Source organism: Triticum urartu, chromosome 5A, assembly GCF_056163025.1.
Source record: "Triticum urartu cultivar PI428250 chromosome 5A, HENAU_Tu73, whole genome shotgun sequence".
Taxonomy (NCBI): Eukaryota; Viridiplantae; Streptophyta; class Magnoliopsida; order Poales; family Poaceae; genus Triticum; species Triticum urartu.
This window is the reverse complement of record NC_141877.1, coordinates 535,567,013-535,636,746: the sequence shown is the minus strand read 5'-3', so window position 1 is coordinate 535,636,746 and position 69,734 is coordinate 535,567,013. Positions and strand designations below refer to the sequence as shown.

At 46.4% G+C, this 69,734-nt stretch overlaps 7 protein-coding genes across 13 annotated transcripts; 3 read left to right on the top strand and 4 right to left on the bottom strand.

Annotated features, from left to right (window-relative positions):
* Positions 1 to 13,843: 13,843 nt before the first annotated feature.
* On the bottom strand, positions 13,844 to 15,022 carry LOC147972579 (uncharacterized). Its single transcript, XM_087524391.1, has one exon. It carries the CDS (start codon positions 15,020 to 15,022, stop codon positions 13,844 to 13,846), a length of 1,179 nt encoding a protein of 392 aa, XP_087380517.1.
* Positions 15,023 to 21,959: 6,937 nt separating this feature from the next.
* Positions 21,960 to 26,223, top strand: LOC147972578 (uncharacterized). Of its 4 annotated transcripts, none has more exons than XM_087521539.1 (2): positions 21,960 to 22,595; positions 26,084 to 26,223. In XM_087521539.1, exon 1 carries the CDS (start codon positions 22,218 to 22,220, stop codon positions 22,584 to 22,586), a length of 369 nt encoding a protein of 122 aa, XP_087377665.1. In that variant the 5' UTR covers positions 21,960 to 22,217; the 3' UTR covers positions 22,587 to 22,595; positions 26,084 to 26,223. The 4 variants fall into 4 exon arrangements, with proteins under 4 accessions (XP_087377665.1, XP_087377664.1, XP_087377666.1 ...); XM_087521538.1 differs by lacking the exon at positions 26,084 to 26,223 and adding an exon at positions 23,905 to 24,597; XM_087521540.1 differs by lacking the exon at positions 26,084 to 26,223 and adding an exon at positions 24,004 to 24,594.
* Positions 24,742 to 27,376, bottom strand: LOC147972577 (uncharacterized). Its single transcript, XM_087524390.1, has 4 exons — positions 27,368 to 27,376; positions 27,163 to 27,268; positions 26,926 to 27,077; positions 24,742 to 26,305 (listed from the first exon to the last, which is right to left on the bottom strand). The coding sequence occupies exons 1-4, from the start codon at positions 27,374 to 27,376 to the stop codon at positions 25,970 to 25,972; spliced, it is 603 nt and encodes a 200-aa protein (XP_087380516.1). The 3' UTR covers positions 24,742 to 25,969.
* Positions 27,377 to 41,643: 14,267 nt separating this feature from the next.
* On the top strand, positions 41,644 to 44,371 carry U11/U12-31K (RNA recognition motif and CCHC-type zinc finger domains containing protein). Its single transcript, XM_087521536.1, has 2 exons — positions 41,644 to 42,551; positions 43,560 to 44,371. The coding sequence occupies exon 1, from the start codon at positions 41,719 to 41,721 to the stop codon at positions 42,541 to 42,543; it is 825 nt and encodes a 274-aa protein (XP_087377662.1). The 5' UTR covers positions 41,644 to 41,718; the 3' UTR covers positions 42,544 to 42,551; positions 43,560 to 44,371.
* Positions 44,372 to 44,947: 576 nt separating this feature from the next.
* LOC125528202 (protein NLP1-like) lies at positions 44,948 to 50,295 on the bottom strand. 4 transcript variants are annotated; one of them, XR_015602603.1, is made up of 5 exons: positions 48,993 to 49,919; positions 48,750 to 48,800; positions 47,353 to 48,235; positions 45,381 to 46,489; positions 44,948 to 45,299 (listed from the first exon to the last, which is right to left on the bottom strand). XR_015602603.1 is itself a non-coding variant. In XM_087521533.1 (5 exons), the coding sequence occupies exons 2-5, from the start codon at positions 49,707 to 49,709 to the stop codon at positions 45,612 to 45,614; spliced, it is 2,529 nt and encodes an 842-aa protein (XP_087377659.1). In that variant the 5' UTR covers positions 49,710 to 49,732; positions 50,043 to 50,295; the 3' UTR covers positions 44,948 to 45,611. The 4 variants fall into 4 exon arrangements, 3 of the variants coding, with proteins under 3 accessions (XP_087377659.1, XP_087377661.1, XP_087377660.1); XM_087521533.1 differs by adding an exon at positions 50,043 to 50,295 and having other exon boundaries at positions 44,948 to 46,489; positions 48,993 to 49,732; XM_087521535.1 differs by having other exon boundaries at positions 44,948 to 46,489; positions 48,993 to 49,732; positions 49,839 to 50,036.
* Positions 50,296 to 54,318: 4,023 nt separating this feature from the next.
* On the bottom strand, positions 54,319 to 57,372 carry LOC147972575 (uncharacterized). Its single transcript, XM_087521532.1, has 4 exons — positions 57,244 to 57,372; positions 55,110 to 56,109; positions 54,948 to 55,031; positions 54,319 to 54,803 (listed from the first exon to the last, which is right to left on the bottom strand). The coding sequence occupies exons 2-4, from the start codon at positions 56,071 to 56,073 to the stop codon at positions 54,673 to 54,675; spliced, it is 1,179 nt and encodes a 392-aa protein (XP_087377658.1). The 5' UTR covers positions 56,074 to 56,109; positions 57,244 to 57,372; the 3' UTR covers positions 54,319 to 54,672.
* Positions 57,373 to 66,273: 8,901 nt separating this feature from the next.
* On the top strand, positions 66,274 to 68,129 carry LOC147972574 (putative flavin-containing monooxygenase 1). Its single transcript, XM_087521531.1, has one exon. It carries the CDS (start codon positions 66,366 to 66,368, stop codon positions 67,986 to 67,988), a length of 1,623 nt encoding a protein of 540 aa, XP_087377657.1. The 5' UTR covers positions 66,274 to 66,365; the 3' UTR covers positions 67,989 to 68,129.
* The last annotated feature ends 1,605 nt before the right edge of the window (positions 68,130 to 69,734 follow it).

Genomic DNA, 69,734 nt, shown 5'->3' with positions numbered 1-69,734 from the left:
ATCCACACTTCCTCAACTTCCTTGATGTTGTGCAAGATATAGAACATGAGGTCCTCCCACTCTTTTCGTGGCATGTTATAAGATTTCGAGGCCCCAACCCTCCCACCTTGCGCGTTGAATAGATCGAGCCTGGGTTGATACTTGGGCTCTTCTATATTGTATCGAGGCACCTTGTTATGCAGATGGGGAACGTGGTCTGGATAGTATGATGTCCTGAGGTCTGACACCTCCTCTAGGATAACTGCCTCAGCTATGGAAGCTTCAATTTTAGCTTTGTTTCCACATTTCCGTCGGAGATGCTTGTTCTGCCTCTCAGGGCCGTACTGCCAGCGATTTTGCACAAGGCCCCCCAACAATACCTCGTTCGCGAGGTGCAGAATGAGATGTGTCATCGGAGTAAAGAAGCCTGGCGGAAAGATCTTCTCTAGCTTGACTATCAACTCCGGTGCCTTATGCAATTTTTCAATCACCTCTTTACTTACTTCTTTAGCACAGAGCGTGCGGAAGAAATGGCTAAGCTCGGCAAGCACTCGCCAAACATGCTCGGGGACATAGCCTCGAACCATCACCGGCATTATCCGCTCAATCCATACATGGTAGTCATGACTCTTCAGGCCGGTCATTTTGTCCGTTGAAAGATTGACTCCCTTACTTATATTCGATGCATAACCATCGGTGAACTTCAAAATTTGTTTCAGCCAGATAAGTACTTCTTTTTTTCTGGCGGTTTAAGGACAAAGTCAGCATCTGGCTTGAACCAATTTTTTCGACCGCCTGTGGGAGGCTTCATGTTCAGGCGTGGTCTATCACAAATTCTCTGTTGATAGGCTCTAGCTTTTACGTTATCCTTCGTCTTATCAGGAATGTTGAGGATCGTGCGGAAAAGGGACTCTGCCACATTCTTTTCGGTGTGCATCACATCAATATTGTAAGGAAGTTTGAGGTCCTTGAAATAGGGAAGCTGCGAGAAGGGGGTAATGTGCGTCCAGTTGTGCGTCTCACCATATTCCTCGAAGCCTTTGGCTTTGGCTTTGCCTTTGCCTTTGACTTTAGGCTTGAGAGCTTTTAGTTGAGCAAGAACATCTGCCCCCGAAAATGTTGGAATCTCGGTTACTTCATGAACAACCCGGCCTTTCGTGAACTTCTTCTTGTCTTCCCTGTCTGGATGGTCTGGAGGGAGGAACTATCGATGCAGGTCAAAGGCTACATACTTGCCACCCTTACTCAGCCAAATCATTCGCAGAGCCTGCATGCACACTGGGCATGGCATCTTACCACTTGTACACCATCCACAGAATAGAGCATAGCCGGGAAAGTCATGCATGCAATAGTGCAACCAAACTTTCATCAAGAAATTTCTCTGCAGATCCCGGTCGTATGTCAACCTCGGAAAGTACCAAGAATGGTGCAAAGCATCCACAAGCGGCTGCATAAACACACCCAATTGCTTCCCCGGGTAGTCAGGCCCCGGAATGATGAGCGACAAGAACATGGTCTTCCGTTGCATTAGGGCACCGGGAGGAAGATTGAGCGGAATTACAAACACAGGCCAGCAGCTGTATGGATTGGACGACATACCATATGGATTCAACCCATCACCTGATATGGCTATTCTAACATTCCCAACCTCGGCTGCTTCCTCGGGGTATTCTTCATCGAATGACTTCCATGCTTCCCCTCCCGATGGATGTACGATTTTTTTTGGATTGTACCTTATACCTTCCTTGTGCCACTTCATCATTTTGGCAGACTCCTTCGTGATGAAAAGGTGCTGCAGTCTTTTTATAAAATCAAGATACCGAAGAACCTTAACGGGGATGGTTAGCTGCTTTTTCTCACCATCCTCACCGACCACCTCAATGTACCGAGACGAACCGTACTTCTTACAGTACTTGTCATCCGCATACTCGTGCCTAAACAAAAGGCAATTCTTCGGGCAAACATCTATTTTCTCATAATCCATAGAGAGTGCCTTCATGATTTTCTTTGTATCGTACATGCTTTTCGGCAGTTCATGACCCTCAGGGAGGCTATTAGCCCATACTCCCAGGAATGCTTCGAAGCATTTCTGGCTACAGCCGTACTCAGCCTTGACTGCAATCAGTTGCGAGATGGCATCCAGCTGAGATATTTTCGCACCCGCATAAAGAGGTTTCTTCGACGAGGCCAAGACCTCCAAGAAGGCCTTTGCGGTTGCCTCCGGCTCCTCCGGTTCATTCTCTGAAGGTGTCGCATTTGCCGTTTCTGCAACAATGACATCATCTAGCATGTCCCTGACCCCGTCGTCCTCATATCCATCGATGAGTTGTCGCATCACCTCCTCTCTACCACGGTCCTGCTCGGCTATGTTTATCGGCGGCATGTCAAAGTTTGGCATATATCCGTGCGTGCGAAGGTGCTCACTCATGTCCGTCTGATTTCTACGGTGACGTCTGGCACATCTCGCACAGGGGCATGGTGGGATAATTCTCATTGGACGACGGAATATCTCCTTCAAATACACATCGGTTTTCGCGATCCACTCTGATGTTACTCGATTCCGACGGATAAAACCACTGTACATCCACTGATTATCTGCCATCCTCTGCTTTTTTGCAACCCACACAACATAATTAAGGATTCACTTAAATTAATCACATCAAATTTTCAGTTTCTACCGCGTTTAATCCACCTACATCTCTAATAGGTAAAGATGGGTCCTAATCCCACCCGAGGATGTGTAGATTGAGTACGTTCTCCATTCTACCCCGTTCCGAGACAAAATTTCGGCAGCACCTCCCCGCTGTTCTCCAGATACACGTCTCGGCAAATAGCCGAGAGAATGTGCTCCGGAGAACAATGGGGAGGCGCCGCCGAAATCCTGTCTCGGAACGGGGTAGAACATGGAGAACATACCCAATCTACACATCCTCGGGCTGTCCATGGAAAACGCTGGACAATCCAAAAGAGCTGCGGTGATAAATATGCAATTGAATGCATATTTATCGATGCAACCCTTTCAGACGGGAGACGCCTAGGTTACGTCAGTTGACTTGAGAATGAAATCTAGTGATATGAAAAATTGGAGGAGATGGACTTGTAGCTCACCCTCGGTTGTAGAGGAAGTAGTCGAACAGTAGAGGGATGCTCAGGGGGACCAACGCGTCGGACAACGGTCACTCCAATGAAATGCGAAACCACAAAGCCTGCAAATTCCATCGCGACAAAAAATTAGAACATCACAACTCATAGAGCATATTTAAAACATTTAAACATGCATTCATTTATTTTTGCATCATGTAGGCAAAAAAACTAACAACATTAACAATATATTCATCATCGTCATGACATATTCATCATCATCATTATCACCTATTCGTCTAACCAAATTTTTTTACTACCTATATTCATCATCGTCATCACATATTCATCATCGTCATCACATATTCATCATCGCCATCACATATTCATCATAGTCATCACATTCATCATCGCCATCACATATTCATCATCGTCACCAATTTTTTTTAAGGTATGCAACATATAGCATCTCATCTAACCAAATTTTTTTACTACCTATCTAACTATCTATCTATATAGCATCTCATCTAACCAACATATATCTATCTATCTAACTATCTACCTATCTAACTATCTATCTAACTATCTAAATACCTATCTAAATACCTACCTAAATACCTATCTAACTATATATATATCTAACAAGCTACAAAATTACTAAAAACACTAAAAACTTCAAAAAAAATCACCTTCGAGAGGGCCGGCCGGAGTTGGGGCGGGGAGGCGCAGGGTAGGGGCGGGGCGGCCGGCGCAGGGTCGGGGCGGGGCGGCCGGCGCAGGGTCGGGGCGGGGCGGCCGGCGCGAGGTCGGGGCGGGGAGCCGCGGGGTCGGGGCGGGGCGGCCGGAGTGGGGGCGGGGAGGCGCGGGGTCGGGGCGGGGCGGCCAGAGTTGGGGCGGGGAGGCGCGGGGTCGGGGCGGCGCGGGGTCGGTGCGGGCGACCGGCGCGGGGTCGGGGAGGGGCGGCGCGGAGTCGGGGCGGGGCGGCGCGGGCGACGGCGGGCTCGGGGCGGGGCGGCGCGGGGTCGGGGCGGGGAGGCGCGGGCGGCGGCGGGCTCGGGGCCGGCGGTGGCGTGCTCAGGGCGGGTGGCGGAGGTGGTGGGCGGCGCGACGCGGGTGTGGGTCGGGGAGGAAGGGGGAGATGGATGGCGAATGGGTGGTGGGGGCGAACCGCCAAGGGGATAAGGTCGGCCCTATGCCGACGGCCTGGCCGCCGGCATAGGCCTGCCCCTTTGCCACGTCATCGATCCGTGGACATGTGCGCTGCTATGCCGACGGCTAAGCCGTCGGCATAGATACTTTGCTTTTTTTTTTCTTACGGCATTTTTTTATTTTTTATTTTTTTGTTACGGCATGTGCTGCACCCCCCAACACCATTGCGGCAACCACCCAAAGATATCCTCCATGTCGGCCCGACGTGGCCGTTTCCCCCCTCTGGGACACGGCAGCAGCCACGCCCATGAGGTCTACACGGCAGGACGGGGGCACTGCGGGGTAGCAATGTCACCGGAGCGTCGCACCGGGCCCTCATACATGTGGGGTGGTGTGGTGGCATGTCCGAAGAGGCGGCACGCGTCTCTGGGGTGTGCCCCCCCCTCACGGATGGCGCCGCCGCCGGCACCTGGAGGGGGGAAACGGACGCGTGGGGTCTACACGGAGGGGATCTTGCTGTGGGTCTGGCCCGGATGTTGCTCCAAAGTGTTCCTATGGGCTGACCTAACACAACCGGGTGGGGAGGTCCACTGGTCAAAGCCCATAGGAACAGTCTGGAGCAACATCCGGGCCAGACCCACAGCAAGATCCCCTCCGTGTAGACCCCACGCGTCCGTTTCCCCCCTCCAGGTGCCGGCGGCGGCGCCGTCCGTGAGGGGGGCACACCCCGGACACGCGTGCCGGGCGTTTGCAACCGCCACAACACTTCCAGACTTGTGAGAGGCCGCCTACGCAAGATTTGGCGGCATGCTAGCCCCCGGAGGCCGCCGGCCACAGCCGTAGACGCGCGAAGGGCAATCCGCGTAGAGGGAATTTTTCGGATACTTCTCCATCACCAAAAATTATGAAAAAAATACCATCGTTCCTATAGCACATGTGCCCACGTCGTGCAAAAAAACTCATGATTTTATCGCGCTTCGAGTATTTAGTAATATTGATGCCGCATCGTTACCGCAGAACGTCTACTACCGTGTCATCGCCGTCCGTGAGGGGGGCCACGCACCGGAGACGCGTCCCGCCTCTTCGGACATGCCACCACACCACCCCGCATGTATGAGGGCCCGGTGCGACGCTCCAGTGGCATTGCTACCCCCCCCCCCCCCAGTGCCCCCGTCCCGCCTAACCCTGCAGCGTTTGACCACGGGATCTAGCCCTTTGACTTTGCACGGACGGGCTTTGACCAGTGGACCTCCCCACCCGGTTGTGTTAGGTCATCCCATAGGAACACTTTGGAGCAACATCCGGGCCAGACCCACAGCAAGATCCCCTCCATGTAGACCCCACGCGTCCGTTTCCCCCCTCCAGGTGCCGGCGGCGGCGCCGTCCGTGAGGCGGGGCACACCCCGGACACGCGTGCCGGGCGTTTGCAACCGGCACAACACTTCCAGACTTGTGAGAGGCCGCCTACGCAAGATTTGGCGGCATGCTAGCCCCCGGAGGCCGCCGGCCACAGCCGTAGATGCGCAAAGGGCAATCCGCGTAGAGGGAATTTTTCGGATACTTCTCCATCACCAAAAATTATGAAAAAATACCATCGTTCCTATAGCACATGTGCCCACGTCGTGCAAAAAAACTCATGATTTTATCACGCTTCGAGTATTTAGTAATATTGACGCCGCATCGTTACCGCAGAACGTCTACTACCGTGTCATCGCCGTCCGTGAGGGGGGGCCACGCACCGGAGACGCGTCCCGCCTCTTCGGACATGCCACCACACCACCCCACATGTATGAGGGCCTGGTGCGACGCTCCGGTGGCATTGCTACCCCCCCCCCCTGCCCCTGTCCCGCCTAACCCTGTAGCGCTTGACCACGGGATCTAGCCTTTTGACTTTGCACGGACGGGCTTTGACCAGTGGACCTCCCCACCCGGTTGTGTTAGGTCAGCCCATAGGAACACTTTGGAGCAACATCCGGGCCAGTCCCACAGCAAGATCCCCTCCGTGTAGACCCCACGCGTCTGTTTCCCCCCTCCAGGTGTCGGCGGCGGCGCCGTCCGTGAGGGGGGGGGGCACACCCCGGACACGCGTGCCGGGAGTTTGCAACCGCCACAACACTTCCAGACTTGTGAGAGGCCGCCTACGCAAGATTTAGCGGCATGCTAGCCCCCGGAGGCCGCCGGCCACAGCCGTAGACGCGCGAAGGGCAATCCGCGTAGAGGGAATTTTTCGGATACTTCTCCATCACCAAAAATTATGAAAAAAATACCATCGTTACTATAGCACATGTGCCCACGTCGTGCAAAAAAACTCATGATTTTATCGCGCTCCGAGTATTTAGTAATATTGACGCCGCATCGTTACCGCAGAACGTCTACTACCATGTCATCGCCGTCCGTGAGGGGGGGCCACACACCGGAGACGCGTCCCGCCTCTTCGGACATGCCACCACACCATCCCGCATGTATGAGGGCCCGGTGCGACGCTCCGGTGGCATTGCTACCCCCAGTGCCCCCGTCCCGCCTAACCCTGTAGCGTTTGACCACGGGATCTAGCCCTTTGACTTTGTACGGACGAGCTTTGACCAGTGGACCTCCCCACCCGGTTGTGTTAGGTCAGCCCATAGGAACACTTTGGAGCAACATCCGGGCCAGATGTTGCCGTGGGCCTATGGGCTGACCTTACACAACCGGGTGGATACGTCTACTGCTCAAAGCCCGTCTGTGCAAAGTCAAAGGGGCAGATCCCGTGGTCAAACGCTACAGGGTTAGGCGGGACGGGGGCCCTAGGGGGGTAGTAATGCCACCGGAGCGTCGCACCGGGACCTCATACAAGCCGCGTGCCAGGTGCCTACGCCTGCCACCATGCTTATATAACCGTAGGAGGGCCACCGCAACACCTGGCGGCATTGCTACCCCCCAGGTACCCCGTCCCGTCTAACCCTGACACAGACGACCGCCGGGTCTATCCCTTTGACTTTCGCTGGACGTAGTTTGACCGGTGGACCTTTTCACCTTGTTGTCATAGCCCAGCCATAGCTACACCCCCAACACAGTCCCGGCACAACCCACCCCAAGATTCCCTCTGCGTCGGCCCGACGTGGCCATTTCCCCCCTCCGGGGCACGGCGGCATCGACGCCCGTGAGGGGGGAGGGGGCACACCCCGGAGCCACATGCCTGTGCCTGCCACCACGTTTCCACAACCGTAGGAGGGCCCACTGCAACACCTGGCGGCATTGCTACCCCCCACAGGTACCCGGCCCGTCCCGTCTAACCTCTCCGTGACACGACGGAAGAAGGCCCGTGTGGGGGGCAATCGATATATGTTTTCTGTACATTTAAGTTAATGAAATTAGTATTGAAAAAAAATAAAAAAAATAAGAGAAAATACAAAAAATATAAAAATATTATTAGAAATCTACGCCTACGGCAAAAACCATGGGCCAGGCCTATGCCGACGGCCTAGCCGTCGGCATAGAAATGCCACCCCACGGGACCGGCGAACGACGCGGATCGATGACGTGGCGGCGCGGCGGATCGATGACGTCGGCGTAGCTATGCCGACGGCCACCGTTAGCCCGTCGGCGTAGCCTGACGCCGTCAAACTGTCGTCGCCGCCCGGGTAGACGGGCCCACGCAATATGCCGACGGCCTGCTCTATGCCGACGGCCCCCGTCGGTATATTCGGAGAAACGCCGACGGCTTATCTATGCCGACGGCCCCCGTCGGCATAGATGGTTATACGCCAACGGCCTTTCTACGCCGACGGCTTTTATTGGGCCGTCGGGGTATGCCCATATATGCCGACGGGGGCCGTCGGCATAGATATGGCCGTCGGCAAAACAAGTTTTTCTGGTAGTGTCGTCGTCGACGGGAACGTCTCCTCCCACTAAAAAAGCTTGTCGCTGAAAATCCTGAAATAAATCTAGAAATAATGCGAGCACCAGAAGTTGAGACCACTATCCCTCTGACCATCTAACCACAGATTAGTTCCCATTTATGACTGCATGTCAATCATACGTGACGTGATGGTCCTAAGGTTTTCTTTCCAAAAAAACCTAAGATTTTTCCAAGAAAAAAATGAGCAACCGGCAGAAGGAGCTCTACCTTTTCATATATATAAGAAGAGAAATAACCTATTAACAAGGAAAACTGGCCAAAAGTCCATACAAGCGAACTACCCACGCCAGCCCCCAGGCTGCATAACGAATGGGTCGACCACTCTGTCATCTACACAACCATAGTCGACACCCACCACAATTTCTGGAGCCGCCACTGCAGCTTACAAAGAACACGTACGTAAAGGTCCTAAGGCCACGTACGTGACGAGTCGACGACTCCGCCACCCTACACTATCGGAATAACCTATAAAGCTGACGGCTTTTTGTTAGGGTCGTCGGTCTAGGTGGATATATGCCGACGACCATTGAAAAACCGTCGGCTTTCCATGCGTATTGGTGTCACGTGCTGCCTCCCTATTGGGTTGGTTTGATGATGGCAATGTCAGGTGACGTTGCGTCTCTTATTAAGCCAACGACCACTCTATGACGACGGTCGTACGTAAAGCCGTCGGTATAGGTTACTATGCCAACGGTCTGACATGGAGACGTTCTATGCCGACGGGGTTCGGGCTTATGCTAGCAACCAAAGTCAACATCCCACCACATGATCCGAACCCGCCGCTCCGGCTTACAAAGAACACACGCCGGCAAGTCGATAACTCTGCCACCCTAGCAATGAAAGTCAACAACCTACCAACCGACTGCGGAGCCGTCGCTCGGGCTTCCACGCCGGCCCCGAGACCACACACTTGCCTAGCCGACGCCGAACTACAGGACAAACACAAGGCACTGCCACCGGACAAAAGACTGGACCTCAAAGGCGACGCCCCAAGGGGGAAGCGACATACACGTCGTCGATGGCTGCTCCGGCCAAAGCCTCAACTCGGGTTTTCACCCGAAGAACTCGAGACCCAAAAGACGGGAGGTGAAGGGGCTCCTTGACGACACTTCCAAGAAGGGAGACGATGTCCCAGGACGTTGTCGTCACCGCCACCGACAAAAGTCAATGCGAGGCTTTCACCTGGAGATCACCAAATCCTAGAACAATGCATCTCATCCAGCCATCCATCGAGGCACAAAAACCATGCATCATCGACAGGTCACCGCCACCAACAGCCACCACCAGAGCAGAAACGTCGAGCGAAGGACAGGACAGCAGGACCACTGCAGCGCCTTCAACAAGGGGAAGGTCGCTGTTGGCGACGCCATTGCAACCTCCGACCAGAGTCGGAGAAGGATTTCTCCCGTCATATGGCACCCTCCGTCCTCCGAGCATCCGCAAGCTCGCTGCTGCCATGGGCCACCGACGTCACACCACGACGGCGACAGAGTAGCAGATTAATTCAGTGAACGACGAGCTTTATTTGCAAATATGCAACTCTGTGTATATATTTCAACATGTCCTGGGTATATAAACCCAGAAAGAAAGAATAAATAAAAGTATCTAATAACACGTACGTCACATGTGAATCGTATAGTTCTTGTTGCCTCTCGGGCCTGAAACTGCTACTGCAGACAAGGGAAATCCTGAAATGTAAACTTCGCTAGCAATTTTGTTCGGTCTCATGTTTCCTTCCCCGACAGACAAAGTACACAATGCATGGATCCTCAAGATCAAACCGCCCACCATCATCTCTGCCGAGCTCATCACGCAGTTCTTCACTCTTTGGGCGCTTTTGCATGAGGTCCACCTTGATGATCTCGCCGAGGATGACATTGTGCGGAAGCATACGGCTAGTGGAATCTACTCGGCGGCATCTGTATACAAGGCACAATTCTTAGGGATGGTTCTTACACCCTTGGACAAAATGGTTTGGAAGGCTTGGGCCCCCTCAAAAGTCAAGTTCTTCGCTTGGTTGGCGCTACAAGACAGAATTTGAACTGCCGATCGTTTGGCAAAACGTGGGTGGCCCAACTGTGGTCTCTGCCCTCTCTGCATGAGAGTGCAGGAATGTGGGCCTCACCTCTTCTACAAATGCCGCTACACACGAAGGCTTTGGTCTTTGATCATTGACAAATACCATATTCTCGGTCTTCACACCAACGGTTGGCCCCTGTTCGACTCAGTTGAGGCTTGGTGAGCAAGTACCTGCGACAACGCCACGCCAAACCGCCAAGCTAAGGCGTCCCTCACTATGCTTGTTTCGTGGACCGTCTGGAACGAGCGAAACGCAAGGGTCTTCAAGCACAAGAGCGCTCCACCAACTACTTTGCTTGCCTTCATAGAGACCGAGGCCAACCTTTGGGTCATCGCCGGTGCCAAAAATTTAGGGTCCATTATTTCGCGAGAGTGATCTCATGCCGTGTATTGAGTGACTTGTAACAAACTCTATTCTCTCTTAGAGAAGTGCTTCGGTACACCCCCCCCCCCCCCTCACAAAACGTATAAAGGGTAGTATGGACTTTTCACAAATTGTATTCACTTTTCTACATAGAACATATATACGCTGTAGGTTCGTATGATACCCAGCGAACAGCCCTCCCTCATGGGCTCAGCCCATTTACGTTTTTTTAGTTTTAATTTTTTAAAAATGGATGCCCTCGGCTGGATTCGAACCAGCGCCCTCACGCACTACTTGTAACAACACAAACCATCCTGAACAGCACATCACATTTGTTTTCTTGGCTTGTTTTCCACTTCTTGTGCGGGAGACATAACACCATGAAAAAAACACAGCACCTCCACTCTTTAGTTTACGTCTCTCTTTTTTTCGCACGGTTTTCTTTAGGGTATCTAGTTTTCCTGTTTTGTTCATAAAATAGTAATATTTGTATTTTTTTAATTTGTACATAAATTTCAAAACAAATGTCCATGCCTTTCAAACATGCTGAGAATGTCAAAATACGAACAGTTTTTAAAAAATAAACGAAAAGTCAAAGAAGACAAAAAAATAAACAGGAGAGAAGATAAAAAGAAAAAGAAAAAGAAAAACACGGTTCACGACCTTTGAGAAGGTCCCAAAACAGAAAAAAAATGGCTGGGAACCCGAGGTTCCCAAGACCGAGAAAACTTTTTTGCAAATTTCATAGTGAACTTTGTTTTGATTTTTTGTGAAAATATCCAAATCCATGAATATTTTTAAAACAATTGATGAAATTTTCAAATCCGCGAGCTCTTGGACCGGCCCAACACGTGCCCGACGAGAGCAATGTCGTCGCCTAGTTGGGCCAAGGCCTAAGCATTTTATTTTCTTTTCTATTTTTTCATTTGATTTCTTTTTTTTTAATTCATTTATCTCTTTTTTTGAATACCAAAATACAAGTTTTAACTAACTTTTTAAACTAGTGATTAAAAAATATAAAATATTTATTAAATATTTTAAAAAACACTTACTGTTTTCAATTTTATCCCTTTGTATTTATTAGCTGGGGTCATTTCAAGGATGTCCAAAAAACACCATGTTGAACGGAGATTATTCGGTAAGGTCAGAACGGTTCATCTAAGAGCACTTTATTTTTCAACATCTTTGAAATGGCCCCAATTTCCCCACCAAAAATGATGAAGAAATGGATCCGATTTTTTTCATGGCCTTTTACGAGCAATTCAAGGCACCATGCCAAGTTCATTTGGTTTTCGACAAATTCTGCATTTTCTGGAGTTTCCTTTGTAGAAGAAGACCGATAAAATGGTCGAACATGTTGCAACTTGCATACGGTGTCGAAAATTGTTTAACCTAGCATGGTTGCCTACCATGGTCATTCCCATCCGGGTGCATCCTCCATTGAACATGGTCTAGTTTTGAACATTTTTTAAGTGACACCAACTTTTGCAGGCAAGGGGCATGCCTGTGGTAAGGATCCATGCCAGGTTTGAATGATTTCCGAGAAAATATGCAAGTTGCGACACGTCCAGCCATTTATCTACCTTTTTTAACCGAGAGAACCCTGGAAAAGTCAAATTTGTCGAAACCAAAACAACTTGGCATGGTGCGTTTAACCGGTAATATAAGATCATGGAAAGATTTGGGGTGAGTTAATGGATGCCGCAAAAACATGCTCTCAAATGGACCCTTCTCGCCTACCCGAACACCCTCTGTTGAACATGATCTATTTTTGAACATGCATGAAATCATCCCAACCTTTTCCAGTAGGCGGGCATGCCCATGGTAGGCATCCATCCCGGGTTTGAATGAATTTCCCACAACGTATGCATGTTGTGTCACGTCCGGCCATTTATCAGCTTGTTTTCATCGAGAGAACTCTAGAAAACGAAAGAATTGTAGAAAACTTAAACAACTTGACATGGTGCCATGATTTGATCATAGAAGGAGGTGGAAAAAAATAGGCCTTTCGAAGGATGTTGAGAAACAACGCACCCTCAGGTAGAGCCTTCTAGCCAACCCGTACACCCTTCATTAAACATGGTCTACTTTTGAAGATTCTTAAAATGACCCTAACCTTTTCAAGCAGGTGGGCATGACCATGGCAGTCATCCATGCCAGGTTTGTACGATTTCTGACAACGTATGCAAGTTGCGACACGGCCGCCCATTATCAAGCATTTTTTTTACCGAGAAAACTACGGAAAATGTAAAACTTGTCGAAAACCAAAACAACTTGGCATGGTGCCTTGAATTGGTCATACAAGGCATGAAAATTTTTTGGGCCATTTCAAGCATGTCGGGAAACGACGTGCTCTTAGACGGAGCCATCTCGCCTACTCGAACACCTCCGTTGATCATGGTCTAAGTTTCCTTTTTCCATCTTTTGTAGTGCGCCAAATATAACGCTAAAAAGAAAGACTGTGGTTTTCCTTTTCAACCGGGCTGGTTTTTTCTTCAGTTTTTACATGGGTTTCTATATTATTTTGTTTTTCTTTTCTTTTATTGATTTTGAAAAAAGTTCATCAATAATTCAAATTAAGTTCATTGATTTGGAAAAAAAATTAACAAAATTTAAAAAAAAACCATTGAGTTAGAAACAAAGTCCATCAATTTATAAAAAAGACCAACAATTTTCAAAAACAAATTGCCAACTTGCGAAATAGTTCATGAATTTGTGAAGAAAACTGATCAATTTTGGGGGACAAAGTTCACTGATTTGAAAGAAAAATTCAAGAATTTGAAACTTTTTCGTCATTTTCGATTAAAAAAATCACGAATTATAAGAACTTCACGCATTTAAGAAACAAAAAAAGAAAAGAAAAAACAACCAGAAAATGTTGCGCTTTTCCAGTGTTGTATTTTAAGTATAAAAAAACTTACGTAGCACTTGAGGTCCGGTGGCCTAGCTGGTTATTGCGGCTGTGCTAATTGTTGAAGGGCCTAGGTTCGAAACCTGCAGCAAGCACCTTTTTTTGCGATTTCAGAAAAAAGAAATGATGAATGTGTTAAATGGGCCAGCCCAGCACGGCAGGGTGTGCACGCCCGTTAATGTACAGCGTATACGTGATTTAAAAAAAAGTACAGCGTATACGTGAAGAGTTTATAAAAAATGGCTATCATGCCCCTACTTATGAAGAGGTATGGGCTAATTTGAGCCGTCATTGTGTTTAGGGGGATGTACCGAAGCAGAAGTGTTAATGGATGAGGCAAAGCTTTTGCCTCTGTTTCAAAAAAAAGTAATATGTTGATCAACTACAAGTCTGGAGGAAGAAGCCACACTGCATCATTCCGAGCACTCACATAGTATCCTATTTTGTCGACACCGTCTTCGATACTTTGATCTTTCTTGCAACACATCTCAATATACGTGCCATGGTTTGATGTTACCGAGTACACCTCATCTCCCGATGACTTGTTTTCTGGTGAGTAGGTAGAGTAATAGATGTGGTTTCTCTCCGGACTGTGGTGCCCGACACCCATTGGCACATGCACTGCCTTAGACCACCGTGTCCCCAAGAACAAGGCGTAGTCGTCGAAGCTCGTCACCTCTGCCTCGCAAACCTCATCAGTGTCGGCATCAACAAGCTTGAAGACCCTGAAGAAAGGCTCGCGGTTGGGCAACCATCGAGTCATTACCGCCATCCATGGCTTGCCATGCAGTTCAAAGATGTACCTGGCGTACGGTAAAGAGCTGTTGGTGCTAGAGGGCCTTTGGATAGGGAGCTCGTGGTTTGTTATGATCACAGGTGTGCCGTCTTTTTTTGCTCCGATTTCAAATCTAACTAATAGCTCGCTCTCGCCCTCGCCCTCGTTGCCCATGAGGCCATAGAGCTCGCCATTGCAGAAAGCAATGTCGAAGATCACCTTCCTGCGCCAGCCAGCAGTCCACTCATGCCGGCCGTACGTGGTCCACTCGCCTTCCGAGCAGCCAAGTCTGCACAACGCAACTTGGGACCAATTTTCCACGATGGCGGCGAGGATGCAGCCGTTGGAGGAGGTAGGGTGCTGAGAGAAGATGATCTTCTGCATGCTCTCCATGAAGAAGGCCGGCCGGGATTGTTTGGGGGAGAGTGGCACCTCGACTCCAGAGAAGAGGTTCACAAGTGTGAGCACATGGGAGTCGAACACCACGACCCATCCACCGTCATGGGAGCCTAGGAATCGCTTACCGTCTGCCTTGCTTGGGACGCGGAAGACCCAACTGCCGTCGGGGCCGCACATGTGCTTCTTCTCCAAGCCTGCCCAGAGCGAGAGGAGAAGCAGCGGCGCGGCGGGAGGCGCCGGTTGCCGCGATGCGGCGGCCCGCCACGACTTGCATACGGCGAGGAAACGCACGCGATCGCCTAGGGAGGCGATCTTGGAGCGGACCATGCCGACGAGTTCGTCGGGCAGGTCGGACCACCGCCCCGCTGATCGCTCCGTCGTCGACATTTGTGTGTTTTTTGGATCGATCTCGAGTGGTCGAGACCTAGAAAATCGGCGTCTCCGTGTTTGGGATCCGGCCCGTTGCGGAAACATAAGGAGAAGAAGAGAAACCCGATAGGTTCTTGGATCGGTTTGATTTTCTATTTCCTTTTCTTCCTTTTCGTCTGTTGCGGAAACATAAGCATAAGGATACCTCGAATATCCGGCTCTTTTTTTGGGAAAAGCTTACCTCCAACCGGCTGATGCGTGCGCGAGCGTTTGTCGGTTGTGTAGCCGTTAGATCAATCCTGGTCAAGCAGTCAGACTGGCCATAAGGCAGTCCCGCGTGACAAGTCGTTTTCTTGCAACAAGGGTCTTGTTTTAGTAGATTCATGCAACGCGGGACTAGTTTCAGAAAGAAAGAAAAAAAATCGGTGGTGAAGTTTTTTTTTTCTACAACTGGGGTCTTGTTTTAAAAGATTTCTGCAATATATTTTTTTCAGAAAGATAAGAAATGTTTCAGTTGTGAAGATCTTTTTTTCTGCAACAAGAGTCTTGTTTCAGAAACATAGCCCGAGTTGCAGCGCCGCAGGAGCGCCCGACGTTAGAGAATGAGTGGTTAAATATTGCAACATGAGGCATGTTTCAGAAACATAGCTCCGGTTACATAAAATGCCGAAGAAGCGTCGGGCGTGAGAGGTCACTGCCGTCGTGCTCGATTGGAGCTCGCAGCTGCTCGCGGCAACTCCGGCGAGCACGGCAAGGACTAGTTCCCCGGCGCGCCGGCGACAGCGATTTTACGGTGGCGGCGACTATCGCCACGCTGGGCAGAGCTGTAGAAGGACGACGGAGAGGGGATTCTGTTTTTGAAACTGAGCGATTGTTGTAGAAAGTAGATAGATGGTCACACGCGTGCGATGGTTAGATCAGACACTTTCAGGGCACTCGTCTAACGATGCTCCATGCGGCGAACGTTTCTAATACATTCGTCGGAAGACACGTAGCGGCGCCCCTCTTTTTTTAAAGGGAAACTGAAGTATCGGACTGTTAGGTTAATTCGTGTGGCGATAACCACGTTCGCTGACGGAGCGTTTTTACTTGCGGCTCACTAGCGCGCTGGCTTCTTTTTTTTCTTTTTTTGAGTAACACTAGCGCGCTGGCTAAGACGGTGGGCCAGCGGACGAACGACGGCCCATTCTGCGAACGAACAAACGCAGCATTGGAACGTTTATTAGGGAATTCCCTATTCGCCACTGACTGCGGCAAGTAGTCGCTGCTTCGCACAGGGCGCAGCTCACCCTGGGCCGGCCCATTTTAGTGGTTTCGACTTGCGACATGAACCGCAAAAAACGATCGCGCTAGGGATCGAACCTACGACCTCCAGTAGCGGAACACACCAAGCTAGCCACAGCGCCTGGCCCGTGGATCTATTATAATAGCAATGCTAAACTTAAAGAAACTAAAACCGAGGAAAAAACCATCTGTTCCTTCTACTGTTTTTTCTTTAGTCTTATTCTGTCTTTCTTTTTTCTCCTTTTCTTTGTCTTATTCTGTTTTTTTTTACTTTTTCTTTGTAAGCTTTTCAAAAAGTTCAAATATGGTTCAGAATTTTCAAAAATATTCTTTTTGTCAAAATTGTTCATATTTTTGAAATAGTGTTCACATTTACACAATTTTGTTCACAATTTCGAAAAATGTTCCTGATTTTTTCTTGTTTTCTTTCTTTTTCCTTTTCTTTTTCTTCTCTTTTTCTCAAAAGAAATTGAAAAAATTCAAAATTTGTTCGTATTTTCATAAAATTTTAAGTTATCAATTTTTTTCTACAATTCAAAATTTGTTCCCATTACACAAAAAGTTCAAAACTTTCGAAATGCAGAAAATATACCGGATTTCATAAAATGTTTGCGCTTCCAAATTTGTTTGGGATTTTTCGAAATTGTTCTCTATTTCAAAATTTGTTCTCTAGATTCAAAAAAAATGATTGCGCTTTAAAAAATTGTTCACGCTTCCAAATTTGTTCAGGATTTTTCAAAATTGTTCTCTATTTCAAAAAAATTCCTCAAGCTTCAAAAAATTTTCGTGCTTTAAAAAATTGTTTGCGCTTCCAAATTTGTTTAGGAGTTTTCAAAATTTGTTCTCAAGATTGAAAAAATGTTCGTGCTTTAAAAATTGTTCGCGCTTCCAAATTTGTTCTCCATTTCCAAATTTGTTCCAAAGACTCAAAAAATGTTTGTGCTTCCAAATTTATTCTCCGTTTCAAAATTGGTTCTCAAGATTCAGAAAATGCTTGTGCTTTAAAGAAATGTCACAAATTCCAAAAATGTTTGCGAAATTCAAAAGTTGTTTGTGTTTCCAAATTTTGTTTCCAAATTTGAAAAATTGTTCCTGTTCAGGTTTTTGGGTAGTTTAAAAAATGTTTACATTCTAAAAAGTATGTTCACGTCTCCAAAATTCGTTTGTGTGTTGAAAAATGTTTGAGTTTTCTCAAAATTTGTAAAAAAACTAATAATGTTCGCGTTTGATAAAACATTCACGTTTTGTTTTTGCTATTTGGAAAATCGTAAAGGATGTTTTTGAAACAATCTTATACTTTCTTTAGTTCTTGTAGGTTTCCGCTGTAGTTTAGTCAACTGAGCGCTTCCATCCTTGTGGCTAGTAGGGTGATAATGCAAGTCCGCAGTGCTGTGTTCGATTCCCAGCTATCATGCCCTGCTATTTTTCTTTTGCAAATTATCACCTTGTATTTGCAGCGCACTCCAATGGGCCGGCCCAATCGGCGCACTGCGGCAACGTGCTTGTGCAAAAGTCGCGTTGTCCCCTGTGCGTCGGCGCCTTGTTGGACGCAACGAGCGTCAAGTAGGAGCTCTCGTTTATTAGTACCACATAGCTCGGTTAGCAACATTGTACGCGGCTTAAACAGCCCACGGCTCACCTTTTTATCGCCGAGGACGCATAGTTGATTCATCAGCTATGCTGAGGCAAAAGCAGTCGCTACGCACTTCTGGCCGGGCCCGTCCTGGCGGCTTGTGACCCTAGGTCTCTCCCTTGGAGGTGCGGGGGGTTAGAAGTGCGGTGTGATGTTAGTCTTTTTTCTTTAATATTCCTAATTTTTTTACTTTTCTTTCATTAGCCTTTCTATCTCTTTTATTTTCCCAATAATTCAATTATTTTGCCTTCTCTTTCATTGCTCTTTACTATTTTTATGCCCATAGTATTTTCCCCTTATTTAATACACTAAGCCTCATATTCGAATGTTTTACATGTTGTGCAACAGGTGCACATGTAAAGTCTAAAATAAAAACTAAAAACTAAAATAAGCTAACTTTTCTTTAATTTTCCTAATATTTTCTTTTTATTTTATTGCCCTGCCTGATTTTAATTTTCCAAATATTTTTCTTTTAACTTATCTTTTTTCCTAATTTTTCCCTTTTCCTTTATTAGCCTTTTATTTTTATTTTCCTAATGTTTTTTACTTTTATATTAATAGTCTTTTATTATTTATTATTTTTTTCAATATTTTTTACCTCTCCAACGCTCTTCTCCAAAGTCTGCCATGGGAGCCGGCAACTCGAAGAGGCGGATGTCGTAGCCCTCCTGCATTGCTCTCTCTCTCTCTCTCTCTCTCTCTCTCTCTCGCAATTTCTTCGTCGTCATCTTCATCGGTGATGAGCGCGACAAGCACCGCGGATAGAAAGTTGTTGCAGTCGGCATTCTTCCCCATCGGCTTGTGACCCTAGGTCTCTCCCTTGGAGGTGCGGGGGGTTAGAAGTGCGGTGTGATGTTAGTCTTTTTTCTTTAATATTCCTATTTTTACTTTACTTTCATTAGCCTTTTTATTTCTTTTATTTTCCTAATATTTCTTTTATTTTTCTTAATATTTCTTTTATTTTCTTAATATGTTATTTTCATTTTATTCGTATTTTTATTTTTATTTTCCTAATATATTTTACTTTCCTTTTACTAGTATTTTTATTATTCTTCTTTTTGCAATATTTTTCCTTTTCCCTTTTACTATTTTGCTAGTTGTGCAACAGGTGGATATGTAAAGTCTAAAACTAAAAACTAAAAAAATTAAGTTTTTTTTCCTAAAATTTCATTTTCTTTTATTAGTCTTTTTTAAAAAATTCCTAATGTTTTTTACTTTCTTTACTAGTTTTTATTTATTATTTTTCTTCAACCAATATTTTTATTTCTTCTTTTAATATTATGCAGGTTGTGCAATAGCTGAACATGTACAGTCTAAAACTATAAACTAAAAATAAACTAAGGTTTTTTTACTTTTCTGAATATTTCCTTTTCTTTTATTAGTCTTTTTAAAAAAATTCTAATATTTTTGACTTTTATTTTACTAGTGTTTTTTATTCTTCTTTTCCCAATATTGTTTAACAAAAAAATCGTAGAGAAATGTAAAACTAATGGAAACCAAAGAAACTATTAATAGATAGAAAAAATGAAACAGAATAAAACCATATAGAAAACACACACACAAAACCAAATGGAAACTGTAAAACACAAAAAAGAAGGAAAGAAAAAACTGATGAAAACCAAAACAGTGTGATTAATAGGCCAAAAAGAAGAAAAACACTAAACTCTAGAACAAGCGAAAGAAAGAAGAAAGAACGAAACACGAGCAAGCAGCGGAAAAAATCCAACTAAATGGGTCGGCCTAATAACTGTGTGATGAGAAAAAGCTTCACGCGAGCATGTAGTACATCTCGCTGTAAGTGAGATATAGTCCTGGCACGGAGACACGGCCGAGCTTATCGAGAGACCCGCCACCGCCACACTGCCCTAGGCTAACCTTATTAGCTAGAGTATTTGTAGTTGCTACAGTGATAGGAATAGCTACAATATACAAAGGTTTTTACAGCCATGGGCCCTGTTGCCTGGGGCCTGGCTACGCCTCCGCACACAGCCATGTAATTTGTGAACTCACTTTATCCAATATTGAAGCAATGCCAAACTCCAATGGTGTAACTGCCTCGTCGGTTTAGTTGTATAGTTGCGCCCGTGCTTCTCTATGGAGCAGCACTAGATTCCAAGCCCTCCTCATGAATCGGTGATGGTCAGTGAGTTGAACGAGGTTGGCTTCTGATGTAAAAAATAATCGAGATGAAACCGAGTATTGTTGTTTTCTATGGAACTTCTTTATAAATATCACAACATTTTATAGAAAACTAATTCTAGAAGTAGTTCATTCCCATGCACATCTGGACTAAACAACCCTATATAATTTGAAGGACCTTGGCATTATTATTTCATTACTAGACAAACAATAGGAACCATGCAGTTGCATGAATAATAGCTTTAGTTGTAGCAAGTACTAACCAACCTTAGTATGTTTCTTTGTTAGACTTGTCATATGAGACCATGATATGACCTACAACTCTAAATCAGCCTCGGCGCAACGACCAATCATAATTGAGAGACGGAGAGAGTCGGTAATATTTTTTTTCAAAAACAACATTGAGAAAGTAAGGCATAGCTCATAATAACCCACCTAACCAACATTGTCTTCTCTGTATTTAGGTAGATCATTGATCTCTTTGAATCTAGACCCCAACCACCATGGACATGTCGCTGACCTAGAAATCAATGACTTGAGATCTCAACATGCATTTCAACCTATGAACGAGGGCACAATATTCTACCAACTAAGAAGAAATCAAAAGATAAAATAAGCAAAGCTAGAGGATTAACATACATCTCCAGTGACAAGAATAGTTCTGTAAAGCAAAAGAAAAGGAGAGCAAAGTATCAACAGACTCAACCTGATGGCACATAAGTTCACTTGTTCAAGCCTCACCCGGACCAATCTTGAAACTAATTTCTTGTTGCACAAATATGAACAGAAGGAACCAAACAAATAAAAGAATTATAGGAAATTAAGAGTCTACGACTAACACATAATCGTGATGCTGATAGCAGAATGACCATTCTTTTTAAAGAATTATACTCCCTTCTTTTCCAAATATTTGTTTTTCTAGACATTTCAAATGAACAGCAACATATGAATGTATATAGACATATTTTAGAGTGTAGATTCACTCGTTTTGTTTCGTATGTAGTCACTTGTTGAAATCTATAGAAAGACAAATATTTAGGAACGGAGGGAGTAATACCAAAATATCAAATGGAAACTTCTAACTTCTGAGAGAACAGTACTTGTTTTCTCATACTGGTCAAGTAATCCTTGCCTTCTCATCTAGGAAATAAAAGAAAGAAAGAAAAGTGAAATTTTCTGGTCATTGAAATCATTTACATTGTAAACCAACAATATAGTCTTCGTTCAACTATCTTATCTAAAATTGTTTATATATTTGAAGGTGTGTCTGGAAGACAATTAATTAAGCCTAACTGATCGATAACATTTTTTTATCAGCTAAGTGAACTCAGGACTACACATGTCCAAATTCACATTATTCTACTTCGGAGGCTAAACGAGATCTTTTGTGTAACACTAAGGCCTCGTTTGACAGGGGAGGTTTTGCAGCCCCGGAGTGGAGGGGGGTCTGAAAGGATTTGGTTAATCCCTCTCTTTCACCCAATCCCCTCAATTCCCCACTAATTCCTCCCTCTCATAAATCCATCTATTTGGTTAAACCTCCTACAGCAGTAGCAGCATAGCAAACGTCCAGTTCCCTGGGTGTTTTGGGGTGTTTTCTGTACCACATGGATTGAGAAGGATTCGTGGGGATCGAAAAGGATTGGCCTGCTCAATCCCTACGTATCAAATGGGCTGACAAGGATTTCTGAGGATTTTGAACCTCTGCAAACCTCCTCTAGCAAACCAGGCCTAATGCACTGTCGAGACGACTATTGTACTTTTTCACCCCTTGTTAGTGATATGGAACGGGTGTGGTTCACACCCCCTTTTCTTCTCACCTTGACAATCGAATAATAAGCAACCGGACACTCACACCGCCTCGCTCAGAAACTGCAGTGCCGTTCGCCCTCTCCTGCACCGCGCAGGTCGACGTCGCTCCGGCCCGCCCCCGCCTCCCTCCTCCTCCTCCTCCTCCTTCAGCGTCGATCTTCATCCGGCCTCGCCCACCGGCGCTCCTCCCCGCCCTGTCTCGCCGTCCTTCCGCGTCCCACCACAGCATCATTCGCCCGGTCGCGCCGGGCGCCCACCAGCTGCTCGTCGAAACGCCGCAGAGGCGTTCGACCGCCTCCACGCGTCCTCGGCTGCTCTCGCCCTCGCGGCGGCGGACCGGGTCCCATGTCGCAGGCCAAGCGGTACGTGCTGCGCCTCTTCATCTCGCTCAAGTACGTGACGGCCAACGTGGTGGACCGGCAGAGCGGCCGCGTCGTGGTCACCGCGTCCACCGTCGAGAAGCCCCTCCGGGACGGGCTGGAGTGCGGCCGCGCCTGCAACGCCAAGGCGGCCGCTGCCGTCGGCGAGGTGCTCGCCATGCGCCTCCGGGTGGACGGCCTGGCCAGCGAGCCCATCCACGCCGACGCCGCCAAGGAGGTCGAGAAGAAGGGCTTCAAGAACCGCACCAAGGTCTGGGCCATCCTGAACGCGCTCCGCAGCCACGGCGTCAACCTCCACGTCGACGACGACGGCGACCATAGGCGGCATGTCTGACGAGCATCAGTGCGTTCCTTCAACTCTCTGCCTCCGTGCCTGTCATTTGTTTATGTGTGTGCGTTGATTTGCAATGTGCAGGAGGCTAGTAAAAAAGTGCAGAAATTTTAGTGCTCTGATTGTAACATGCTGTTCAATGTTGTCTCACTATCCTAGTCTCAGCTCCCAGATAATTTGATACTCATGTTATTAAGGCTGAACCAGTGAACATGTACGGAGGAAAATGATACATTTAGTTTGATTTTCTGGAAGATCATTGCTGAATCTTAACTTTTTACTACCTAAACAGAGGAAACTCTGCAATGTTTCTGCATCACTTTTCAGTAAAAAGAAATGAAATGCAGTAACAAATGAACAAAAAGATGGAGCAGAGTCACTGCTGTAGTGGCATGGAAATTTATACCCCATATTTTGTTGTCACTTCAGACAAGGCATCTCAGATGCACGAAAACCTCAAGAATGTTTTGATTTGCATACTAGCTAACAACAAGGTTTACACCGAACATGCTGTTATTATAATAGCATCTACCTCCGACTCGACGATAATGGCGAACATAGGTGGCATGTCTGACAGACAGACATCAGTGTTCTGTGCGTTCCTTCAATTATCTGCCTTTGCGCCATACTACTATGCGTTGCTTTGCAAATGTGTGAGGGGCAACAAAATAAAGTGTTAACATGCTACTTCGATGTTGCCTCATGCCACTGAACTATTCTAGTTCTCAGGTCTCAATAAAGTGTTAAGCATGAACTGTTCTAGTTCTCAGCTCTCAACTAGTTTAATACACATATTAATGTGGCTGAGCATGAACAATTGAGCATCTATAGAGGCACATGATACATGTAGTTTGCTGTGTTGCAAGGTCACAGCTGAAAATTAACTCATGTGTTCTGTCTAAATAGCCATTTCTGAACAGATGTTATCCTATCCTGCGTGGTTCCTGAATCACATTTCACTAAAATGCAGTAGCGAGATTTACACTAAAGCACGAATAAAATGCAGTGAGAAATACACCAAAGGATCAAGCAGGATCACTGCTATAGTGGCATGGAAATTTACACTTCACAGCTTGTTGGCACTTCACACGATGCATCAGGCTTCTGAATGAAAGGTTTAATTTTCATGCTAGGTAATGACATGACAAAGTCTACACGGACCATGTTGTATGGTCCAATAGCGAGACCATGAAACTGAATAGGCTCGGTCACATAATGACCTGAGTGAGTGATTCTAGTTTCTTGTACGCATCGAGCTGGCTAAGAGCACTATCTAGCAGAGCCTCTTACTATTGCTGATCACTGCCCTTTACTGTTTAAGCTCGGACCTGGCTGCAGTCAGCTCATTCTTCAGGTTCCTGATCTTCAACCTGTCCCTGGCTTTCTCGAGGTCCCTGATCTTCTACTCGATCAGGTGCAGATCATGGTGGTCAGAGTGAACTCCTAATGGTGCTAGAGCGCTGGAGAAATGTTGCGGTAATGGTGGAGCTGACGGCATCGTGTCCCTGGCTCTTGAACGGCTTCCCAGAACCAATATCATTTTCTGCAAACAAGTACTGTAGTGGTTTAGTCCGAGTTGTGGAAATACGAAGCAAGTCACTCTCTGAACTTCTAAAAACTGTAAACCAAATTCAGTGTTTGGGCCGGTAGCTTTATCTGTTCCTTTGCATGGTTCATGCGATTTTGGTGTTTGTGTTCTCATTCTGGTATTCTCATGCAATTTTACATGATCCTTCTTGCTATTCACAGTGGTTAATAAAGCACATATCAAAATTTAGAAGTGCCCTTCAATCTGAAGGTAGTAGACAAGAGGGACACATACCTGCTTATGATTCTCAGATGGTGGGGAAGGGCGGGCGATCTTGACGTCCTTCCTTATCTTCCCCTTCTACCACTGGCAGAGCTCCGCCGGGTTCACCTTTTCCACGGCTGCCATGACCCCTCCATCGGCACCTCGCACCGACATTTCGACTCCTGTCAAACTAAAAACTAGGCAAATGGATCTCCCCGAGTGTCACCGTCAATCAAAGATCTTGAATTCTGGCTTGGTGCCTGTCATCCATGTGAACAACAACAACAACAATAACAACAATAACAATAACAACAACAACAAAATCTTTAGTCCCAAACAAGTTGGGGTAGGCTAGAGGTGAAACCCATAAGATCTCGTAACCAGCTCATGGCTCTGGCACATGGATAGCAAGCTTCCACGCACCCCTGTCCATAGCTAGCTCTTTGGTGATACTCCAATCCTTCAGGTCTCTCTTAACGGACTCGTCCCATGTCACATTCGGTCTACCCCGCCCTCTCTTGACATTCTCCGCACGCTTTAGCCGTCCACTATGCACTGGAGCTTCTGGAGGCCTGCACTGAATATGCCCAAACCATCTCAGACGATGTTGGACAAGCTTCTTCTCAATTGGTGCTACCCCAACTCTATCTCGTATATCATCATTCCGGACTCGATCCTCCTCGTGTAGCCACACATCCATCTCAACATACGCATCTCCGCCACACCTAACTGTTGAACATGTCGCCTTTTAGTCGGCCAACACTCCGCGCCATACAACATTGCGGGTCGAACCGCCGTCCTGTAGAACTTGCCTTTTAGCTTTTGTGGCACTCTCTTGTCACAAAGAATGCCAGAAGCTTGGCGCCACTTCATCCATCCGGCTTTGATTCGATGGTTTACATCTTCATCAATACCCCCATCCTCCTACAACATTGACCCCAAATACCGAAAGGTGTCCTTTCGAGGTACCACCTGGCCATCAAGGCTAACCTCCTCCTCCTCACACCTAGTAGTACTGAAACCGCACATCATGTACTCGGTTTTAGTTCTACTAAGCCTAAACCCTTTCGATTCTAAGGTTTGTCTCCATAACTCTAACTTCCTATTTACCCCCGTCCGACTATCATCAACTAGCACCACATCATCCGCAAAGAGCATACATCATGGGATATCTCCTTGTATATCCCTTGTGACCTCATCCATCACCAATGCAAAAAGATAAGGGCTCAAAGCTGACCCCTGATGCAGTCCTATCTTAATCGGGAAGTCATCGGTGTCGACATCACTTGTTCGAACACTTGTCGGTCACTGCTGAAATTTAAAACAGAGGTAACTCTGCAGTGTTCCTTGTTCATATTTCAGTGAATGAAATGAAATGCAGTGACAGATATACCAAAACATCCAGCAGGGTAACTGCTGTACTGGCATGAAAATCTACACCCCATGCCTTGTTGTCACTTCAGACAGCAATTCAATAACATCAGGCTTCAGAGACGCACGAAAACTCTAAGAAAGTTTTGATAACAACATGTTTACACTGGCCATTCTCATACTATAGAGCATAATGGCGAAACCATGGACTGAATAGGCTCAGTCACATGGTGATCTGAGTGAGTGACTCTAGTTTCTTGAACGCGTCGAGCTGGCTCAGGGCACTATCTAGCAGAGCCTTCTTACTGTTGCTGATCACTTCCCTTGACTGTTTCAGCTCAGACTTGGCTGCAGTCAGCTCATTCTTCAGGCTCCGGACCTTCAACGCATCCCTGGCCCTCTCGAGGTCCCTGATCTTCTCCTCGATCAGATCGAGATCCTCGTGGTCAGGCTGAACTCCTGATGGTGCTAGAGCGCTGGAGAAATGTTGCGGTAACGGTGGAGCTGACGGCGTCGTGTCCCCGGTACCTGAACTGCTTCCCAGAACCAATATCATTTTCTGCAAACAAGTAGCGGGTTTAGTCCAAGTTGTGGAAGTAATTGTGGAAACTGGAAAAAAAATTCACTCTCTGAACTTGTAAGATCTGTCAATCAAATTCACTGTTTGGACCTGTAGATTTATCTCTTCTTTTACAACGGTTTTAGACCAATAAGTTCTCCGGTTTCTACCTTTTCATGCAATTTGGTGTCTGTATCATCATTCTGGCAAGCACACAGTACACATGCTCCTTCTTGCTACTTGCAGAGGGTACCAACCAAAGTACAGTACATATATCAAAATTCAAAAGTACATTCGTTTGGGTATTATACACAGAACACTGGTGGTACACATGATCCTTCAATCTGAAGGTAAGTACTCCCTCCGTTCTTAAATATAAGTCTTTTTAGACATTTCAAATGAACTACAACATACGGATGTATATAAACATATTTTTAGTGTAGATTCACTCATTTTGCTCCGTATGTAGTCTCTTGTTGGGATCTCTAGAAAGACTTATACTCCCTCCGTCCCAAAATTCTTGTCTTAGATTTGTCTAGATACGGATTTAAGAACGGAGGGAGTAGACAAGAGGGACGTATACCTTTTTTTTTGAATGAATGGGATGAAGGGACACATACCTGCTTATAATTCTCAGCCGGCGGGTGAGGGCAGACGATCTTGACATCCTTCCTCGTCCTCCTCTTGAGCCACTGGCAGAGCTCCGCCGGGTCCACCTTCCCCGCCACAGCCACAACCCCGGCGTCGACGTCCCCCACCGACGTTTCGACTCCTATATATCAAACCAAAAATCAGGCAAAGCATTGTCAGGAAGAACAGAGGGAGGGGAGTCAGGAAGGATATGCGTGCGTGCGTACCCGTGAAGCTGCCGATGGATGCCATGGCCTTGTCGACCTTGCCGACGCAGCCCATGCACCGGCACTGCATGTCCACCTGGAGGCTGAACCGCGCGTGCTTGGCTCCCTCTTGCCAGGTTAAGCTCGATTAGATTCAATCCAGAATCCATGGATGGATCGGAGGAGGAGGAAGAAGAAGATGGAGGAGGTGAGATTGGTTGCTCACCGTTGCCATGGCGGCCGGCCGGCGGGGTTCAGAGCTCGTCTGGGTGGTGGGAGATTGTGTGGGGTTTGGTGGAGGTCAAGGGTGGGTGGTTTAAGTAGGCGTGTGGTCTACACGGGCGTTCACTTGCTGCTGGTAATTAACCGCCCGGATTGGATTGGATTTGACGGTGCGAAGTTCCATGCGGTGCCGTGAATCACAAAGAGCCACTCTCAACGACGGGCATTCAAGGATCGTTTTGTTTTGTTTGTTAACCCCTTCCCTTGTGTTCATATTAGTCAGTCAGTGGTGTGTAATCGTCAAAGCGTATGCTTTGGAGAAGACAAATGGTGTTTTTATTCTCATTCTTCACTGGTTTCCCCCTCTTGACTTTTGCATGGTCTTGGTCCAACTAATGAATCAATAGCTGGTGCTAAAAAAAACATGGATGGCTTTATTACTCAAGAATGTTGTGAGGAATACAGTACAACTTAGGCTAGCCATAGTGGGGTAACTTAGGTAGTAACTTAACACATCCCAAGACAATTTTGCTTATGAGTCTATAAGGCAATAAATGAAACAAACTATGACACTACTACTAAGATACTTTGCACTATGGGGGTAGTAACCTAGACTAGTGGCATGCATATGACACTAGTCTAAGTGGGGAGTAACATGCATGACACTAGTCTTTGTTACTATCTTCATAGTGCAAAGTAACATACAAGTAGTATCATAGATGGTAGCATTTATTATATTATAGACTCATTTTGCTTTGGGTTGCGTTATGTTACAGTAACATATATGTTACTTCAAACACCTCTCTTCTCATTAATTATATGCCACATAAGCAAACTTGTCTTGAAATGCGCTATGTTACTTGTTAAGTTACTCCCACTATGACCAGCCTTAGGAAGAAGCCAAACATGGCGACCAAATGAAAAGCTAAGCGTGTATCTAGCGAGGCTATGTGCCTTGATATTCGAAACTCTACATTCAAAAACAAAACAACAAGACCTTAAATCCAAGGACATTAACTTGATCTCCTTGATGATATGAGCATGTTTTCCTCCACTGCCTTCAGAGATGTTCGAAACAACTTCCTTGCGATTGAATGCAATGACCACATGTGTCTGCAAAAAGATCTGCAGCCAGCGCCACTGCCTCCAGACAACTTAAAGCTTCAAGGTGCTGGGTTGGATAATCCACCAAGGGCTATCGCCGAAGACCCCAAGTATGAACCGAACCATTGTTGTCTGCAGATGACACCCACCGCACCATGTCTGGAGGATTGGTAGTTGTCCCGTCAACCTTGTTTTTGCAATGGCCCTGCGGTGGAGTTCATCGCTGCTCGCTTGTCTCAGCTTGTGCATGCCCTTGCCTACTCGGCAGATATATCTCCGTGGTGAAACGATCGACAAAACAATGCGTACTCGACGAGCTCTGAAAATCATGCTCGTGAATCGTGTTTCGTCTAGCGTGCCAATAGCCCATAGCGTGACAAGTACCCTGAGGCTGGTTGTAATGGGGAGTATTATATAGTAGTATTATGCATATGATACTAGTGTATGATACTACCTTCCTAATGTATAGTATTATATATTAGTATCATGTAGTACTCTATTTATTGTCATGCATGACACAAAGTAGCATAGCATTTATTATGTTGTCGGTCCGGGGCCCCTCCAGCACCTTTAGTACCGGGTCGTATCACGAACCGGTACTAAAGGTCGTCCTACATAGACCCTTCGTCCACCCGAGTTCGCTCTGTTCTTTCCCTTTCCCCTCTCCTCTCTATTCTTTTCCCTCTTCCTCTCAAGCTCATCACACATTTTGCCCAAAATTTGTCAAGATTTGAAGGCCCCTATCCATTCAAATGATCACAAAGGTTAGCAACTTTGTCCTTTCATCTCTCATTGCTAGATTAGCTTGTGCAATGCTTTATATAGTGATTGATTTTTGAGTTTAGTAATTTGGGAGGAATTATATATATGTGCTAGTATTTGATTTATATGCAATTTGAGGTCAAAAATAACACTTAGTTTGCATATGTAGGTGTGGTTTACTTAGTACCTTCTAAATCTCCGTCGTAACCACCGTCGATCGCTCGCAACGTCCCCTCGCTGGCACCACCTTGTGGTGAGCCTCTTGTTCATGAAGTTTTATATAAAAAATTGATATTTGTGTGATTTGGATATATAGTTACTCGTATAATTATCTTACCCATACGTTGTTTGTTATACATAGTGCCATGGTTTTGATATTCGTCCCCGCCGGCCCTCGTCCGAGTTATGATTCGGATGTGGTATATTATCTTTTAAAACTATTTATTGCATTTCGTGTTTATGACAAATTATGCCCATCAAGTTGACATAGATATTTGTATGTAGGAGGTAGTTGAACCGGAAATTCCAACCGACCCTATTGTCGAGAGGTTAAATTTAGTTGAAAGAGAAAACGAGGATTTGAAGGAAAAATTGAAAAGAATTGAGGGAGAGAAGATGGAATTGGAGTTGCATGTTGCCGATGTCGTCGATGATCACAAGATTAAGATGGAGAAAATGCGCTTGAAGATTAGAAAGATTAGAAAATATGTCATTCATAATGAGGCTTGGTATCATTATGCTGTTGGATCAATTGTTACCTTAGTTGCGATCTTGATCGCATTTGTTGTTGCATTTAAATTCTTTAGCTAGAGAGTTATTTGTTTGTTGCATTTAAGTGTTGTATGATCTTTATGTATGAACTTTATGTATTGTATTAATTTGGTGTTTTCGGTGCTATGTATTGAAGATGAGCTGGCAATGGATGTACGATGACTGATGCTCTCCCGAGTTCATTAATGGCGTGCGTACTTTTCTGCTTGCGGCTGAGGCAAACAAGCGGGCGGATGGTTTTATGCCTTGTCCATGTGCTGGCTGTAAGAATGGTCACAATTACTCTATGTCAAGAACCATTCACATCCACCTGTTTGAGTCCGGTTTCATGCCCCACTATAATGTTTGGACCAAGCATGGAGAAAGAGGGGTTATGATGGAAGACAATGAAGAAGAAGAGGACGACGACAGCTATCCTGGCCATGGGTTCCCTGAATACGATGATACAACAATGAGGGAAGAAGCTGAGCCGGTAATGCGGGAAGAAGCTGAGCCGGCAATGCGGGAAGAAGCTGAAGAAGAGGCATCGGATGAGCCCGTTGATGATCTAGGTCGGGCCATTGCCGATGCAAAGAGAAACTGCGCAAGTGATTTGGACAAGAAAAGTTGCAGCGCATGTTAGAGGATCACAAAAAATTGTCGTACCCGAATTGCGTAGGTGACAAGAAAAAGCTGGGCACCACACTGGAATTGCTACAATGGAAGGCAGAGAATGGTGTATCTGACATGGGATTTGGAAAGTTGTTGCTAATGATAAAGAATATGCTTCCAAAGGACAACGAATTGCCCGAGAGTACGTACGAAGCAAAGAAGGATGTCTGCCCTCTAGGGTTAGAGGTGCAGAAGATACATGCATGCCCTAATGATTGCATCCTCTACCGCGGTGAGTACGAGGATTTGAACGCTTGCCCAGTATGCGGTGCATTGCGCTATAAGATCAGCCGCGATGACCCTGGTGATGTCGAGAGCGAGCGCCCCAGGAAGAAGATTCCTGCCAAGGTGATGTGGTATGCTCCTATAATACCACGGTTGAAACGTTTGTTCCAAAACAAAGAGCATGCCAAGGCGATGCGATGGCACAGAGAAGACCGTAAGAAAAACGGAAAGTTGAGAGTACCCGCTGACGGGTCGCAGTGGAGAAAAATCGAAAGAAAGTACGGAAAGGAGTTTGCAGATGACGCAAGGAACGTATGATTTGGTCTAAGCGCAGATGGCATTAATCCTTTTGGGGAGCAGAGCAGCAACCATAGCACCTGGCCTGTGACTCTATGTTTGTATAACCTTCCTCTTTGGTTGTGCATGAAGCGGAAGTTCATTATGATGCCAGTGCTCATCCAAGGCCCTAAGTAACCCGGCAACGACATTGATGTGTACCTAAGGCCATTAGTTGAAGAACTCTTACAACTATGAAATGGAACAGGTGTACGTGCGTGGGATGAGCACATGGGGAAAGAATTTGACCTAAAGGCGTTGCTGTTCGTGACCATCAATGATTGGCCTACTCTCAGTAACCTTTCAGGACAGACAAACAAGGGATACCGCGCATGCACACACTGTTTGGACGATACCGACAGTATATATTTGGCTAATTGTAAGAAGAATGTGTACCTGGGACATCGTCGATTTCTTCCGAGCAGGCATCCCGTAAGAAAGAAAGGCAAGAATTTCAAAGGTGAGGCGGATCACCGGACGAAGCCTCGCCACCATACTGGTGCTGATGCACATGATATTGTCAAGGATTTGAAGGTGGTATTTGGAAAGGGTCCTGGTGGACAACCTGTTCCGAATGACGCTGACGGACGCACACCCATGTGGAAGAAGAAATCTATATTTTGGGACCTTCCCTATTGGAAAGACCTAGAGGTCCGCTCCGCAATCAACGTGATGCACGTGACGAAGAATCTTTGTGTGACCCTGCTTGGCTTCTTGGGCGTGTATGGGAAGACAAAAGATACACCTGAGGCACAGGAGGACCAGCAACGTATGCACGGAAAAGACGGCATACATCAGGGTTATGCAAGCTACGCTCTTACCAAAGAAGAGAAGGAAATCTTTTTTGAATGCCTGCTCAGTATTAAGGTACCGTCTGGCTTCTCGTCGAATATGAAGGGAATAATAAACATGGCAGCGAAAAAGTTCCAGAACCTAAAGTCTTATGACTGCCACGTGATTATGACGCAACTGCTTCCGGTTGCATTGAGGGGGCTTCTACCGGAAAACATTCGATTAGCCATTGTGAAGCTATGTGCATTCCTCAATGCAATCTCTCAGAAGGTAATCGATCCAGAAATCATACCAAGGTTAGAGAATGATTTGGTGCAATGTCTTGTCAGTTTCGAGTTGGTGTTCCCACCATCCTTCTTCAACATCATGACGCACGTCCTAATTCACCTATGTGAAGAGATTAACGTTTTGGGTCCTGTATTTCTACACAATATGTTCCCCTTTGAGAGGTTCATGGGAGTCTTAAAGAAATATATTCATAACTGTGCTAGGCCAGAAGGAAGCATCTCCAGGGGCCATGAAAATGAGGAGGTCATTGAGTTTTGTATTGACTTTATTCTTGACCTTAAGCCGATTGGTGTTCCTGAATCGCGGCATAAGGGCAGACTGGATGGAAAAGGCACGCTAGGAGGGGAACAAATAATATGTATGGACGGACATTCTCTCACTGAAGCACACTACACAGTTCTACAGAATTCCACCTTGGTGGCTCCGTATATGGATGAACACAAGAATTTGCTACGCTCCAAACACCCGGAGCGGTCTGATGACTGGATTACACGTGAACAAACCAGAAGTTTCGCCAGCTGGTTGCAGACACGTACCACGCATGATGCCTCTATTGAAGATGACCTGTACTTGCTGTCCCAGTTACCATCTTCGAATATAATGACTTTCAAAGGGTACGAGATAAATGGTAATACATTTTACACGATCGCCCAAGATAAGAAGAGCACCAATCAAAACAGTGGTGTCCGTTTTGATGCAGAAACCAAGACGGAAAAGGAAACATATTATGGTTATATACAGGACATATGGGAACTTGACTATCGACGTGGTTTGAAGGTCCCTTTGTTTCGGTGCAAATGGGTCAATATAACACGAGGCGGGGCAACGGAAGACCCGCAGTACGGAATGAAAACAGTGGATCTCAACAATCTTGCGTATGCAGACGAACCATTCGTCCTACCCAATGATGTGGCACAGGTTTTCTATGTGAAGGACATGTCTACCAAGCCGAGAAAAAGAAAAGATAAGGAAGCGAATGCATCGTACGATGAGCCAATGTGGCACATAGTTCTTTTTGGAAAGAGAAACATCGTGGGAGTGGATGACAAGACAGACATGTAAGGAGATTATGAAAAGTTTGATGAAATTGCTCCATTCATAGTGAATATTGACCCGAGCATCCAGTTAAATGATGAAGATTTTCCATGGCTACGGCGCAAAGGGACACACGCGAAGAAAAAGTTTCACACCCAAAGATCTGGGATGTGATCGGCTTCACTATCATCACTTTCTTCTATGTTTCACACCCAGGAAGGAATCTCTGTAATAGTTAGGGTAGCTAGTTATGTGTTTTGGCATTTGAAACGCGAAGAAATTTTATGTGCAAGCAAATTCTTTCATGCATTTACTGATTTTTTCAACTAAATGACCCTGAAATTGAAAAGCATTTCAAATGAACTCAGAAAAGGTTGAAAGTTGGCATGGTATCATAATTTCACCCACATAGCATGTGCAAAAAGTAGAGAGGGTTACCGCAAAAACTAGATGCACTTCGTGTACAAAATAGACAATCTCTTTCGAAGTATCAGGGTTTCGGACGAAAACTCATCCGTTACAAAGGCATTTCATTTTTTAAATAACCTAAGCATTATCAAATTGAATATAATGATAAAACACACTAATATTAAACATAAGAAAAAAGAATCACTAAAAAATCTATTTTCAAAGTTAAGTTATTCACAAACTAGTGATTCACACAAATTTCAAATAATTCAAAATTTAAACTATTCAAATTTGTAAACTACCGGTACTAACAGAAAGTTTGTAATTTTTTGTACCTAAAGCAAAAATATTCACACAGAAACTCTAAATACAGCAAAAACAACTCAAAAATAAATAAAACAAAAATAAATAAAGCAAAAAAATAAGAAAAAAAGCCCACCTGCTGAGCCACAACGGCCTGCATACGACTAGAAACCCAAATTCTAGTTGGTCCAGGATGCAGGCCCGCTAGCCCAGTAGGCCCAACAGGGCATTGCAGAAGAGGTAGGCCCAGAAGGCCTGCTTAAGAGAGGAGCTCGAGACAGCAGCGATGGTGGGGCTTATAAGCAGGTGCGAGTGCCCCTCCGCTAGCGAGGTGGGACTAAACTTTTGCGCCCCTCGCCTGGCAGCGCACATCCTTTAGTACCGGGTCGTGGCTCCAACCGGTACTAAAGGGGGTCCTTTAGTACCGGTTGGCGCCACGACCCGGTACTAAAGGGGGTGCGGTTCCTGCCGCTTCGCCTGGCCAAAACATACCTTTAGTACCGGTTGGTGGCTCCAACTGGTACTAAAGGTGGGTTCTATATAAGAAAACATTTAAAAAAATGTCAGTTTCCCATCTCTCCCTGTTTCTTTCTCCTCTGCCCCGTCGCCGCCGCCCCTCGTCGCCGCCCCCGTCGCCGTCCGTCGCCATCGCCGTCCCTGTCCCCGTCCCCGTTGTCCCCGTCGCCACGCCGCGCCCCGTCGCCGCGCCGCGCCCCGTCCTCCCGTCGTCCCTGCCTGGCCCGTCCTCCCGTCGTCCCCGCCCGGCCCGTCACCGTCGTCGTCGCCCCGTCCCCGTCGTCCCCGCCCGGCCCATCCCCGTCGTCGTCGCCCCGTCCCCGTCGTCGCCGCCCCATCTCCGTCCCCGTCCCCGTCGCCGCCCACCGTCGTTGCGCGCGCCTCGCCGGTGAGCTCCTGCCCCGGCCGCCAACCACACACACACATTGTTATAGAATTGTTAGCAATCTTTCTGTTTTTTAGTTATAGAATTATTAGAAATTTTAGTTTTAGTTATAGAAATGTTAGTTATATAGAAATATTAGAAATGTTAGTTATATAGAAATGTTAGTTATATTAGAAATGTTAGTTATATAGAAATGTTTTTTAGTTATAGAAATATTAGAAATGTTAGTTTTAGTTATAGAAATATTAGAAATGTTAGTTTTAGTTATAAAATTTAGAATGAAATCACAATCCATCATTTAAAAAATGTTACTTTACTTTTGCGGCATATAGTATTTGTTGTCGACGATGCCTGACCTGCATCCTCGCTGTCGACCCGTTCGCGATGACGTCCTGCTTCAGAGGACCCATGTCCGGGACTGGGCTCCGCCGAGCTGGCACTGGGAGGTGCTACCTTCAGGGGCGCGACGCTTGGTGAGGAACCCGGCCCCGGGTCCCGTCGTCGACCCTCATCTCCTTTGGTGGCGTTCGCGTGGGCCACTTTCGGTGCGGAGGGAGCCGGCCCCGCCGGAGGTGGTACGTCGCCGTGTCAGGGAGGAGGACGAGCACGTCCATCGCTACATGGCTGCTATGGACGTCAGGTTCTCCAATACCTGGCAGATTCTTTTGGGAGATCACCCGAGCTATGATCCAGTGATGGTTCCTTCTCTTTGGGTGTCCACCGCCCGCACCTCAGGAACCGCGAGTGGCCTAGATTACTCTGTAGTATTCGATCTTTATTAGCTTGCTAGCTAGCTAGCTAGTAATGTATTCGATATTATATCTATTATTCGAGACGATGTATTCGAGATTATATCTATTATTCGAGACGATGTATTCGAGATTATATCTATTATTCGAGACGACGTATTCGATATTATATTCAATGATGCTTATTATGTACTATGATTGATTCAGTTTTTCCTTATTAATTGATTGCATCCATGCATTGTAATTTGAATATATTTCTTTTGGATTAGTTAAACAAAACCTATGGCGGACAATACTGGCAGAGAGGGAGAAGAGGCCCTGTTCAATATCATACGCAATCCTTGCGGGCCAGATGATGATCAGAATGAAGAAGATTATGACAGCTCCGAATATCTAAACAACACTGGGGAGGGTGATATGATATTCGATCGCGACGACCGAATTGATGAAGTCATGAACTATGAACATGACGAAGAAAATGTTGATCTTGAAACAACAAAGACCGGCGAGGTATATATATTTATATAAGCAGGCATCTGGTGATCATCACATGTTTTAAATGACTTGAAGATATATTAACGAAACGATCTTTCTTCTTTCAGCCATCCGGATTGAGCAAATCTTCAGGCAACAGGAAACGAGGCCCGAACAAAAAGTTGAAGGAGGGCGTAAAGTACAATATCGAGGCCATCAGACCTAATGGCGAACCATTAGCGCCTAAGAAGATTGCGGACAAGTTCATTCGTCAGTGCGGAGTTCTTGTGAAGGACCAACTCCCGATCTCCCTTCAAGAATGGAGAGAGCCGGCAAAGCCACGTCCAGGAGTTACTTTTGTCAACGACAGACAAAAACTTCTGCTTTGGGAAATGCTCATGGAACATTTCACCGTACCAGATCATTTCACAGATGCAGATGTGGAGAAAGTCAAGCACGCTGCTCTTAGGAAGATGGCGGTTGCATTCAAGAACCACAAGATTCGTGAATGGGCCAGGTACGTCAAGGGAGGAAGGAAGACTCCAGTATTCGAGGGAACACTAGAGAAGCAAAGTGCTCATTGGGACGATTTCGTGAAATTCAAGGATTCGGAATTATCTAAGGAACGGTTAAGAATAAACAAGGCCAATGCCGCAAAAAAAGGATAAGTTCCATAAGCTGGGGCCAGGTGGCTATGCGGTGGGAATGCCTAAGTGGGATAAGTCTGAGAAAGAGATGCTGGATGCAGGTGTCACTCCAGAAACATTGAGATGGCCCCCCAGGTGCAGGACTTGGTTCTATGCGCATGGGGGGGCGAGTTGGACCCGAAGACAGGCAAAGTTTCGAAGAAGGCATCTCTGGACGGAGCCGAAGATAAGCTACTTGTTGCAATAGAAGAGGCTCGATCGGGGGTGTTCGAGCCCAACAGAGAGAATGACGAGCTTACGCGTGCCCTGGGAAATCCTGAACACCCGGGAAGAACACGAGGCATGGGCGCTATTCCGTGGTATGAGGGGTTTTCGGACTGGAACGCCGACTATAGAACCCGTGCAAGAAAGAAGATTGCGTAGGAGAAGAAGAGGAAGATGGAGGAGGAGCAGAGGAAGCTAGACTATGAACGCCTTCAAGGCCTAGAATCAGCGCACGCGGACTTGGCAGTCAAATTCCAGCGGCAGTAGGAGCAAATTGACTCACTTAGCCAGCAAAGGGGGTCTCAGCAGCTAGCGGATGATCCACCATTGGATAGCACCGTCCCATCCATGCCGAGAAGTAGTGTGGGTTCCGCCCCGGGCGACGCATTGCTGGATAGCTACCCAGTGGATGACATCATGGAGAACACTAACTGCGAGGTATACTTCAAAATGAAGAACATATCCATGAAGGTGGCGGACACCCTTGCTTTTACAAATCCCCCTGAGGCAACCTTCCATTGCAACCCGATTCCAGCGGGCTATGCTCGTGTCTTGGTTGATGAGGTGGTGGACCAATATTCGGGGCTTGACATTCCTGGAGGTGACGATGAGCACACACTGGGAGAGGCCAACCATCGTATCATCCTATGGAGAAAGGATTGCATCATCTTTCGAAGGCCACCGACACCGCATCATCCGACTCCTCGTCGAAATCCGCCACCGAGTCAGCAGACTCCCACTCCTCCAAGTCCACCAACGCGTCAGGCCACTCCTCCTCCAAGTCCGGCACAGCTTCAGGCCACTCCTCCTCCTCCAAGTCCGGCAAAGCGTCAGGCCACTCCTCCTCCAAGTCCGGCACAGCTTCAGGCCACTCCTCCTCCAAGTCCGGCACAGCTTCAGGCCTCTCCTCCTCCTCCAACTCAGCCACGTCAGCTGTCTTCGCCGCCTCAGCAATCACGGAAGAGAGCCGCCTCAGCTATGGTGCGTAGCGGTACAAGTCGAGGTAGTACTGGAGGTACAGGCGGAGGCAAGCGATTTCAATATGGTCCAAGCCTCACGCCTCTTCCGCAGAGGCCTTACGACAAGTCCGAGGAGGAAAACATAGCCATATCGAAGGCTGAGGTGGAAGCCCATTTTGCACCGAAACCGCCACCGCCGCCAAGGGAGAAAGTGCCTGTGAAAAAGATTGACCACTTCATTCATATGGCTAGAGCACCAGCTCCCAAGCCTGTTGACACAGACTATGAGCGCCACATCAAGAAATTAAATCGAGCACGTCTACAGAAAGAGGCGAGCTCGAGCTCGAGCAAATCAGCTGGCAAAAGGAGCGGTAAAACCGTTCCCCAGCTGGGAGAACAGGCGGCGCAATCAATCCCCCCACTTGTTGTGCCAACAACACATGAGAGTAGGCGCGCCCAATATTATTGTGGGCAAACCATTAACGTTCCCGGGGTGGGCGATGTGGTAATAACCGAGGAGTATATTACGCAGGCTGAAACGATCGGGATCACTGTTGGACAACTCCTCGATATCGAGCCCATGTCTCCGACTAGAGAGGAGGAAATAAAATGGAAATATGTCCGGGGCCAACCTTTGGTCGAGCCAGACGAGGTCAATAAGCTCCCAACGAGAATGTATAAATTGCATCAATGGTACACGGACATTACCAAGATTTCCAATCGAGAGTCCCTCATGGTGAATGTCAAGAAGGATCATTACTACCATGAGAAGGCTGTGACCGTTGAGTATTCAGAACTATTTCAGCTATACAATCAAGACGCAATCGACAAATCTACCGTCAGTTGCTATTGTCTGTAAGTGATTTCTTTTTGTAATTTAAGTCTCAAGCTAGCTGTAGTGATCATTTTGATCAATCATTACCTGTAATTATCCTCACTATATTTTTTTCTGTGGTATTATGCAGGATGAAGATTTATGAAATGAAAAAAGGTGGACGCTATGGCATTGGGTTCGTTGACTCAAATACCATTAATGAATACACATGGAAATAGATTCATATTACGAAAAAAGTGTAGAGGAAAGCATGCTAGAGTTCTTCAAGAACCTCAAATACAATGAAGATATACTACTTCCTTACAACTTTGAGTGAGTCACACTGTCTTGTACTACAAATTCTGTTTTTGCCTACTAGCTAGCTACATATTTTTGCTTACATATGCCCGCTTAATTAAAACATGCAAACGTGTGTGCATGCAGATTTCACTGGATCTTGTTAATCATTAAAGTTGATGAAGGAGTAGTTGAAGTACTAGACTCACTATTTAAGAAAGCAAGTGACTACACCATCGTGAAGGGGATAGTCAACAGGTAATTTCAATCATTATTAACTATATCTCGGCCTATTTAATTAGTTTGTCATTTCCTGATAACAACTATTTAATAACCCATTTATTCATTTTCTTTGTCGGCGGGCAGGGCTTGGGCAAAGTTCATCAGGGTCAATCCAGGCCCATGGAAACAAAATCTGAAATGGTATCGACCCCAGGTAAGTAATTAAGTAGTACTAGCTAGCTGCCATCTCTTTAATTATCATGCTTGATTAATTATTATCTGATCAAATTTCATTCTCGTAAAGCCCTGAAGCAGGCGCCGGGGAATAATCTGTGTGCATACTACGTTTGCGAGAACATTCGCATGATGGCATCCGAAAGAAGCAAATCTCAAAAACAGGAGTGGGTGCGTTTGTCATAACACTATTCACAATTTTTACACCATTATCGATATATAGTCACACAACTAATACACATGCATATTGATCTCCTTCTTAACACTAATACCACCATTAACTAATACACATGCATATTGTTATCGTGTATATATATGTGTGAATTAACTAATGGTGGTTGTGAGACATTCGGTGATATATATATATACACACACACATATATATATATTATGATCGGTTCTACTAAAAATTCTATTTATATATATGTATAACGTGTACAATATGTAGTATCGTAAAATACCAGCAAACGAAAAAGAATTAAATGAAAAACACAAAATTAAATGAAAAAAAATCATAAACCCAAAACCCCCCAATCTTTTAATACCGGTTGGTGGCACCAATCGGTACTAAAGGGCTCCCTGCCCCCGGAGCTGGCTCGTGCCATGTGGTTGCCCTTTAGCACCGGTTCGTGCTGAACCGATACTAAAAGGGGGGGGGGGGGGGGGCTTTAGTGCCTACACTTTAGCGTCGGTTACCAAACCGGCACTAAAGGGCCTTACGAACCGGTGCTATTGCCCGGTTTTGCACTAGTGTCCATTACCGTGAAAAATCCATCGGCGCACATCTGGCTCTATTGTCTCACTTATTGCAGTAACCAACTCTTCATCCTCAAGTGCCCAAACACATATTGACATGGTGCACTCCATTAATGAATGTCGCCATGAATCTTCGCTGCCACACATAACACAGCTATTGGACGTGGCCATGTTCGAGCCTCCAAAGAAAAACTCTAGTCTTGGAGGGAATTTGTATTTTCCATAGTTTTCACCATGATCATTGCTTGGTCGATGAATCTCCACGTCCTTCTAGCCACGCCTCCGTGCGGATCTTGGTTGTAACAAGCATACGCCTCACTGAGAATGTTCCCTGTGGGTCATGACTCCAAGCCCAAAAACCATCAACTTGCCTTGTACATACAGACATAGACAAAATAGCCTCGGCATCAAAAGGTATAAATATGTTTCGGACCAGCTTCCTATTACAGTCCCCAATGTCGTTATGCAATATGAGTTCACTAACCAGCTGCGGTGGATTTTTGTGACAAGCCCGTGATAGGCCTCATATTATGATCTCGTGGAAGCCAATTATCTCGTCAAATCTGAGTTTTTTTTGCCATTGTCCACTCTTCTAATTAGACCTTGAGCCAATATTCCTTTCCCTTCAACTATTGCATGCCACACCTGAGACGGTGAGCTTCCCAATTCAGCTTGCAAAAAATCAGTTGTAGAGAAATATTTGCTTTGAGGATTCTTGCAGTTAAATAGTTTGGGTCCTGAAGTATACACCATGTCAAGCCAACAAAGTAAGGTTAAATAATTCTATATCATTGAGGCCCAAATCTTTCATATATTTTGGTCTTGTCATGACCTCCCAAGAAACCCAATTGGCCTTTCTTTCACCCTCCTTGTTTCCCCATCAAAACTTTCTGATAAGAGAATTAATATGCTGACAAAGTCCTCTAGGAAGTTTGAAGCAAGACATCGAGTAAACTGAAATAGCTTGAGCAACAGATTTTATGAGGACATCCTTACCACCCGTAGACATCAATTTTCCATCCATCCTTTTTACTTTATTCAAGACTCGGTCACGCAAATACTTGAAAGCACCGTTTTTTGAGTTGCCAACATCACTTGGCATACCCAAAATTTTCTCACATGGATGACTAGTCTGATGCCATGGATGAAAAAAAAGGAAATACACGATGGGCCGAAAATGAAGCACGAGTCGGCCCACTCTTCTGCGAAGGCCCATAGCGACAACTATTCTGCTCTTTCACGGGCCCATGGAGAAACAAGGCTTTCCTCTACCGTACCGCCTCCGAGAGGAGAGGAGAGGGGTTCTCTCTCAAAAAAAAAAGGAGAGGAGGGGGAACAACCACAGGGGGGCAGGAAGGTGAAAATGTCTCGCCGGCGGCGGCAGGGCTCCGACTCCGACGGCGAGGACGACAGCTTCCTCTACCGCTACCCGATGCCCTCCTCCTCCGCCGGCGCCCCCTCCAGCGCGCCCGCGTCGGGCGGCCGCGGCGGGGGCGGCAGGGGCGGCGGCAGCGGCTCGGGCGGGCTCGCGCCGTCCAAGTCCACGGTGTACGTCTCCAACCTGGACTTCGCGCTCACCAACTCCGACCTGCACACCCTCTTCTCCCGCTTCGGCAAGGTGGCCCGCGTCACGGTCCTCAAGGACCGCGAGTCCCGCCGCAGCAAGGGGGTCGCCTTCGTGCTCTTCGTCCGCCGGGAGGACGCCGTGGCGGCGGCCGCCGAGATGCACGGCAAGGTGCTCAACGGCCGCACCCTAGCCGCCTCCATCGCCGAGGACAACGGCCGCGCCGCGCAGTTCATCCGCCGCCGCGAGTACCGCGACAAGTCCCACTGCTACGAGTGCGGCGGGGAGGGCCACCTCTCCTACGAGTGCCCCCGCAACCAGCTCGGCCCCCGCGAGCGGCCGCCGCCCTCTAAGAAGTCGCGCCGCGGGGGCGGGGCTGCTGGTGGCCGTGGCGGCGGCCGCGGAAGCGGGGGCGGGGAAGGGGACGGGCCCTCCTGGCAGTCAGACGAGGACGACGACGCCGTCGCCGCGGCGTTCGAGGACGACAGGTGGGCGTCGGTGGTGGACACGCGGGGGGAGGAGGAGAAGGCGGCCGAGAAGGAGGGTAGGGCCAAGGCCAAGGCGGCGAGGAAGGAGAAGAGGAAAGGCTACTTCAGCGACGAGAGCGACGAGGACGATGACTGAGCTTCAGCGTATGCTTCTATGATAGTGTTTGTATTCTAAGATGAATGTTCCTAGAAATTTTGTGAGTTGGTCAATGAATAATTTCTTGTTGCTATCCTGGTCGCATTTGTCCGTGCCGTGTTATTATGCTTATTATTATCAGGGAGTATGAACAATTTCCCTGGTTTACTTTCTCATCTCTGATAGTGAACACGCTTGCATTGTTCTGTTTAGGGTTATAGGGAGTGTAGATCAATGAGCTATCGGCCTACTGTCAGTGTTGTCATTACAGCGTTTTTCAATATATACTTGGTGAACCCCATATGTGATATGCATTCCCCAGCAACCTTAATTTGTTCTGTTCAATCTGTATGTTGTGAACTCTTCTCCCTAATCATTTATTGCATTAAGAACTATTTTTCTTAGCATCATAGCAGCTAGCATGGAGACACATTTAAGCTCATTCTTCTACTGGAGCCATAGTTGGATATATCTCTTTAGTTTAAGAAGCAAATGTACAGTCGGTCCGCTAAAGTCATGCTAAAAATTAGCAGTTGATGAAAAACAGTCCGTGTTCTTACATAATCTTGTCTGTTGCCCATTCTTGATTGTTGTAGTTGGTCACAGTGGTGTTCTTGTTGATAAATGTGTTTCTGCTGTCCATTTTGATACCTGTCCTGGTCCATGTTCAAGAATTCATCCGATTAACCAGTTAACTTGCCGATTAATCCCTACTCATAGGGTCACCGAGTAGCCGATAAACCGAAAAATCGTCCGATTAATTGATTAAATGGCCGATTAACTTGCCGATTAGCCGATTAATCCCCTACTCTCTAGCCAACCGAGCAGCTACCAGTTAACGATTTCCTCAACAATGGTCCTGGTACGTTCTGCCTTTCATTCCGATACTGATGTTCTTAGATCCATGTAGATACACGTGAATGCCAACTGTGCGCTTGGCATTATAAACATGGTCTGCCTTCTCTCTGAAGTATAAACAACACCATTTTGGCTTAACCTGCATGGCCATCATTCAGATTGAAGCAGCATGAAGCCCCCTCCCTTCAAGGCCTCAACTGTTTTATGCTGAGCTTGGAACAAGATCAATTATTAAGATACGGCAAGACTGGGTCGTTCCTTGTGGTTTCAAGGCAGTTGGCTGGCAGGCTTATTGCAGGCCTGACAGATTTTACAATGGGGGGCACTTGAGGTCACTCTGTTATTCTGCTCGATGTATTATTGACACTTGGATGTGAGATCATCTCGTTCTGTCATGCTGCTAACTTGTGAAGACAAGCATCCTGTTTTCAAGGAATCAATGATTTGGCACCTTTTGTATTGAAGATGACCTGATGTTGAGTCTGATGGAAATATTATTGAGAATAATGGCAGGCCACATCCTTTATATGGTCCCTGACCCTTGGGTTCTTGGCATTTAATTTGACAGGCAACTCTCTGTTGTCAGGAAGGATCTGTAGATATCCTCGTCTGGAGGAGCTTAAGTTAAACATCTGAACTTTTGAAGGATGGCTTCCAGCTGTCTTCACTTGGGATTTGGTGATCTCTTGGAATTTGCAATGGATGTCTGTAGGTGGGTAACAAAAGTTTAACATGTCTTGGGGCGATATCCTTGAAGGCATGAGGAGATGGCTAAACAATCAGTGACAAATCCAGCAGAGAAGTAAATCGTAGTCTTCTTTTTTGGAAGCAATCTTAGTCATTTAAATGTTTGCTACTTATGTAGTAATAGTTGCATACCTTGTACATTTATCATTTGAAACCATCCTCTCAGTTCTGGAATACATTCATCGTCTCAGTTATAGAATACATCTATCAATTGCCGCATTTGAGATATACTACCTCTGTACACTAATGTAAGACGTTTACATTAATGTACAGAGGGGGTACATGATATGATACGGTATGATGTACTGTCTTTTGTTTGGCCTTGTTGGTAGACTATGTAGAGGTATATTTATGAACTGGATAAATTTTCAGTGAACATAGGCCTTTAGATCTGTGTTCCATGTACCAAATGTAGCTGTGACATACTTCAATTCTTTGTATTTGTTATTGCTCTATTATTGTTCATCTACTCATGTTTCTACTATGTTTCATCTTGTAAGCTGAATAGTTTGCTGGTTGTTGTGTAGTCTGTGTCATCACTCATCAGCAAGGGCAAACTGAAAAGTATCTATTCTCATCCTCCACATAGATTTTAAAATTACTCATCAATCGTTACAAAAGCGCATGCTTACCTATTAACATGAACTGAAATTCATTGGTGTTAGTTGCATTTTAGGCATATTAACAGAATTACCTTATCTCATGTTCAAAGTTGTTTGAGCGGTGATTAATTCAATCTGCATACTGACATTTGACGATACAGTCACCAAACTGAAAGCTTCTTAAATAAAGCACTGTCTACGGCAACAAACAGTCTTTGCAAAGAGACAGTTCTGTGGTACGAGTGTACCATACATATTTAGTTTTGTAAGGACAAAAAAATTGAACAAAGTACCCTATCCTCCAATATCTAGAACTAATCCAGAATAATTACTGCAGAATTTTTGTTACAAAAATAGAGCTTCATGTCCATTGAATGATAAAACACACTGAACACTGAAAGCCTTGGTGCTGGTCACTTGGGTGAGGCATTGAATGGCGGCATATCCTCAGTTGATCAATAATCAGACAAAGCCATTGGGGATTATTGCACATCAACATTCCAAGAACCAAAATATATCTTGAGCAAACCTTATTCAGAGATATCCACCCTATCAACACAATTAAGTTGGACTGTCATTCAGAGTTTGTGGTACATCAGTGAGAGTATTTACAAGTCAATGCATGCTTACTTCAGTGTATTCTAATACTTGAAACTGGCTTTAGTGTCATCGGCAGCTCCTAGCCTGAGAATCAAATCAAAGGCTAATCCAGCTAGCAGCAAAACTGGAAGCAGTGATGTTACTTGCTACCTAGCATGGACTGCCAATCATGGATTCTGGGCTGCCCTCTGGTAAAACCAAGCACTGCTTCTTCGTAGATTTCTGATTAAATCCCACAAGCTGATGAGGCCTACGATGTCTTTATGACAAACCAGTGTGACCAATAGTGACCCTTGCCTCCGGAATAGGAGCTAGATGAACTGAAATTTTGACTGTTTGGAGATTTGCTAGTTTATATACATGAAGGCATTCCTGTAAATCTGCATCGCATGTCATCAAGACCCACTCTAAATCATCATCCAGGTACTTTACAATCAAAAAGCTTGTGTCTACTATACTCAAACGTCTTGCCATCTCCTGCTTCAGTTCTTGAAAACTACACTCAGGCTTCAATCTGAACCTGACCTTTTCTGAGCCAAATGTGGCCTTTATTCTCATACCTGCATCTGCATTCTGTTTTGGGGGTGATGGGCTTCGAGAAGAATGCTGCCCACCTAAAGCCTGTTGGTTCAGATTATGCAACAGATCTGGTGCCTCCTGAACTGGGAAATGTCCTCTTGTTGATGCATTTTCTGTTTGCAGAGTCTGGACAGGGCTGTGATTTACAGGATTTCCTGACATAAGCAAATCAACTCCAGCCTGAGGTGGATGCTTTGTTGATCCACCACTGCACGATGACGGGCTTGAATCAGAACTTTGGCTGCATGATGAGTGTGAGTGTGAGGTTGATGGCACATTACTGCTTAGCCTGTGGTGTCGGTGCCCCTCAAAATCAGTGAGATTGCTCTGCTTGTGTGGAGGAACTGTGACGCTTCCTGACAAATTGTTGTCAGATGATACAGAGGTGTTTGTGAGATCCTTGTACAGGGTATTAAGCTGGAAAGCTGTCTCTCCTCCGTGAACTGAATCAATGATCTGCTGCAGCTTTCTTAGAGAATGGTCTACCTTCTTGATCTTTCGTGATGGCCAGCGATTTATACCATGCTGCCTGCATATTCTTTTGAGGGTGGTAGGGCACACTGTAAGAGACAGAAAAGTGTGGTGAGCATGTATCCACCCAAGCTGAATAGAGTTCTTATTTTTTATTGTTTGACAGTAGATCAAATAAGTGTACATGACAGTACAAGTATTCTTTCACACAAAACGTGTGATCACACCTTGGAGACAAAATGTACACATGATGAACATGCTGTCTTCTTTCTATTGTCTGCTAAAAGGAATAGTTTAGCTATGTTTGACTCATGGACTTCAATGCTAGCTGTACTACTTCTAGAAAGCAGCATAGCATGTCAACATGATGAATTTAGAGTCCTATTTTTCGCCTGGTATGACTTACATATGCCCTATCTGTGCGACAGAACACTGCACTGAATAATATCGTCCTCTAATATATAATTGATTGTTTTGTCATGTAAATTTGCCAGTTGCAAACGATGAATGCAAATTTATGAGATATTGATCAGTTCTAGGCCATCTAGTAGATGCTAACTAATTGTAAGGTAGTAAATTTACTTGTTATGGCAGTTCTTGAGAGTCGACTATTCTGTTTTATACCTGTTTTAGTTCTCATCGTGTTCAATTTATTGCGATTAATAAAGATTTGCCTTCTTTTCCCCTTCAGGCTAACAGCACAAAACACAAAAAAAGGTGATAAGAATGTCCATATTTTATTATGAGGTGCATGTGGAGGTTGACTTTAATGTGGGGACAACACTAAAAGAAATTCACAATGTGGAGACAACATTTTCTTATTGAGCATTCAATTTATCATGCTGGGTCCATGGCTTGTGCCACTATAGATTAATGACTGATGGTATATACTAAAACAGTAAACTATTCATAGCTGAATCTTGCATTTATGTGACGAGTTACGGTTACTAACCTCCAAGGCTCCTTGCTGCATCTTTCAGGCTACCAGCAAAGTACTGCCGAAGAACCGGCAAGCTCACAGTCTTCTCCGTCTTTGTGCGCCTTTTCCCTTTGCTGCCTTGTGCACTTGTCTGAGCACCAGCTGGAGATAGACCCTGTCCTACAGGTGATAGCATACCATGCATACTTAATTCAGCTAAATCTGATTCTTTTGAAGTCCTTGCTAGACTTGTCCATGATGCCTCCTCTCTATGTTCTGTTGCTTGGTTTCCAAAGGACAACTCTTCAACCTTATTCTTCCCTTGAGGACCAAATGAGTTCAGCTCATTCACTTCCAGCATTTCCTCATCCCCAATCTCCTTGTCCGTAACCACACGTAGAGTTCGGCAAGCACTACGCATGGTGCCTGACAAGGAGTCCAGGACTGCCTTTTGCTCCTCGAGGGCTTCACAGTTGGTCGGCAGAAAGAACTCTAGCACAAAGTCCGCTGTCCCAGTCCGCGTGCACCTCAACCGGATTGCCACGGCACCTTTTAAGTTGAAGATCTTAGCATGGTGGGATAATGGATAGTGTTCTTTAGCTGAAGATCCAATGTCTGGTAAGAAGCATGGCTGGTTCGTTTCGAAGGCTTTCCCTGCAACTCCTTGCCCACGCAGAAGGTGGTGGTCAGAGCAGGAGTCATGGAAGTTCTGCATCTGGGGATCATTGACGTAGCATGCTGTGTCAATGGTGGAGATGCAGTACGGGTAGTTCTCATCGGTGTGGCGGCTTCCCCCTTTCCCTTGTTGAGCACATGTGACCCAGGTCTGAGCTAATGGGAGATTGTGGGTGACGCAGGCTGCCCTTAGGACTTCTAGTATCTCTGGTAGAGCATCTTTGTAGGAAGCACTGTTGAACTGATTGATAATCAGCAAGAGCAGCCATGAAATCATGAGAAGATATCAGTACCATTATTTCATTTGAAGGTATTTATCTACAATTACTTGTACTGTGAGATATGGTAGACACTAGGTTGACAAATTCTTTTACAAGCCAATGAGCCATCCCAGGAAGCTGCCTCACATAGTGATTAACTTAACTGAAAAACAAAGGAAAAATAACATTTTCCATCCTCTCTTTCTCCTCTATCCTCTCTGGTGGGTCCTGCCTTACTTGGTTATCCAACACTGATTGGAATGGATGCCATGTAGGCAGACAACATGGTAAAACCGCTCTATAACCACTGAGTTTCTGATGTTTGAGAGTTTAAATATCTGGGTTGGGAGTCTAAATAACTGGGTTTGTACTAGAGATCTAGACTTTCATGAGAGGAGCAAATTCTTTCACTAGTATGTGGGTATTAAAGGCTCAGTTCTAATGAAACCAAAACTCAGCAGTGATACAAATCTTGAGTTTTTTCTTGCTGCCTACCTTTGTGGCGCGCGGAGTGCTTGAAACTTCTGTGCTTCTCAGGTTAACTGCCTGCAAAGAGCATTGCCATTAAGAGATCTCAAATCTAGGAAAAAGAACATGATTGTTTCCTACTGTTGGCATTTGTTATGTGTCTTGCTCCTACACATGACACCAAACACTCTTTTTGTGCAACTATACTTGCTGCAGACTAATGTTTGAAAACTTTCAGGTTAAGTGACTGAGGTATCAATAGTTCAATACCTGGAGAGCCCTGCAGATGTCGTTGATCTCTGAGGTGAAGTTGAGCTTTTGCCTGGTCATGATCAATTCCATGACACCCAAGCACGAGTAACTCCCCTTCTCGAACACCGGCAGCCCCATCGTCCCATGGACGTCCAAATCCTGAGCATATTTTACCCTGGGGTATTCATAGCTGGTGAAGAGCCGAACGTCCGGTGACCACTCAGGTAGCTTGCCAATGAACACCCTCCCGGGGAGCCCAACCGGTGAGGCTTCCGACCCAACATCTGCAGAGAAGTGGTAATGCGTCGACACGTCCCTGAACTGCATGAGTCTATCTGAGGTGTTGTCCAGAGTAAATGGCTGCCCGCTCGTTGTCAGCACCAACTTGCCATCACAGTTTTTTTGCGGCACCCATAGCTGCACAAGCATGCCGGCATCTCTCTGCATCTGCTTGATGTAATCCAGAGCTTGCTCAAACCTTTGCCGGACGGTGGAGGAGGCTGGCGGAATCCACAGGGTGCTGTTTGCGCCTGCCGGCGTCGTGGTGGTGGTGGCTGTGGCATCTGAGAGGAAGGTGGAGGGAGAAGCAAAAAAATTGGGTGAGCGAGAAGTGTTGGGCGCCACTTCAAGCCAGGCGTTGTCGCCGGAGAGCAGCTGCTCCAGGAGGTCCAGGTCGCCTTCCGAGGACATGGCGCGCCCCATGGAGATGCCTGGCGGGGCGTCCCCACCTTCCATACAGGTAAAGCTTCCTTCAGAACCTGATCACACAATTTGACACCATAACACTGCATCAGTTTTAGCGCCTGAAAGAAAAAAAGAAAGATAGATAGATAGCCTTGGAATTGAAAGCAGGAGCATGGATGCAAGTCACAATATTTGTCCTCTCCTGCTCGAAACCAAGAAGCGCATCTTGGGTGAACCAAGTATTGGAGGGTGGAGGGGGTCTAGGGAAGATCTTTGTGTCAGATGTGCTCGCGTTTGTGTTTGGATTGCGGGGTGAGGGTGGTAGGGGAGAACACATCATTTTCTGCAGAAAGGAAGCAAAGAAAGAGATTGGTAGGTGCTCACTGGTAATCGCACGGTGCCCCCCTTCTGCTCTTCCCTCCCCTCCCTCCCTCCCTCTTCCTCCTTAGCTCTGCGCGGGCCTCCTCCGGCAAGTAGCAGCTCTAGAAAAGGCTCAGTGCTCCACCAGAGCACCCCCCACCATTCGTTCCAAAGGCGCCCCTGTCTGCTCTCTCCGCTCTCCGCCGCTGCTGCTGCTGTGAGATGGAAAAGGAAAACTAGAAATTTGCTGTGCTTGTCCTGGCCTTGTTTGGCCCTGCCCTCGCTTTGCTTCTGCCTTTCATTGTCTGGCTTTGTCGTAAGAACAAAGCCTGTGGGGCCCACCACTGCGTTTTTTTATTTCCTATTTTCTTTATTTTGTTAGAATCTTTCCCTCTCACTGGGGGCCCCGCCCCAGCACCTCACAGGAATCCAACTATGCCCACTGCCTTGTTAAAGTCAACTCTGTGGGTCATTATGTGGCCGGCTTGACAAGGATTACCAGCGTCTCCAATCACTTGTGTAAGTTGCGCTTCAACACAAAATTAAAAAATGGTGTAAGTTGTGCTTATTGGGTTTTTATATCATCTAGATAAAGCTGAAGAAATAGCGCTCGAACTTGTTGTCCCTGATAAGTCCTGATTTTAACAAAAATCTATACCAAGCCGTTTTCCTCTCTTTTGCAATACCAATATACCCTGGAGGGTTATATGGTAAGGATAAACTAAGGAAGGCTTCTTTTCTCATGAAACTAATTACATCAAGCCGTCCAATATACCACGGGCGGTTATATGGTGAGGATAAACTAAGGAATGCTCCTTTGCTCACGGAACTAATTGCGTCAAGCCGTCTTCCTCTCCTTGGCAATACCAATGTACCATGGACGGTTACACGACGGGAATAAACTAAGGAAGGCTTTCTCCCTCACGGAACTAACTGCGTCCATTTCCAAAAAATAATAATAATTGTGTATTGCCTTATTTTTAAAGTAGTTGCTTATTGCCTTGGTGTTGTACATGTGTATTCATGTGGTATTACCATAGTAAATCCTACTCCCTCCGTTCCAAATTACTTGTCTTGGATTTGTCTAGATACGGATGTATCTAGACTCATTTTAATGCTAAATACCTCCGTATCTAAACAAATCTAAGACAAGTAATTTGGAACGGGGGGAGTAGAACTTATGAGATCTTTTTGTTCTACAGGGTTGTAACAGTGGCTGATGTGACCATTCCATTAAGGAGGTTTGTTTTGTGAACCAGTCCTTGTGGTTAGAGGCCACATGCAAGGCCACTAAGATGTAGGCCACAAGTCTTGCATCAGTGATGTCACTGCATAGAGGGGGATCAGGGAGGGTGCACTAATTAGAGATTCTGGTATATAGTTGTGTGGGGTCTATAAAATTTGTCATCACTGTGCAATGAACGGGAAACCACAGATTCCCGGGGACTTATCAGGAAAGCTAGGCGTTTTAGTATCTTCCCAGTTCCCACTACCGTTGCGTACACACGCCACATGATTCCCTCTGGCAGCAAATTACATCACAAAAAGTATTAGTAGTCTTCCAAAAAATTCTCTAAAGCCTTCAAAAATTGAAGTACAGGAAATATCCTGAGAGGCTAAAAGTGCCTGTGTACCTTCCCGTGAAAAAAGTGCTTAAATAATAGAAAAAAATGCCATGAAAACCTTTTCGAGTCTGTAGGGAGGAAACTTCACAGATGCTAAATAGATAAATTTATGGGTTGTGGGCTGTCTGGCACCAAATTATTTTAGCCCTAGATGCTTTATGAGCTAAGCAGTTCCTTTTTCTAGAGATCGCAGATGCACTTGCGCAGTTAAATATGGACTGTGCTTGCTCCCAGGACTGCATCTTGTAAAGCTACATATGTACGGCTAGTCACGTATCTATATGGGATTGGTTAGTGCTTTAGTTTAATGATTTTTTCTCTTGTTAGATCTTAACCTTCCTCAGTTCTCTATGTTTCCCTACTTGGGAATATTAAAAGGCAGTAAGTTGTTCAGAACAAGGATCAATTAGTGAGCTAAATAATGGTGGTTTAGGTGGACATACATGTGATCCCCAATACCAAAGTCCAATTGGGGAGCCTAACTATGCCAGAGCAATAGATTTTTCTTCCCAAGGCTGTTCCCTTTTGGGAGGGCTTTAAAGATTGTCAGAATGTTAATTTGCCACAACTTACTATGTAAGTACTGCTAACTGCAATTTTCTTGATTCCTCCCACTAGAACGTGTTTCTGCGCCCTGATCAGGGAGGAGGACACTAAAATACTGCTCTGATTCATTATTCCGTGACATGTCTAGGAATCTTTGATGCCTCTTGGCAATGCAACAAAGGCAACACAGTACAACTGGCGCTATCTGATTTTTTTTTTTGAAACTTTCTCCTATCTCTCTCATTACATTTGAGTGTGCTACGTGCTGTTTCAAAAGAAGAAAAGGAACTATGTGAACTGTGGTTAGCTCACTTTGTTGCTATTTTGATTTAATCGCAACCTCGTTTTTAATTGTGGGGAGCACGGAAGCACACCCATTTGCCATATTTATTCTCATGAGCTAATCTGTTCTCTACTGCCCACATGTGCTTGTTTATGTCAGCATCCGTTTGCTGCTGCATATGGAGCTATACATTGCTCTTGGATCAACACAGAGAGGAGAAGACACTAGTTGGAGGTGACACAATGCACCGCAAATGCTCATCTGTGAGTTGAGATACCCGTTGCCCTGACATCACTAGAAACGAAAACAAATGCAGTGCCCACTTTTTCTCTTGCTTTCCCGTTTTATATATTGGTTCAGTCACTAGCCTAGAGCCCACTGCAAATACATCTAATTGCTACTTGTCTCATATTTGACCAAAAGGCTTGTTGTTGTTTAGTGGCATGCCAACACCATCAGCTCCACCAGCTATGGAGAAGGTCTTCTTAATTCCCGCCAATCAGATGCCGGCTTGGCTGTTAAAATTCTCCGGTAGGCGGGGCCCGAGCCAGTGGACACCTAATGCGTGTGGGACCCGCGACGAGTCACCACCAACACAGATCCAATCTCGGCATCAGAACCTGTAAAACTAGTATTGGTGCCATCGTCGCTTACCGACTGATTAGCTTTATTTCCGTGAATGGCTTGCACTCTGCCTCGTTTGCGTTTCCTCTTGTGTGATCTTTTCAGAGGTTGCTTCACTTGCTGGAATTTATAGTGTTTTGCTGAAGCTGTTCAATAACGTTGTACAGCAGGAAACTTCTGCTCGGAATAAGTATCCAAGAATAGAGACTTTGCTCTTTTGCTCGGAACTGGTATTCAAGAAATGACTTTGCTCAACCAATGGCGGTGGCGGGCTACCGGGAAGATCAAAGCGTGTGTGGTTTCTTGAGAGGCTGTCACTTGTTAGTGTTTTTTTCTTAGGGATATATTCTTGAAAAAGCCGGCTGGATCACATAATCAACTGGGAGATGCACCCAATAACGGATACTTGGGAATCTGACAACTTGGCTGGAAGCTGTGCCTGAACTGCATCGAACTCTGGGGATTTGGATATTCCAGGTCAAGGGAGGTGATTCATTCATTCATGGTTTACATTTAGCTTCGCTCCATGTACCAGGGCAAGTACCCCCATGGAGGCTCGCTGCTGAAAGTTTCTTCCTGTCGACTTTGCTGTGCCAATGGTATGCTTGGAAGCTTATTCCTCCGCGACTTTGTTGCGCCAATGGTACGCTCGGAAGCCTAGTTTGATCTCCTTGACGTCGTCGATGTCGTGAAGTCTTAGAATGGTGTATGTGATTTGAAAATATCTGATATCCTGATGGCCATGCTCAATTCAGGGGGCCGAGGTTCAGTATGCTAGCGACGTTACAGAAATGACAACAAAGTAAAGAGGTAAAAACCTCCATCCATAAATGGCGGCTCCGTCTACGTTGAGTGACAAGGTATCATGTAAAACCTCCATTTCTCCATATTATTGAGAATTTGTTGGTCTACAAGAACTAGTAGTGAGAAGATAGAGAGAATCAGAGAAGATCAAAAACTATATCATTGCTACCGTGCATAAACATAAGATCAAATATGATGTGCTGGTTGGGAGGGAGCATGCCTGTCCCGATCTGTATTTAAGCGATAAACTTGTTATTAATAGTCGTGGTGCCGTCATGGTTAGGGTGCATAGCATATATAAGCATCAATAATGAAGCATCTTAGTCAAATTAGCACTTCTTTTATTTGTTGCTGACGGAGTTCCTACCTTGATGGCTTGATCCCCGCCCGTGCAATTAAACAAGATGCAACACACGAATAATACTGGCACAGCCTACGTCAGTGCAACCCGTTGAATATGCTGGTCAGAGATTAGGGGAGTCTGTGAACCACATGCCCCATGTTCACAGCAGTTATCTACCTATGGGGTTCATGGTTACATTAGATCCATCAAAGTTCGGGCAAGGTGCACCGCTATTATGCGCTTTCGGCACCATGAGAGGGTTGTCTGTTCAGCTACCATTAAGTCTTTGGACATACGCATGAAAAGCTTATGCTCACACAGGCAAAAACATGCTGACCATGATGCAGCGTTGGGGTGGCAAGAGTTCGTCATGAGAAAGCTTCAGGTCAGGACACTCGTCATGCAGTGACATCTGATTTTCAGCTCTTCTCAGCGGCGGGCTGGGAATGGCTGGAACGGCAGACGCATACCAAAAGTTGGCTGAGTTGGTAGTGACGGATGTTCGGCAGGTGGAAGCTTGCCGAGCACATTCAGAGATTTCATCTTCTGCAGCTCCTTCCCTGAAGCAAATAAGGGTGTAAGTGCGGTCAAACACGCGAGCTATTGTAAACAGATTTACGATGAATCAATGTGCGAAAATACAAATACCAATAAGCAATGTTAAGAAGCAAGATCAAAGCTGCAAAAATCAGATTGAGGAGTACCTTCTTCGATTAAGAGATTGACTGCTCGTTTCTCGAGCTCAATGGCATGCTTGCTCCGGCCAACAGATGACAAAGACTGGAGCACTACAGTTCAGACAAAACACACATGTTTTAGATAGCAGTTGTGGTAAATTTGTTGTCAGCTAAGAATAATGAACTTACTGCGGATGTATTCTTCCTGTCCTGATTGCTCATTATTTCTCAGGAATGCCTGCAGCCGAAGAAACCTCGCTTTCCAATCTTGATCCCCCGATCTTTGCGAATCGGTCGGATTACATGTCGTAGCGGTAGCCACAGCATCACGAGGTGCTGTACTAGTAGCCACAACATTACAAAGGGATGTATTGGCAGCCGTAAAGTTCTGAGGCATGGCAGTAGACACAACACTGCGGTGCGGCGGACTAGCAGTCACAACAACACTTGGATGGACAGTGGCCTTCCCTGGAGATTGTTTCGCAAGAGAAAGGTGAGCTGGCAAAGTTGGAGGGTGCAATGCAGGGGCAGTAGCAGCAACCACTCCTGGAGACTGTTTCGCGAGAGAAAGGTGAGCCGGCAAACTTGCAGGGTGCAAAGCAGGGGCAGTAGCAGCAGCTGCAGCAGCAGGAGGCGCAGAAACAGGAGCTGATGGAGTATGAGACGCACTGGTGGTAGCAGCAGCTGCAGCAGGAGACGCGAAAACAGGAGCTGATGGAGTATGAGACACATTGGTGGTAGCAGCAGCTGCAGCAGGAGACGCGGAAACAGGAGCTGATTGGGCATGAGTTGCACTGTTCTGAAGCTTCAAACTTTGCTCCTGCGGTCCACCAGTAGCAGGTTTCTTTGAGCTCACAGAATTGGCACTCTCTGCACCAGCAGAAGCGCCTCCTTTGCTTTGGTCTGTTTCAAGCTTCCTGCGCACATACACGAGATGGCCATTTGCCCCGGGATTTCCTGGCGCGTGCTGGTTGGTCAGGCTCAGGGGGGCATTAGGTTGCGGCCTCTTGATACCAACAGTCCCAGCAACTTTGTCTTTAGGAAATGTAGAAGCTCTGGCTTGCTGATTAACATCATTCTTGGATTGCTTAGGTGACTCCCTCAGTGCTGCCTTTTTCTCTGATATTGAGTGTGGGTTGTCACCAGCAGCCATGGTGCCTCTGCAGAACTGCAGCCAACCAACTTGGATCTGGAAAAATCTACACATCATCAGTGATGAAATTTGCAAAGTAGGTACTACGAATATCAACAGAGAACAAGTTACTCCATCAACAAGTACCAACTTGGTAGGTCCATCAACACAACTGAAATTCCGAAAATTCTGTTTCCAGTCACAATCTAGTACTCATTGTACGATCACACGACCTTTACTAATGCTGTTATCCACAAAATGCTAGAGTGCAGAGCTTGGGTGGGAAATCATCGAGCAGTACAATACAACAAAAAGTTCAGCTTCTCTCTACTACCTATCTGGGATTAGTTATTTTAGATAGTACCCAGCAACTGGCGAAACGAAATGGTTTATGCAGATTTAGCTCAATTCATACTCTCTAAAAGAAAGAACTGTTCGTCCACACATATATACTGAAAAAGACGGCCATGGCTAAGCTAACTACTCCCTCCGTCCTATAATGTAAGACCATTTTGCAAGCTACGGAGGGAGTACAAGATGTGTTGTCCACTCCGCAATCAAGTCAATTCTATACATTTGTTATCTGTCAGGATTAAGGGCACCAGAATGTAATTAAGCAAATGCAATCAGCTCATGTAAGAGCATCCAATCGAATCGAATCCAACCCACCACTACCTGTGTAAAAAACGCCAGCTTTACATGCCCTCCCTGACCCGAAGATGAAGAGCATCAGGGCCGGCTAACCCCGTCGACGGCATTCCAGCAAGAACCACACCGCGGGGCGGTGACGAGCACATATATACATTGAGAAAGACTCGCTTTCTCTAAGAAAACAAACAGGGCACGACTAGGTTAATTAATTACAGGATGTGTTATCCACTCTGCAGTCAGGTCAATTCTATTCTAGGCATTATGAATCAGGATTCTATACTGACAGTACCAGAATGTGGCAAAATGCAACCAACTCGTGTAATAGCGCGCACCCAACCCAATCCAATCAAATCCACTATCTGTGTCGAGAAATGCCGATGCTATATTTGTCCCGAAGATGAAGGAAATCATCCCGGGGAGAGACTAAGAACCGCCGCCGCCGGCGCTCAAGCAAGAACCCCGCCGCGGGCCGGCCGGCGACGAGCGCATCGGAGGATTGCGGAGGGGAGGGGAGGAGATGGGGTTGGACGCGTTACTCACCTGGCGGCCAGCGCGCCGGCGTCGGGGAGAGGCGGGTGGGTCCGGGGGGAGCTACGCTAGCTAGGGTTTATCGGCGGGGCGGGGCGGGGCGGGGGAGGGGGAGAGTAGCTGGCGCTTGCTGGAGAGAGTGGAGAGTGGAGCTGTGGGGGAAGGGAGCAGAGGTATTGCTAGTTGGAGTTTTTTTTTTTTTTTTGAGACAATATTGCTAGTGGGAGTGTGGCACGCCGGCCGTGCGGACGGCATGGGCCTCCGGGACCTGCAAACAAGCCCGTTTGTGGCAAACACACACGGTTATGGTTTCATTGCAGAGAAACGAATTAAATCGCTAGCTCAAACTTATAAGAAAGACCCCTGAAAAAACTTATAAAAAAATCACTGGTCAAGAGGTACTCCCTCCGTCCGGAAATACTTGTCATCAAAATGAATAAAAGGGAATGTATCTAGATGTATTTTATCTAGATACATCCTCTTTTATTCGTCCGGAAATACTTGTCATAAAAATGAGCTTCGTATTCAAACATGTGATAGAAGGAGAGATGACCGCATAGATTTCCTATTTTTTTCTCTCATTTTTCCCTTTCGGTGGCTGGATGCGTTGGACCGTGAGGAGCACGCCCGCATCGCCCATGTGTGCTTCGTGCGGGAGCACATCTTTTTTTTTCTTTTTCTCGTTTCGATGTGCTCCACCCGCACGGAGCACACCTATGCCGCCAGCTAGAACATGCTCACTTTCTTTATAATGGTTGTGCTCTACCGCACGGGGCACGACTGTGTTGTCGATGGAAGCACACCTCTTTTTTCCTTTTATATGGTTGACTTCTGCTCCACCGCAAGGAGTACACTTGTGCTTCCTGTGGGAGCATAGGTGTATTTCATGTGGAGCATGGCTCCCTTATCTTCTTTTCTGGTCTGCTTGTGCTCCACCTATGGGAGCACACATGCACTTTCCGTGAGAGCGTGGCAAGTGTGCTTTTGTGTAGGAGCACATATGTGTTGCCCATAGGAACACAAGGAGCATGGGTGCGCTATCGAGGGGGCACACATGTGTTGTCCTCGAGATCATGCTGAGCAGTACACGAGGAAAAAAACCAAAAAGGAAACTTGAAAACCCAAGAAACCAAAATTAAAAGAGGAAAATGAAGAAGAGGAAAAACTAGAAAGAAACCAAGTCGCTTTCTTCATTCCCACGTGACCTCTTGCTTTTTAAATGGATGCGCCCCAAGCAAGACAAAGGCGACACTGAAGGGCTTTCCACACTCCTTGCAAGTGACCTATGGAAAGGTCATGACTCCTTTATAGAGCAATAGTAACATAATTTTATTGCAAGTGACCTATATTTGATATGCAAGATTAATAGTGTAGCCAACAACCGGATATATGAAGTTGTAACATCACCTATAGCTCACTCATATAATAGTTAGCCACACTTGCATGTTGTATGTCGTTAATATGTGTCCAATCTTTTCTCTTACAAAGGTTACTGGAGCTCGTTCTATAGCCGGATGTAAATCTACATCTCGTTCTCTTCTCTCTTCTTCTCCAACTAGACAAGAATTTGATGCGAGTTTTCTATAGCTCAGCTGTGTCACATTATTATCCTTGCTTTAACTAAGCAGTATACACAATCGAGTGCTCCTCATTAGCACCTTATGCGCCCGTTGGGGGAACTGACTCTCATGCACCACCCTCCTATGGGTCGGCCCAATACAATGTTTCGAGCGCTCCTCATTTTTGGATCTCTCGCTAAAAAAAGTCCGATTCGCTCGGTTTTTTATCTTCCTGGTTTGGTTGGTTCCCAGTTTGGTCGTCCACTGTTGACCGTGATTAGGCTCACGTTGATCGTTGACTTTTCAGAAAAACCTCACGAATTTTAAAAATCATGAAAATAAAAAAGTTCATTTTTGAGAAAAAGGGTTCATGAATCTGAAAAGGTTCACGAATTTTTAAAAAGTTCAGGAAATAAAAATTCGTTAATCTGAACAAGTTCACTAATTTGAAAAAGGTTCACAAACTAAGAAATAATTCATAAAATTGAAGAGAGTTCGAAAATTTTAAAAAATCAAACATTTTGAAAAAAGTCACAAATTTTAAAAATATTCATCAGTTTTGAAAAGAAGTTCATCAATTTAAAAAAAACTCAGTTTTCGAAGATCTCACAAATTTGAAAAAGTGCATCAATTCTAAATGAAAGTTCATCATTTTTGGAAAAATTATCAAATTTGAAAAAAAATCAGAAAATTTGAGGAAGACACAAATTTGAAAATTTTCACAATTTCTTTTGATAAACTTCATGACATGGAAAAAGTTCATGCATTTGAAAAAAGGAGAAAAACATAGAAAACAAATGCAGAAAAAAGAAAATCATACAAAATAGGCCGAAAAACCAGAAACAATTAAAAAATAGACTAGAAGCTTCCCAAAACCGATTGGAAGCTTCAAACAAACATTACGTGAGTGCGTAGATGGGGCCGGACCACTAAATATATCAAAGGAGACAGGGGTATGAGGGAAAATATCTGGTACTCCACCCTTAGGGTACTCCCGATGCTCGAAAACTCGGTAGCACATTTTAAAATGTTCGAAAAATTATGAAAAAAATCTAACACATTGGCACAACATCAGTGTATGTTGTTAAAAAATATGAAATCAAAATTCAAAACATTGCTTGAGATACAAAAATGACAAATTCGATAGTAAATAGTACACAACATAAGTTGGGCTTTAGATTAGGCCCATTATCACATTGATGTACATTTTGTCATTTTTGTATCTTGAGCAATGTTTTGATTTTTTTAACAACATACATTGATGTTGTGCCAATGTATTGATATTTTTTGAATTTTTCAAACATTTTAAAATATGCTACCGAGTTTAGAGCACTGAGAGCATCCTAGGGGTGGGAGTACCAGATATTTTCCCAGGGGTATGAGTTGCTTAGGGTTTTGCCTTTAACAGGGGCTACATAGGATCTGGGTTCGCAATCTGATAGGAAACAAAATCGCTAATTAAGGAGTACTCGTTTCAAATATCACTCACATCTTCCCAGGTTGCGACAAGGAGCACACTGCATGTGCGTCGCTTGTCGTAACCTAGGCGTTTTCCCTTTTTCATAGACCCGTTTATCCAAAATGTTTTATCTCTTAAACCATGCATTCAAATCTCGAACCGTTTTCACCGTTGGATTCATTGCGTCGAGATCTTCAAAATTACATCCCATGTTGATAGGTTTTGACGAACTTTATTTTTCATAAAAAAACGGACAAAAAAACTGAACCAGGAATTTGGTATTTTTTTCCTTCCCGAAAGACGTTTCCAGGAGGCATGACCGTGCCTCTCACGGAAGCAAATCTGTATCTCTTGTGAAAGCAAAACCATGCCTCTCGTGGGAGAAAAAGAAGAAGAAGAAAACGGTTTTTTTTTCGATTCCAAGAGGCACGGCCGCGTCTTTTGCGGAAGCAAAACCGTACCCCTTCCGAATGAAAAAAAAAGAAAATATATTTTTCCCGTTTCCGAGAGACACGGCCGTGCCTCTCGCGGAAGCAAAACCGCGTCTCTCATGGGAGAAAAAAAATAAGAAAACGGTTTTTTTTCGTTTTCAAGAGGCACGGCCGTGTCTTTTGCGGAAACAAAACCATACCTCTTCCGAATGAAAAAACAGAAAATATTTTTTTTCCATTTCCGAGAGATACGAACGTGCCTCTCGCGGAAGAAAAATCGCGTCTCTCGTGGAAGCAAACCGTGCCTCTCACTAAAGAAAAGAAAAATAGAAAACACGTTTTTTTTTCGTTTCCAACAGGCACGTCCGTGCCTCTCGCGCAAGAAAAAAAATGAAAATACGTTTTTTATTTTTTTTCCGAGAGGCACGGTCATGCCTCTCTTGGAAGCAAAACTGTGCCTCTCATGAAAGAAAAACCATGCCTCTCGTGAAAGCAAAAAAATATGTTTTTTCGCGTCATTCTTTCCATTTTTTTCTTTTCGTAAAGCTAAGAAAGTCCAATGAAAAACCGGAAAGCCAAAAAAGCCCGGAAAGAACCATCTAAAAAGCCAAAAAACGCGTGCCCATCCAGTGATCATTGGGAGACTTCCAAAGAAGCGCTCCTTAACTAATTGCTCCCCAGAGAAGAGAGCAGTACACCCACTCGCCTTAGGCCCATTTTGTCCCAATCGTTAAATGAAATGATTCTGTCAAGCACGAGTTCCGAAGGAAAAGTGAATGGGCTGTCAGCCTCCCATTGGCACGGCCTTTTACCACTTACGCCTTCTAAAAAGTGTTAATAAAAATCATTTCAACCCGTCAAAAATAAAATAAAAAATCATTTCAACTTTTCCGAAAAATATCTTTGTTAGTTCCCTACAAACAAAAAATAATTTCAATAAATATGACACACCACACTTTTTTGCATGTCAAATAAAAATGCTTTATCTATTTTTTTATGTTTCTGTTTATACTATTTGCAAAAGTGTTCATTTATCCTAAATAAAAAATGTTCACAATAATTAAGAAAAACATTTCCGTACAAATCAAAAAATTATTTTATGTCTAAAATTCCATTAAAAATGTAATGACTACAAAAAGAAATGCTCGAGTACGTTAGAAAAAATGTTCAGTAATTTTATAAGGAAAGTGATTACAAATAATAATAAAGAAAACCAAGACCACCTAGCAAGGACTGCGACCATATATACCCAGTATGATTTTTGGCCGCCGTGTTTGCTAATGCCTTGTACACTCAATCGAGAGTGTCTGCTTGTTCAGTGAGCTCCATGTACTGGACCTAGCAACGAAAACATTGAAAACTGCTCGTAGATCGTCGATTATTGGTTGAGCCTGTCTATTCTGCATTGGAGAACACGATGAGACCTAGTTTGGTGCTAGTGGCTTAAGAGAGTAGAAAAACAAAATATTTTGGGGATTATCCCGTCTATCCCCAAACCCCTGAAAAAACCCTACATACCGTTTGGTGGGCCAGTTTCCGAGCGAATGGGCCCCGACCTCAATTATCTCCTGTGAACCATACCTCTCGTGTATTATTCTAGGGCACCTCCAATGCTTGTCTCTTAAATCGCTCGCAAATGTTCGAACCCACGCATTCGAACATTTTTTGCCATTCAATGCGGTGTTGCAAACGTCCACAGAGACATCCACACGTTTGAATTAACTGGCCACAAACTGGAGGGAGTTTTACGGGAGTTCGGACCTCTGCCACGTAGGACTCTCACACCCCCGTCCCACTAAAATCTCCACTCTTGGGCCATGTTTTTTGTTCCACTACATCAATCTACCTGATGCCCTGTAAGGGTATCCAACGCCGACCCTCAAACCGCCCACATAAGTCCGGAGTGCGGGACCCGGACGTGTTGTGCCATCCAACAACGCGGGATTGTATCGGTCCGCCGAACGGTTCAGACGCACTTTCTCCCACAAACCGGATACAAACCGGGGATGTGGCTTTGCGGGGGTTAAACCAAAATCACACAAAATAAGGGAGTATCTTGCTCTGATACCAATTAAAAGCGTAGATTTACTCCTGGGGGGTGTTGAATGGGAGATTTTTAAAAATTCGTCAAACTCTGACGAGTTTGACGAAGATCAGAGTGAAGAAATAGAAACGAGGACGAGACTAATTCATCACAGAAACTTAGAGCATGCATACAATATACATACAAGTGAAGAACATGTAATCCTACAAGCATTCAAACATGAGAAAGATGAACTGGAAAAATGAAGAACAACATAATGAAATGCCAGAAAGTTGATCACAGATTCTTCAACAATGGAATAACTTAAAGTAAAGGGTGAGGAATTTGAAATCAGGTAGGCTCGGTGAAGACAAAACAATTTTGTAGATCAGTTCCAGTTGTTGTATCAACTATACGTCTGGTTGAGGCGACTGAGATGAGCGCTGAAGAAACTAAGTCTTCACCATATTCCTCTTGAGCTAAGGTCACAACAGACCTCGACCAAGGTAAGTCTTCAAGGTAGACTTCCAAAACTTTCACATACTTTTTCACCGGCACGCCACAATTACTCTTGGGTGCTCAGAACATGACGTCTAAACATCTAGAAGAATGATAGTCTTCAAAGGTAACAGGCGTCCGATCACACAGATCAAACTTTTCAGTGATGCTCAGTCACTTTGGCTATGGTTGACTTTTTCCTCACTTGGGTTTCTAACAAAGTCGTCGGAGAAAGGGTTGCTCTCAAATGACAAGTGTCAAGTTCTCTCCAGAGTAGTCAACCAACAAGTGGTTGTAGGGGGCGGCTCTTTATAGCCACGGGGCAACCAACCATGAATTTTCATAAATGCCCATTAAGACATGACCTTTGTCAGGATAAGAATCCACTCGATAGTCTGGCACGTGGCGCAGCAACAGTCAGAAAAATCGAACTCTCAAATTCTCCGGGGCACTTAATTTCCTCACGGTAGGCAGATCGCACTGATGAACTCCTAACTCCTCAGTCTAACCAAATTAATCAGCAACCAGAAGAACCGTGTGTCTGTCACTAGCAAATTCGTTAGCACTGCCAGAGATTTCCAAAGGCTTCATTCAAAGCGGTAGGATATAAATAGTTTTGAGCATGGAAAATACGATACATGTATCACCTAGACCTCTTTTAACAGTGCGGTTTTTCCTATAACTCAAATAAGAAGAAAGAAACAGCGAAAATAAAAGTCTTCACGCTTCCAATTCTTCACTTCAATTTCTTCAAAGGCCGCACCAAATTATTCACTTGAAGAAATACATTTTTTAGGGGTCCTCTTTCTTCGGTTAAACCAAATCTTGAGGGACTATATCTCCTGTGTACACTCACAAACATATTAGTCCCTTAACCCATTTGTATTCAACACTTCAAAACCACTTAGGGGGCACTAGATGCACTTACACTTGGTCCGCGTTGTGCCCTTCTTGCTTGGTGCCTGTGTGGCGTCAGTCCGAGGGTAGCTCTCCGAGCGTTATTGTGTCGTCATACAAATCTGCGCCAATGACCATGGACATGGTGGCGTTCGAGCGTGCTCGGCGGTGGCCGTCGGTAGTCACTAGGTTCCCCCTGGCCCACCGGGACCGGCTGGGGACACATGCGTGGGAGCCTCCTATTGTGGAGGTGCCGACCCAAACCCGATGGCTGACGCCGGGCTAGGAGTGAAAGGTGGTCCCTTTCACTCTTACTACTATGGTCGGGTGGTCATGAAGTGGATGGTCGGCGGTGCCCAGGGAAATTGATGCCGGGGCGGCAGCCCCGGACAACAGGCTTCACGATTGGTTTCCGGCAGGCTTCGTTGTGGCGGTGGTGGCTCCATCTATTGGTCGTGTGGGTGACTAGGGGTGTAGTGGCGGGAGGCTCAGGCCTGCTCTAGCAGTGCCCAAATCCGGGGTGGACAAGTTGGCCTTCGTTGAGGTGGTGGCCGAGACTCCTCTTGGTGATGCGGGCGAGTGTCCGAGTGAATGCTTCGTGCCTCTGGCGCCGCCGACGGCGACGCCCGTGGGTGTAGCTTGTTTCTTGAAGACGGCGTTGTGGATCTCATCCTGGTTCAAGGGCTCATCGTGAAAACTTTTGTCTATTCTCAGACTCGGCAGCGGTGATACTTCGCGCCGTCACCCTCTTGGAGGCATTGTCATAGAGCTCAGGGGGTCTCTGTTCGGACCTCGGAGAGGTGTTAGGCTTGCTCTAGGATCATGTTCTATCTTTTGATTTGCTTTGTAATGGGCCTTCACGCCATATTATATCATTCTGTCGTGTACTTTGATTCGTTGCTTTATTTATAATGAGAAATATTCGGTTATCCTACAATTTTCACGCACCACCTGCTTGTCAAATGCTAGCTTCCCCGCTGGCTCTAGGAGATTGCTCGAGAGCATACAAAGATTTACGGAAACACTAACGCCCACACGTGTGGGTGTTACCCAACTCGCCCACACGTCTGGATCGTCGTTCGATGTCTTTTGCACGAATCCTGACACGAAAAGATGGATTTGATGTGCCACGTAGGACGGGGCTGTTGTGTGGGTGTTGGAGAGTTTGCCCACACGCCCGCACCATGCTGTTTGCCAGTTGCGCTGTGTGGGTGAACTAGTTTCTGCCCACACAGCCACCACCTAGGTCATGCGCGTGTGGGCGAACTACTTTTCGTCCACACGACACTCCTACGTTGTGGATGGCAACTGCAATTACGCGAACGTGGCAACTAGGTAAATACACATGGCAACTGTGATTCTTTGCTAGACGGCAACTGCAGTTGCGTGTACGTGGCAACCAGATAAACACACATGGCAACTGTGATTAACAATATATGGCAACTATGATTGGACCACACGTGACAACTAGGTAAACACCCATGGCAACTACTGTTTGACCATATGTGGCAAGTAGTTAATCACACACGACAACTACGGTTTGATTACACGCGGCAACTACACATAAATTAGACATGGCAACCATAGTTAATCAAACAGATAGAGTTGCCATGCTTTTACAACTACACTTACCATCCTGAATAACTACATCTGCCAACCAGGATGACAACTAAATCGTCATCCCACAGGGTACCTAACGTAGTTGCGCTAGGACGTGTGGGCATTTTTTGCTTCGTGCCACACGCGCATGGTGGAGATGAATAGTACTTGTTAGGCGTGTGGCATGAAGTAGCCGCGCCCACACGTGTGGGCAATTCTAATGTCCGCCTACACATATCTCGTGTGGGCTGCCTTCTGCTCACACCACACACGATGTATGGGCGCATATCGAATATACCACACATGTGACAGTTATCGGCGTCCAAGATTTATCAAGCTTCCGAACATGATGCGGTAACTTGGATGAACAAACCCTAGCGGCGGTTGATACATGTACGCATCCTTCCAGATTGCCATCTAAAAACGCATTTTATTCTTGCTGTTAGTCTGCTATATCCACGAGCTCACTGACGTCAGACCAGCAAGCAGCCCAGATTGAACGGCACTGACCTCCTCCAAATTCATCCGATTATAAAATGCTGCACGTGAAGCGCGCCACCCGACACAAATAATATTACCAGCGCGGCCACCCCGCCCAAAAAACTAATATATCAGCAGCTGTGTCAGTGTGTCGATCCAAGAAACAGCTAAGCCGCCTAGCGTCGACGATGGAGCACAGGGCGAAGCGGGTGGCGATCGTCGGCGCCGGCACGAGCGGGCTGGCGGCGTGCAAGCTCCTGCTGGCGCGCGGGTTCCGGCCGGTGGTGTTCGAGGCCGGGGAGTCCGTGGGCGGGCTGTGGACGCGCACGCTCGCCTCCACCAGGCTCCAGTCGCCCACCGCCGCCTACCGCTACTCGGACTTCCCCTGGCCGGACTCCGCGGGCGCGTTCCCCCGCCACGACCAGGTCGTCGACTACCTCGCCGCCTACGCGCGCCGCTTCGGCGTCGACGGCTGCGTCAGATTCCGGAGCCGGGTCGTCGCCGCGGAGTACGTCGGTGCGGAGCCGGAGGGCGCGGCGGACGGGTGGGAGAGGTGGAACGGCAACGGCGAGGCCTTCGGCAACGGCTCGGGCGCGTGGCGCCTCACCGTGGGCCACCGCGGCGCCGGCGAGCAGGAGCCGGAGACGCAGGAGGTGCACGAGTTCGACTTCCTGATACTCTGCATCGGCAGCTTCAGCGGCGTGCCCAACATCCCGGCGGCGTTCCCAGGCCCGGAGGCGTTCCGCGGGCGGGTGCTCCACTCCATGGAGCTCTCCGACATGGCCGATGCGGACGCCGCCGCGCTGGTCAAGGGGAAGCGCGTCGCCGTCGTGGGGTCCGGCAAGTCGGCCTTCGAGATCGCCGCCGACTGCGCAGAGGCCAACGGTGCGGCGACGCCGTGCACGATGGTGTGCCGGAACCCTCAGTGGCTGCTGCACCGCGCGGAAGTGTGGGGCGGGGTCAGCATCGGGTACCTCTACATGAACCGCTTCGCCGAGCTCATGGTCCCCCGTCCCGGCGCCGGCGCCGCCTCCCGCCTCCTCGCCGCGCTGCTGGCGCCGCTCGCGTGGGCGATATCGGCGGCGACGGGGGCGTACTACCGGAGGGCGATCCCGATGCGGGAGCACGGCATGGAGCCCGGGCACGGGTTCGCGCGGTGCGTGTCGTCGTGCCTCATCTCCATGCTCCCCGACGGGTTCTACTACAAGGTGAAGGAAGGCGGCGTCGTCTTCGCGAGGTCCAGGTCCTTCGGCTTCTGCCACGACGGCCTGGTGCTCGACGGCGCCGGCGCCGAGAAGCGCGTCGTGCCGGCCGACGTGGTGGTCCTGGCCACGGGCTTCCGCGGCGACGAGAAGCTGAAAAACATGTTCGCGTCGCCACGGGTGAAGGACATCATCGCCGGATCGTCGAACTCGGACACGGCCGTGCCGCTGTACCGGGAGTCCGTGCACCCGCGGATCCCGCAGATGGCGGTGGTGGGGCACGCGGAGGGGCTGAACAACATGTACGCGAGCGAGATGACGGCCAAGTGGGTGGCGCGGCTGCTGGACGGCGCGTTCCGGCTGCCGGGCGTGCGGCGGATGGAGGAGAGCTGCGCGGAGTGGGGCCGGTACTACGCGCGGAGGAGCGGCGGCGGCGGTGAGGGGCAGCGCCCGTGGAGGCCGTGCCTCGGCGCCGTCAACGTGTGGTACAACGACGAGCTGTGCCGCGACATGGGGTGCGACCCGAGGAGGAAGAGGGTGAAGGGGCAGGGGCTCCTCGCCGAGTGGTTCCAGCCGTACGGCGCCGTCGATTACGCCGACATCCAGTGACTACGCCGACTTCGTTGGAATGCCACGAAAGACAAGCGGGCCAAAAGGATGGGTATTAGACAATTCGATCAATGTAATTCTTTTTTTTTGAGGGATCGATCAATGTAATTCAAACCGTTTGTTATGGAAGTTATTATAACATTTGATCTTCTTAATTATATTTTTTCTTGTGATTTATAACTAGTGTTACATTGGTCAAACTACTATTGATATAGGCACCCCTAAAAAAAACTATTGATATAGGCCTTTTAAACCGAAAAAAGTTAGTATTGTTATCAATAACATTTGTCAAAAAAAAAACCCCTCAAATCTATTAAGCTAGCTAGCATTACGAACAACTAGTCCTGGCCATGGGCAGCTGAGCCCGGACGGCCCGACCCGACTTTGCCCACAGGCCGGCCCTGGACCTAGATTTTGAGCTCGACTGTCGGGCCTGTTGTATTCGCTTTTAAGGAAGAGCCCTAGCGGGTTGTTAGGTGATGAGCCGGGCTCAGGCCCGATTTTTAGGCCCGACAGCCATGTCGGGTCAGGCTCAGGCCTGGGTTTTTTGCACCGGGCTTTGGTAGGTCCGGCGGGCTTTTAGCGTGATGGGCCGGGCTTGGGTCCGATTTTTAGGCCCGACGGCCGGGCCGGGCTTGGACTTGGGTTTTTTGCATCGGGCTTTGGTAGGCCCAGCCCGACTAATGACTAGGTATACAAACAACCATGGAAAATAAAAATAAGTTATATTGAAGTCCCTGGGTCAACCGTCTTCATCTCTCTGTCACTCTAGTCGGTGATGTTGTTGTTGATCATGGATAAGACATAAGAAGTCATCAAGGTCGTAGTCTTACCAAACCAACGCCCTTGAGAAGACGATTAATTAGCATAAAACAACTACTTCCGAGGCATTTGTTCTAAAAAAAACTACACACACCATTACTAACACCTAACAAGAAGCTACCATTTTTGGGATAATCTGTCTCAAATCGCTACCACATAATGTTAGTTGCTGGTTCAGTCGTAAATCATGGCGATTATGACAAGGTGGCCCGCCAGCCATTAGCGATCAAAATCTAGGCCCACGTGTCAATATTTATATAAAAAAATCTTCGGTTTTTTTGACCAACTACGCCCATGTGGTGCAGTAGCCTAAGAGGCAAATGGGCAGTAGCCTAAGAGGCAAGGAGGACGTCAACCAACCTGCCATGTCTTCCCAATGTCGTCAGACTGGGGAGGGCGCTACTGCAGGACCCCTCTCCCCCATGCATTGTTGTGTTCACCGAGGCGCCGACCCGTTCGAATCCTGCGCACCCCACACCGATCTAGCCACTGCGCCTTCGTCCCCCCCTCCCCCCCCACCCTTTCCCAGACACAACCACAACCTCTAGTCGATCGCTATGGTCGGTCTGCTGACCTTGACCTGCTTCACGCGACCTGCCATGGTCGCGCCATGGGGAGCGGCCTTAGGTAGCGAGCCATCGGGGAGTGACCCGAGATCACGCGAGAGCACGCCTTCATTGCCAACATGTCCAACGGCCACCACATGAGGCATAACCATGTCAACTCAAACACTCGGCCTAGACTTCACCTCTTCACCGGCGCATGCTGATAGTGTCCTGGATCAGGAGGTACTCATCACGCCGTCTCCCCAGGTGGCCCGGGCCGAGGACCCCCATGGCGGTTCACTAGTAGGCCATCTCCATGAAGGCCCATGGCACAAAGAACGAATATTCTCGAATACTTGGCGCATACTCCAGGACTTAG

Bases quoted from the DNA above. Each gene is read 5' to 3' on its own strand.
- LOC147972579 (XM_087524391.1), bottom strand. From the start codon at position 15,022: ATGTCGACGACGGAGCGATCAGCGGGGCGGTGGTCCGACCTGCCCGAC.
- LOC147972578 (XM_087521539.1), top strand. From the start codon at position 22,218: ATGTCGCAGGCCAAGCGGTACGTGCTGCGCCTCTTCATCTCGCTCAAG.
- LOC147972577 (XM_087524390.1), bottom strand. The intron at 27,078-27,162 runs GTACGCACGCAC...TTTGATATATAG, and splicing joins ATCCATCGGCAGCTTCACGG to GAGTCGAAACGTCGGTGGGG. The intron at 26,306-26,925 runs GTATGTGTCCCT...ACTTGTTTGCAG, and splicing joins CGGCTGAGAATTATAAGCAG to AAAATGATATTGGTTCTGGG.
- U11/U12-31K (XM_087521536.1), top strand. From the start codon at position 41,719: ATGTCTCGCCGGCGGCGGCAGGGCTCCGACTCCGACGGCGAGGACGAC.
- LOC125528202 (XM_087521535.1), bottom strand. From the start codon at position 49,998: ATGATGTGTTCTCCCCTACCACCCTCACCCCGCAATCCAAACACAAAC. The intron at 49,733-49,838 runs GCATCCATGCTC...TTGTGTGATCAG, and splicing joins GAGGACAAATATTGTGACTT to GTTCTGAAGGAAGCTTTACC. The intron at 48,236-48,749 runs GTAGGCAGCAAG...ATTATCAATCAG, and splicing joins GCACTCCGCGCGCCACAAAG to TTCAACAGTGCTTCCTACAA.
- LOC147972575 (XM_087521532.1), bottom strand. From the start codon at position 56,073: ATGGCTGCTGGTGACAACCCACACTCAATATCAGAGAAAAAGGCAGCA. The intron at 55,032-55,109 runs GTAAGTTCATTA...TCTGAACTGTAG, and splicing joins ACAGGAAGAATACATCCGCA to TGCTCCAGTCTTTGTCATCT. The intron at 54,804-54,947 runs GTACTCCTCAAT...TATTTGCTTCAG, and splicing joins CAATCTCTTAATCGAAGAAG to GGAAGGAGCTGCAGAAGATG.
- LOC147972574 (XM_087521531.1), top strand. From the start codon at position 66,366: ATGGAGCACAGGGCGAAGCGGGTGGCGATCGTCGGCGCCGGCACGAGC.